Source organism: Impatiens glandulifera, chromosome 1 (genome assembly GCF_907164915.1).
Source record: "Impatiens glandulifera chromosome 1, dImpGla2.1, whole genome shotgun sequence".
In the NCBI taxonomy this organism is placed as follows: domain Eukaryota; kingdom Viridiplantae; phylum Streptophyta; class Magnoliopsida; order Ericales; family Balsaminaceae; genus Impatiens; species Impatiens glandulifera.
The window spans coordinates 140,790,169-140,862,257 of NC_061862.1; the positions used below are offsets into that span (position 1 = coordinate 140,790,169).

The 72,089-nt window shown below is 30.2% G+C and overlaps 5 protein-coding genes, 1 non-coding gene and 1 pseudogene across 6 annotated transcripts; 2 read left to right on the top strand and 5 right to left on the bottom strand.

Annotated features, from left to right (window-relative positions):
• Window positions 1-3,490: 3,490 nt before the first annotated feature.
• Window positions 3,491-7,971, bottom strand: LOC124919942 (protein krasavietz-like). Its single transcript, XM_047460308.1, has 8 exons — window positions 7,831-7,971; window positions 7,418-7,441; window positions 7,160-7,265; window positions 6,990-7,061; window positions 6,146-6,639; window positions 5,801-6,062; window positions 4,717-4,925; window positions 3,491-3,813 (listed from the first exon to the last, which is right to left on the bottom strand). Exons 1-8 carry the CDS (start codon window positions 7,833-7,835, stop codon window positions 3,747-3,749), a joined length of 1,239 nt encoding a protein of 412 aa, XP_047316264.1. The 5' UTR covers window positions 7,836-7,971; the 3' UTR covers window positions 3,491-3,746.
• Window positions 7,972-15,316: 7,345 nt separating this feature from the next.
• LOC124942427 (putative glycerol-3-phosphate transporter 4) lies at window positions 15,317-18,026 on the bottom strand. Its single transcript, XM_047482939.1, has 3 exons — window positions 16,702-18,026; window positions 15,645-16,190; window positions 15,317-15,512 (listed from the first exon to the last, which is right to left on the bottom strand). The coding sequence occupies exons 1-3, from the start codon at window positions 17,714-17,716 to the stop codon at window positions 15,475-15,477; spliced, it is 1,599 nt and encodes a 532-aa protein (XP_047338895.1). The 5' UTR covers window positions 17,717-18,026; the 3' UTR covers window positions 15,317-15,474.
• An 8,417-nt stretch (window positions 18,027-26,443) lies between these two features.
• On the top strand, window positions 26,444-29,698 carry LOC124919944 (isopentenyl-diphosphate Delta-isomerase I). Its single transcript, XM_047460309.1, has 6 exons — window positions 26,444-26,813; window positions 27,439-27,494; window positions 27,897-27,988; window positions 28,497-28,599; window positions 29,104-29,241; window positions 29,324-29,698. The coding sequence occupies exons 1-6, from the start codon at window positions 26,506-26,508 to the stop codon at window positions 29,575-29,577; spliced, it is 951 nt and encodes a 316-aa protein (XP_047316265.1). The 5' UTR covers window positions 26,444-26,505; the 3' UTR covers window positions 29,578-29,698.
• Window positions 29,699-33,651: 3,953 nt separating this feature from the next.
• On the bottom strand, window positions 33,652-34,358 carry LOC124919946 (protein METHYLENE BLUE SENSITIVITY 2-like). The gene has a single exon (XM_047460311.1). The coding sequence runs from the start codon at window positions 34,231-34,233 to the stop codon at window positions 33,922-33,924; it is 312 nt and encodes a 103-aa protein (XP_047316267.1). The 5' UTR covers window positions 34,234-34,358; the 3' UTR covers window positions 33,652-33,921.
• A 2,347-nt stretch (window positions 34,359-36,705) lies between these two features.
• Window positions 36,706-36,778, top strand: TRNAK-UUU. Its single transcript has one exon. It is a non-coding gene; the product is annotated as a tRNA-Lys (tRNA).
• A 584-nt stretch (window positions 36,779-37,362) lies between these two features.
• Window positions 37,363-37,975, bottom strand: LOC124942494 (annotated as a pseudogene).
• A 25,297-nt stretch (window positions 37,976-63,272) lies between these two features.
• Window positions 63,273-65,117, bottom strand: LOC124942563 (CRIB domain-containing protein RIC4-like). Its single transcript, XM_047483093.1, has 3 exons — window positions 64,694-65,117; window positions 64,451-64,606; window positions 63,273-63,685 (listed from the first exon to the last, which is right to left on the bottom strand). The coding sequence occupies exons 1-3, from the start codon at window positions 64,863-64,865 to the stop codon at window positions 63,480-63,482; spliced, it is 534 nt and encodes a 177-aa protein (XP_047339049.1). The 5' UTR covers window positions 64,866-65,117; the 3' UTR covers window positions 63,273-63,479.
• Between the last annotated feature and the right edge of the window lie 6,972 nt (window positions 65,118-72,089).

Genomic DNA, 72,089 nt, shown 5'->3' on the forward strand with positions numbered 1-72,089 from the left:
ATTGAGAATTTGGGCACAGGCATCAATTATTCCAGAGTCCGAATAAGTTTCACTTTTCATTGAAAACATATGGACTTTGGTCAGCGTGACTCGCTCGTTGCGGAATAAAACTTTACTACAAAGAAAAATGAAAGAAACTACATCCTAATAAGAGTTAAGAAAACATAATAATAACTATAAAGAGTTCTAAAAATGTTACATTAAGTCCAAATCTGCACAAATTGACTCCACAACGAATTTATTTTGGATGTCATTTTGAACCATTTGAACATTTTGGCATATTTCTTCGAAGTTGTTTCCATGTATGGAGAGCAAAGAGTCGGCACAGGTTTTTTTATTCATATTAGGTTGTGTTCTGATTGAGGCTTCTTTTGCTACTATATTCTCTGCATGTTGAGGTTTTATGGCAACAGTCGCCACCACTTTGGGTGGTGTTTCAACTCGAACATCTACGGATTGAGGATTTATGCCAGTCACCATCACTTCGGGTAGTGTTTCAACTCAAACCATCTCCCGATTCTTAATCATAAACTTCCTCTTATGTTGTGTTCTAAATGGGAGTGGGCTTCTTTTGATACTCCAACCTTTGCGGGTTGAGGTTTCTATGGAAATAGTCTCCACCATTTTGGGTAGTGTTTCAACACGAACCTTCGTCCGAAGTTTCTTAATCTTCCTCTTTAGTTGTGTTCTCTTTGAGGCATTTTTTCCTACCTCAAACACCACTTAGGGGGGTAATTCAACTTGAACTTCTGCAGATTGAGGATCTATGTCAACCACCACCACTTCGGGTGGTGTTTCAACTCGAACCACTACGGGTTGAGATTCTTCTATAGGGGTCGTCTTTGTGAAATATTTGTGCATGGTGTCCCTGAGAAATTCATTTGAGTTCATAGCCTCGTGCAAGACATGGATCGAGGAATCAAATAGGACAGATAATTCATTATGTTGTTGTGTTGATGTTGCTACATCTGTCAACACTTGTGTGGTTTTGTCATATTTTGTGCAGTTCTAGCCATGTTCTTATTTTTAGAAAGAAAAATGTTGCCACAGGGGTTAAGAAAATAGTATGCAAATACACTTAATCATTTAACCATGTGTAGAACTTGTCGCATGATGGGCTCGAACTCAAGACCTCTCAAGGAGGTTAGAGATATACACTTCTTATTGCTGATAGGCTAAAAGAGGGGATATAGCCAGGTTTTTACAGATAAAACAATAGTGTTTAATGTATTTTTAACAATGAAGGAGGTTAATACCGACGCGGCCTAAATGCTCATCCTCTACAATCTGAGGTGGCGCCTCTGCAATCTGAGGCTCCTCTACCTCATCTACCACATGATCTGCCACCTCGTCTACCACTGTCCCAGGCTCATCTTGGTGGGTGTTTGAAAGTGGAAGGCATCTAACATCGAATCCTCCTCGTTTGAATTACATTTCATCCTACTTTTTAGCTTATTATCATTCAAACATGACAATATTAGAAATTTTCATTCGTAAGGTAGTTAGAGTTGGAGTTTAGAGTCTGTAACCTTATCCATGTAGCACAACTGAAACAATAATTAATATATTAGAACATTTACCTTTACATTTGAATAAACCACCAAATTCAAGTATTAACAAAGATTACTTACAATGAGAAATATTTGTGGTTTGTAGAAATGACTTTTTTTATTGATCTTCCATTTTTGCAGACATCAACTAAGCCATTAATAGTGAATTGATACCAATTCAACTTTAGGATATTATTGACATTAAATATTAATTTCAAAATTTTATACATGTGGAATACATTAATTGAGTAAAGGAAGTTTATACAAATTAATGATGCTTTGGAATGTAAATTTTAGGAATAAATATATATCAACATTGTTGATTATGTGAGATCTAGAGAAAGTTGTTGACAACATAGACTACAAAGTCTATCTTAAAATTATTGTTAGTTGCTCTATTTTTTATAATCTTCTCCGACATTTCAGTTGTTTTAGGACCGCCATTGTTTGTTTCATTCCCCGTCGTCTCCTCCACTACCTCAATTGTTCATCATATTCGGGGTACATTGTCTCGATTCCAATTGATTCAACAATTGTATTCTCTTATTTTTTTGGATACAATTTCAATCTCCCATTTAAGATGCCCAATACGCACTGAACATTTTCTTCATCTATTTTGACTTCTTCGTCATTGCATAGGATGATCGTACACCTACTATAGTCGAATGGACTGTAGAGAGAGTTTGCTCGAACATTTTAAAAGGTCAAGTGAAAGAAGCTCTCCAAAACCTATGGCCTTCACGACCTCTTTATGTATGTCGGTTGTTGAAAAGATTATAAAAACCCATTGACGAGGTCCTTGTCAAGAATATGTTGTGACTAAATTTTGTTTTTTTAGAGAGCAAAGATATCTGGAGTTGAGGGAGCGACACACCGTTGATCATTAGTTGCAATTGTTGTGGCCAGAAGTGATAAATCGATTGTCGAGGGCCGACGATTTCCTTTTATATATCTACAAAAAAAAAATTAACCACAATTAACATATATAAAAGTGCTGAAAATTTAAGTTTTATTTGAACACTTGGACAAGGAAAAATAAATTAACCACGATTAACATATGAAAATTCAAGTTTTATTTGGACAAAAAAGTCCCAAACATGGGTCATGTTCGGGACAAAATGGTCCCGGACATTAACATGTTCGAACTAAAATGTCTCAATTATGACTAAAATGTAACATTTGTGCAAAATTTTAGAACATATATAACTGTAAATTCAATTTTGATGTCATTTCTAGACCAATATAACTAAAAATTCAATGTTTGTGTCAAAATTCTAGACCTATATAACTAAATTTTGGTGACATTTCATAAAAAATAAAAATAAAAATAAAAATAGCTACCACATTTCATATATAGGGTGAAAAAACTTTGGATTTATCCCAGCAATTAGTAAGTTTAAGTGATAATTCTTGCTTAAATAGAATACATAAAGTCCTAGAAGAAACTGGATTTATCTATTAAGGTTTTTGACATTAAAGAGCAAAAGTGAGTATCTCTACAAAATTAATGGGGAAAATTACATGTGCTACTATTATACCCAAAGATATAAGAATAGATAATATTACTTCATACAAATTTATTTGAAAACTTCTGAAATTTTCTCTCCTCCTATAGAGTATTACATTGATGATCTTTTTATTTTATGTAATAAAATTGAAATCATATCTTCTAACAAAAGATCGAAGATTTAAAGGGAAAGCGATAAGAAAGGGGCTATTGATAATTACACACCAAGAAAAACCCAATGGAGAATACAAAATATTCTATGTAAAAGATGCCAATATCAGAAACCCGAAGGAAAATTCCTAAAGGTAAGGCCAATTAGTTCTATGATAATAAAGAGAAATTCTTCTAAATTCAGATACATCTTTTCACATCTAATAAGAAATCTAACAGAAATAGTTTTCAATAATTTCATCCGATTTCAATTTTCAATATAGGTAGCAAATGCATTTTTTTCATTTTATTTAGGTGATGGCTAACTAAAAAAGCAGACCCATTGCAACTACATATGCAGGGTTTAAATATTTCATAAGCATTTAATGGTTTCTTCAAGTTAAAAAAAAATACAGGGTTTTTAAGTCACATGTTTGCTCTTGGGTATTAGCAAGCTAATGGATGTGAAAATATCACAATCAAGATAAGACAAGTAAATTGATTCAACAAACTGCATCATTTGTAACAGGCAAGATTTATTATTCCTCTTCTTCAGCCTCCTCCAGCCATTTCACAAATGGCTCAAGAGACTTCACGAAAGTTTGCCTGCAAAAAGTTGAAAAAAGAAGAAGCCAATAAGTATATATAACTTTCCTCGCCAAAACATAGATAAGAGCACATTCTAGATGGTCACAAAACAAAACTGCTATTTTTTTTATTAAACAAGCAATATATCCAGATCTTACAGTGAATTTGAATACATAATTCTTTCCCACCACCCTTTTCACCAAAACAAATGGAGGTAAAACTCAAATGAACTAATAAACTTTGTTATCCAAATCATAATAGATGATTATCCCTGTTATATATGCATGCAGCATTCTGAACTGTAATGAAAACCATATCAAGGTTCAAATTTGCATTTTTTTCCTAGTACATATTGATGAAATCCTATATATTAGTATTAGTCTTGTTTAACCTGGAGTTATTTGTACAACCAACGGATTATTATGGAGGGTATAAATAACCAGGTTTTTTTAAGGATGAAACGCGCTAATTAGGGATTGAACCCTTGACCTCCGCTCAAGGAAGCAAACACTTTAATTACTCAGCTACACTACATTGGATGTTATTTAAGGGGAAAAAAAGGAACTAATGGGCATAAGGGATTGTTTGGAGTGTATAAATATATAAAGGATAAAAAGAGTTATAACCAAAAATAAATAGACGCTATTTTAGTTGATGAATTGAATGGTACAGATTTGATGATAAATTGGATGGTAGGTTAATTGGAAATAATCCATAATAACCCACATAAACCAAGATAAGTTTACGCATCCTGTGTAGATCCAAGTGGAAAGAAAAAAACAAGGTCAAAGTTTTGCAATGCAGCAACTCCTTGAACCACCCAAAAGTTCAAACTCAACAAAAATGTAAAACTAAGCAACTATTCTCATTCCAGCCAAACCAATAGTAATTGCATTTATCATTTCTAAAGGAAATACATACCTGCCCTTAGGATTTGATCCTTTCTGGAACCAATGAAGAACAGTATCTTCGGCAAGCACATCTTGGTCATACAAAGATCTAACAATATCGGGGAACAGCTTCATCAGCTTTGTATCCTCGTAGCATTGGGTCTGTACTTTATAAATGAGCTCAAGCTCAAGCTTTCCAGTAGTACAGAAGGCATTTAACAAACTTGCCCATGTTTTTACCTGAATACAAAAAAAGGTTAAAATGTCTATATCTTCAAGAAAATGAATCACAGTATTAATAAGAACTGAATTCTATTCAAACAATTCTCTCAAAGGATAGTAATGTTGAAAAGAGATACTTGGGGCACGGTAGTCCATAATGCAAGCCTATATGTATGAAATCTTTGGTGATTGGGACATTTCATAAATATGCTCTTATTTGGGACCTATTATAATATAGAACTGTGAAATCTTCACAAGTTTAGGGTTCAAAAGGTATTATATAACTGGATGCTTGTTCTTGGAGTTTAATGTAAAAAAATTAGCTTGACGTGAATATACCAAAGGGACAACATTTCATGCTTTATCAGCACAGCTGACAAGAACAAAGATCGCCCTCTTTCATTTTGATCATGATCTGAAAAATCTATATTTGTTGTTTAGTCAAAAACCACAATCGAAACAATAATTTGATCATGATGCAGAAAAGAAAAACTCTACACCAAAAATTTACATTATAATTTGGATCACGTCAGAAAAATAAGTTGTAGATCAATAGGAAGCACCAAAAGTACATTATAATCTGAACCCATGATCCAGAAAATAATCTATAATCATATGGTCAATGGAAGAAAAATCACTTCAAAATTTTAATTTTGACAATTTGCCAATGAGATTGTAACAGTGACAAAGAGGTCTGACAAAATACTACTTTTCAAATAGGCTCAATGTCAAGGCCCGGATCATATTCACGTAGACAAAAATGCAAGAGATCTATATTAAAGACAAAAGGGAGCATGTAAAATATTATACTATACAAATAAGCTCAAGCATATAGTCATAAGAGTCGTAGAAATCAGAACACTTCAGAAATGACAAGGAAATGAATTACATGCCTGGCGCAATGCTGAATTTGCATTCTGCTGCTGATTCTTCCCTGACCATTGAACTGCATCCATTATTACATCCCACAAAATTTTCACAACTTCAAAATCAGGTAACTTAGCATCTTTAACATGTTGTTTCACAGTCTCTATGACGTCAGATATTTCACTTTCCTCTGCTATCTGTGTTGTCAATGTAGATTTCATTTCCTTCAGCTTTACCTCAAATATTTTCTTCTCATTATATTCAACCAAGGATACCAACCCTTCCTTGCTGAGAGATTAAAAAAAAACATGGCTTAAGATAAGAAAAATAATTCCAAATTGCTGAAAATTCAAGAAAAATCTATCACTAACCTGAAATGCTCAGAAAATGCTTCAGCAGTCCGCTTAGATGAAGGGAAAAAATCTAGAAGATTATCCTCCATCTTCCCACGTTTCAGAATTGAAATCAAGTCATCAAGGCTGTTATCAATAAGATAGTCCTTAAAAAAATCTGTCACGAATAAAAGCACTAGCCCTTTGGCAACAAGATTATCCTTGAGAAGTGGCTGAAATACAGTCTCTGGAGGGAGACCTGACAACTTCTGAGAAAATGCAAGTGCTGTGAAAATCGCAAGCTTCTTACGACCATCTTCTTCAAAAAGCTCGAGTGACTGCAGAAATCTTTGGATGACATTTTCAAGATTCTTTATGAGAAAAGGCCTTCTTCTCAGGATCTTTTGAATGTACATTACAGATGGTAATATGGCTTCACGTTTTGGCTCACAGTCGAGTATAGAGTAAGGATGGCGCTCCCCTTCATCAGCCTTAATTGTGCCAGGTTGTGTCCGTCCACCTGTGAAAACAACCTGTATCACCAGAATGGACATAAAACTAAATCAATAGCAAATTAATTTAGACAAGAAACAAGTTTATTTTTTAAAATTAATGTTTAGAAAAACATCTAATAGATACTTAAAATTCAGTATTCAGCAATCAACGCTTAATGTTCAGTATTATTGAACGCACCCTAAGTGCTCTCTTTTGATCAAACTAGTTAAATCATAAAATATCCAAGTTGCCAATGAATTTTATTATAACGATATCAATAGAAAAAATGCAAATATAAGAACAGGGACAGATCTATGCTTCAAATTCGGGCGTAAAATATTGCATATATTAGACCCCAGTAACATAAACATAAAATCGCTAGACTTGCCTCAAAGAAGGTGTCACCGTATCTTGAGAAGTTCAGATCTGAAGATTCAACAATACTCTTTGCAACAAGTTCCTGCATATGCATATAGAGTATTTCTTTGACAAATTATAGAAGTGTTCTATGCTAATAAAACCATATACATAATCTGGAATTGCAATAGAACATCTTACCAAATCACCAGCATTATCCACATAAATCTGGACCACTGCATCCGCAAATGCTGCAGGGTCCAGAGGAACTGTAATATTCCGTTTGCGGGTCTTAATCCGCGTACCACTGTTGAATGGAAAAGATATAAAATCATTAAAGGGTCGCAAAAATGAATGCAAAGTTTCACAGATATCATATCGAATGAAAACCAAGTTGGTACAGAATATAGATGATAAATCGCAAATGGACTCAAAAATGTATAAAAGAGAAGAACTTACCCGAGAGTGGGTCTCTCCTTCGAGCTGAAAACAACCCAAAAATAAGAAATCAAAAACAAGACTAAATATCATCTGGGGTATCAATAGTTGCAAAATGAAATACGACAACATAAAGTAGCTTCATTTCTTTCATGGGTAAACATTCTTCCGAAAAATAAGCATACTGGATGGATCAAGACAACAAATTTATATATATTCAGATCAAATCTCGCTAACCAACCATATAAATATGGTGAACCATGACCTGAAAACCCATCACACACACAAGAGAATACATCGCCTAAAAGCAGAGGAAGCTAATGGATCCCCGAATCGAGGGAGAAAACGAATGAATAAGTTTAATAAATCAAAAACAGTAGATCTGAAAGAAGTGGTGGGATAAAAGATGAGAATTTGAATGGTTAATACGATACCTCATAAACAAAGACAGACGAGTATCAAAAACGCGGCGAATCTGCAACCCTCTTTCGTTCTCCTCAGCTCTCGAGTGAAAATACAACGATGCGCGGAGAAATGTTTGTGTTACGGCCCGAACCCCTATTTATTAGAAGATTATTACTCAGGTCCCTAAACTTTTTCTAACACTCAAACATATCTTAAGACTTTCAAACACTAGAGTAATTGTCTTTTAGTTTCATTAATAAGGCTCATGTTAACCTACAAACTTTCAAATATTTTTTATTTTATTTTTTTAGAGTAACACCCCCACATCATGATTTTCCGTTTTCATTAAATCGGAAGAAATCGAACTCGTAACATTTTAATTTCTTAAGTCGACTCTTTTCATTGGGTCACGCTATGAGTAAACTCTTTTCTTTTATCTTCATTTGTTTGAATTCAGTTTTTTACAATGTTTGGTTTTGAATTATTTGAGAGTTATAATTTTTGAATAAACATGATATGTATACGTATGTTTATAATCCGAATAATATTCTCAATTGTTGATTATTGTTTGTTATTTATATCTTCTAATTGTGTTGGTGATTTTTTTTTTCGAGTCCATATATGTCCATTTCTTAACAACAAATAAGACGAAATAATCAGATCTCAAGTTATTTTTCTTTTTTCCAATAAAAAATTACTAAAATTGTTTTTTATATGAAAGACCCTCTTGTAGGTATCTCTCATTAGTTGTATGAATTTTTTACTATTTCGATTATATATATAGATTGTCCATTATCATTTTACAAAACTATTTTTGGCGTTGTTTAACTACCATCGACTAAAGATAATTTTAATTACCGTTCATAATATTTGATTGGGATTTTTCTGATACTATTTCATTGGGTTCGTTCAATTTGTTCTATTTTAACACTCATTATTTAAGAACTCAAATGGGATACTCTTTGAAGTGACCCTCAACAGACTCCATGAACGTACCGATTTTTTTGTTGGGAATTTTATTTTCGATTTTTTTTGTTGGGAATTTTATTTTTATAAATTATTTATACAATTTGATATCTAAATCATTAATTGTTTATTTTGATTTTGTATATATTATTTAATAATTAATTTATATGTAATTTGAATTTAATAAAACTTATTTTCCTTATAAAAATAAATAAATAAACACTTAGAACCAATTAATCATAGTTAAGTATGTCTTGTACTATATAATGCAACAATTTGCTTGACCATAAACATAATTATTTTGGTATTTCAACTTCCAAATAATTCAATTTGCAATTTTTTTCTCAAACAAATTTGAGTAAGTTAGTATATTTCAAGATAAGTTTTTTTTATTATTTTAAGAAGGATGTGTTTCACAACTCTTTGAGAGTATGATTAATCACCATAGATTAAGTATATAATCAATCCTATAGTCTGCAAATACACTCAATTAATTTAATTAGACGTGTCAATCGCTCAAACCCGTGATCTAAGAGATGATGGGGATATTCATCACTTTTTGTGGATAGGATAGAAGAAAGAATAACAATTTACCAATTTTGTAATAGGCATCAAACAATCTGGTATGTGCCACGAGAGTTGGGGGCCTGCCTTGAGAATGGGATGGCTAATTAAAAAAATATGAGTGTGACATACAAAATTAAAACAATTATACTAATAATATATTTTAAAAATATGAATGGGCATAAAAACAAATGAAAAAACCTAAAAAATTAGGTCGACTGAGAAATAAAAAAAAATATGAATAAATATATTGGTAAATTTGGGTCGTAGGGTGGGTGGGTAATCCTTGCAAAGCCAACATCACCCTTGACAAGGTTGCATGAGAAACACTTGGACCAAAAGGTTGACTAGCTCTCATAATTCTAATTGAAAACACTATTAAAATATGGTATTTGTTACTATTAAGTATATTATAATTTGTTTGGTTGTTTTCGATATAAATGGTTTATTTTTAGTGATTTTTTTCAGGTTTGATTGGTAGTTGACCGGGACTATTCTTCATCAGTTTAATCGGTAGTTGACCGGGACAGAACATGTGACCCTCGCCTAAACTCTTTCCCGATTTCACCCGAACACTAATAAACACAATTAAATGAAAAAAGTTCATTTAGTCGTATCTACTTGTACAACTAGCTCAATTAGACGTATATATTAATAAAAGTTCATTTAAACGTATATATTATTAAAAATGGCTCATTTAGTCTCTTACGATTAAAAATGTTAAATAATTTTTTTAATTTAATATTTTTTAATTAAATATTTATTTTTTCTCTCTCCTTTTTTTTTATTAAATAATTAAATTATTTATCTCCTTTTATCTATTTATTCTTTCTCTATTCTTATCTCATATATTAGTATTTGATATTTGATTATTTTTATTTTATTTTTTCTAAAATTTTGCTTTCTTTTTATATTATTATAAATTATTTTAAAATTATTTTTCTTGTAGAGACTAATACATGAATATTATAATGTATAAAATAATTCAATGTTCACTCTAATATTTACTTCTATGAAAAATTCTAAATTATAAATCAAAGATTAAAAAATACTATTAATTTCATTTTTATTTATATTAAATAAAACAAAAAAAAAACTCTTCACCAAATATTACCAACGTTGAACTACTTTATACATTATAATATTTAAGTATTAGTTTTTAAAAAACAATTTTAAAATAAGATATAAGAATTGAGAAAGAATAAATAGATAAAAGGATTAATTAATTGATAAAAAAAAATAAGAGAAAAAAATGAATATAAATAATAAATTTTTTTTTTTTTTAAAAAAATAACAGTGTTACCGTGTAAATGAGTCGATTTTTAATAGTACATTTAAATGAATTTTTATTAGTACATACGTGAGCTAGTTGTACAAGTACAAAACGTCTATGAATTTTTTTTTCAATTAAATATATAATATCACAAATATATTTATTTATTTTTTATATTTTATAAGAGTTATAAGTCTATTTTTTTTATAATAATATAATTTTTCAATATTCTATAATATATATAATATAAAATCTCATTTTACATAGTTTTATCCTAAACATTCATTTAGAGAATATGATTAAAAAGTGCCTTTGAAAAATAAAATATTTTTAGAAAATGAGATATTTTTGAAAAATGAGAAGGAGGAGATGATAAATGCAATCTCCTTCCGAATCAAACTTCATAAGTTTGTTTGCTACCTTCCTTTAAATATTATAATAAATTATTATATATATTAAAAAAGTATGTGATAAATAAGATCAATATTTGAGGCAACTTATGACAATGAGTATATTCATGGTTTTATTAATCTTGAATCAACTATTATATATATAAAAAAAAAACTAGGTATGTGATAAATAAAATCAACATAGTTATTTTATTATTTGAAACAACTTATGACAACCCGCATATCATTAATTGGGTTCTATTGGTTTTTAGGATTTTTAGGTAATATAGACTGATAAAAATGGATGAAAGGGAGAGAATAAGGGAAGAAATGATTGATACACATAGTTGAAAAAAATAGGAAAAAAATAGGAGGAGAGAAGAAAGAGAAATTCTCTTATTTTTTTATTGTGTCATTCTCTTTCACATTCTCTCTTCTACATTTTTCACTCAATAATTTTTTTTTAAAAAAAATCTGTTACGATTTACATCTGTAACTGGGGGTGAAGAATTTTTTATCTCAAAAACCAAGACTAAATCTATTATTCAAGGAGAAACATAAAAATTAGGAGAACAAGAAATTAAGGGGTCCGAAAAAAAAAATGAAACATAGATGACAGTCTGAGAATTTAAGACGACGAGGAAAAATCAAAATGCAGTAAGTTAAACTTTTCACAATTTTATTCATATATGCAATTGGGGTGAGTTTAACTTATATATGAGTCAAACCTACAAAAGTATTCAGTTATAACTGTTTAAAGAGAGAAAATGAATTTAACAGTGATTTGCAAATAACATAAATTGAAACAGACATATACCCAATCCCAAATATTCGTCGTTCTCGACGAAGAGACCTTGGCCTGGTCAGCCCCCAATGCACATACTCCAATCTCTAAAAAGAACTATTTTCTCTTGTTGTTCTGCAACTGTTTAATGCAATTCTAAGATAGATTTTCAGCAGGACCATAAAGGATCGGGCTATGGAACCGTAATCCTTGATAAATCTTCGATGACATCTTTCCAATTGTTTATTGATTGCGGAACTGGTCATTTCCTCACTGTCTTTAGTTTTTCTGGGTCAGTAGTCACTCCATTTTCATTAAATATATGGCCCGTGTAGGAAATTTGTTTGCACCATAAACTACATTTTTTTTTGTTAAGTAATAACCTTTATTGTTACAATGTTGTCAAGACTGAGTGTAGATATAAAAAAACTCCTTCCAGCTCCGACTATACACTAGGGTGTCATCGAAAATCCAGGACAAGTCTTTTCAGACCAGCCCCACATGGGCAACAAAAGAGCAATGACTTCTAATTACTCCCCTGTCTAGCAAATCATTTACTAATTGCTCAAATTTTGTCTTTCGCAGGTCAGGGTACCAGTATGAGCACATTCACACAACTTTTGTGTCTTCTTTTAATGGGATTTAATGATGTTGTTCATTGACTGGTGGTAGAAATAGAGTGTTGAAGTCTTCGAGCAGTCGTTGTTGAAGTCTTCGAGCAGTCGTTGAAGATTCTCAGGAATCTCTTCTAATGTTATTGTTGTAAGTGAAACAAATTAGCCTTAATGCTTACTCCTTATTTGCACCATGACAGCAACACTGAATTTCTTTAATGACTTCTCCAGCTGATTGCCTTGTATCAAGTTGATCTGTGCATGAGGTATACCTTACAAGATAGTGGTTCTCCATTGCTTTTCATAAGAGAGGGTTAACCTTTTGAAATTGCAGGATGAAGAGCCTAAAGTAATCAGTCACTCGATGCCTGACACAATATCGACATGGTAAGCACCTTCATATCTATTTGGTAATTATTTCCCTCCAATTCCATTGACCATTTCAGGTTTGAAAAATTTTGGATCATAATATGTTAGAGTCATCTGCCACTCGAGTTCGACAACACATGGGTGGACATGGTATCGTGGTTTATTTTCTTCATAATCCTGTTATTTATGAAGTTATGGGTGCTGCCTATATCAATCAGGATCACCACCAGTAAGTTCCCTATCTTTTCGAGGATCTGGAGTGTTTGAAAATTATTAGAAATGGTCAATGCATGTAAGGAAATGACAGGCTCTTCCACTACATCAGGCTGCAAAGGAGGATCAACGAAAACCGGCTTTGGAGTGGGTTTTTGGAAATATAGTAAGTCTTTTTGGTCATTAACCGAGATCATGAATAACTTTGATTTACACATGTGGCTGGGTTCCCACTTTTCATTGCACGTGTAACATAGGTTTTTTTCCTCCTCTTTTCATCCATTACAACCGGATCTATTTGTTTCATGTAACCCTGGTTTATGCTGGAAAAAGACGCATGGAAAGAATGATTGATATTGGTAGTCTGGTTGGTGTTTGGCAGGCCGTGTTAACATTAGATGGCTTGGACAACATCGGCGGTTCAGCGTTGTACAAGTGTTCGCTGCTCAACAGGGACTTATACGTCGCTTTTTGGACCTTGGCCATCGACATGGTTTCATTTAAGGATCCGGGAAACCGCATCCTAATACAATTTGCGATTTCCTTTATTAACCTAGACATGTAGAGTAGTCTATAACATACTCCCTCGGCATACTATACAGTTTTTGGAAAATTGACATGTATTGAAGATTGTATTCTTGAACAGAACTGCATTTTTCAAGTTCATCAATTGTCTCATGGGGATGTCATGTATGAAAAACCCGAATTGCATCAAGAAGTCTCTCTTGAACACCTCTCACGTCATGGTTTCTCTATGGTTGCGTTGCTGAAGATATGACCCTACCACATTCTTGCTTCACCAGTAAAGTGAATAGGAGCAATGTCTAGTTTAGTTGCATCATTAGTACTGTTCACCCTAAAGAATTCCTCAACAGATATAAGTCAACCCTCCACATTAGTCCCATCGAACCGAGGTAAATCAACTTTGGTAAGACGTTCGAGAGAAGGTCATGGTATGCAATATCGTCATAAGCCCTGGGGCGGGGTTCTTGGCCAGGAACAGACCCTCCTATGAATGTTAATCTGTCTTCTGTGGTATTGAACCTTCTGTCCATATTATTACTCAATTCAGTCATGTTATGTTGCAGGGCAACTTGTATAGAAGCTGATTGGGTCAGACATTTGATTAGGTTTTAAGAGCATCTATCGCAGCTTGCTGTCGTGTTTCTATCATCCCAGAACCGTCTGGCTCTGATACCAAATTGTTACGACTTAAATTTGTAACTAAGGTTAAGAGTTTTTGATCTCAAGAACCAAAACTAAATCTATTATTCAAAGGGCAACAAAAGAGTTAGGAGAACAAGAAATTAAGGGTTCTAGAAAAAATGATGTAACATGGATAAAAAGAGACTATTGTTAGTATGCCTAACAGTCCGAGAATTGAAGACGACGAGGGAAATCAAAATACAGTAAACTAAACTTTTCACAATCTTATTCATATCTGTAATTATGGTGAGTTCAGCTTATATATGAGCTAAGAGAATTAACAAAATGTGATTTACAAATAACAGAAATTGAAACAGACATATAACCAATCTTAACTGTCCAGAATTGTAGCACAATCTCACTTTCTCCTCTAAAAAAACTTAATTACATACTCTAGGGCAAAATTACATTATGCCCAGCAAGAATATATTACCTGTTTAACTTGTTCCTAAAAGAAAATGCTTGTATGACTAAGAGTCGCCACAAGGTAAAGCCATAGGCGGTCGTTTAGGGTCAACCTCTCCCGGGCACCCTAAAAATTTGATACCAATACAACCCTCTTAGACGAGATCAAGATTATGTGACCTAATCTTAAATGACAAACTGCCACGGTGCATGGATTCATATTAAGGAGAAGAAGATACAAATTTTGGGTTGTTTGGTCTCATTTATTTTGAATAAACTGATTTATTTTTTGTAAAACTTGTTGGGTAAACTTGGTTCTTTATTGGAGTTGAGACTTTCTCAGATCCCTTTCTTGTTATTTGTATTGAAAGATATAGTATTCACAATAATACAAATTAAAGAAAACACAATTTGAATAGAATGTCTTTGGATTACACCAAAAAAACATATTACAACATTAAGATATTTGAAATGCAAAACATTTTGGGAGATGAAGGCAGACCACTAATTATATCATATTCAAATGTCAAAACCAAAGGAAATATTTCATGTTTCAAACTTTATAGGATTAAAGGTCCAAAATAACAAGAGAAAATCTATGAAAAAAAACAAGAAAGAATAATTAACTGGTAACTAAATAAAAGATTTTATTCCTTCTAGAAATGGTCAAAGCAAAATAAATATACAGGTGAATGAATACACTTGAACACAATTCAAGACTACAAAGAGAAGACAGAAAAATGAAAATTACATAATTGTTTTTGAAAAAAGCATATGAATTTTTTCTTATGAAAGATATTTACTATATGTGCCTCTTTCATAAGTAAACCTATTACTATGTATGCATGAACATCTTGATATATACTACTGATCTAAATACATGGTTCATATCACCTTTGATCATTTAGAAGGGGTTGAGAACCAGAGCCTGCAAAATCAAAAATCAATGCTTATTTTCCAAATGGGTTGTTCTTAATCATATCTATTGATAAAATAAGAACAAAAAAGAAGCATATATATATATATATATATATATATATAAACATTTGGATGAAAATACCTCCACTGGAATGATCATTATCAAATGAAGAAGACCTTTGATGTTTTCTATCGGTTAGTTCAGCAATGACCAAACGTGACAAAAGGAGGCCAGCAATAAGTGCACACAACATTAGCATGATAAAAACCGAGTCCCATCCTTTAGTAGAAAGGAATCCTGTAAGAAGAGGTCCAAGAGCAGCACCAACAGATCCAGTTCCATCAATAATTGCAGTGACAGTTGCCAAAGCTCGAGTGTCCCCTTTAAGCGAACTGTGTGTACCAAGATCAGCTGAAACTGCAGTTGTAATAAGTGCATAAGGTCCATTTACACATAATCCAGCCACCACCATTAGTAAAACGTTAACTGTCTTCGAAACACTCCCATATTGTCGATATAGAAGCATAGCAGGGATTGCTGCATATAAAAAACACGCTGCAGTTGTTGCTCGAGCTTTAAGCTTATCAGATATATATCCAGCCATAATCCCACCAACTATACCCCCAACATCAAATAGAGTCGATAGATTTCCAGCAGATTTCACCGATATATATTCTCCACCAATATCTGAAATTCATTTCACTATCTTATAATATGCAATGCACCTGTTTTTGTCAATTTATTAAAAGAAGAAAAGAAATCTACATTTTGAATGAAAATTGTGATCACTAAAAAATTCTGCACCACAATCCAAATTTTTGGCCCTTTTTTTCAAACATTCCTAAGTCAAAAGAAAATGTGATTCTTCTTTGATACCCTCTTGTAGTAAGGGTAAAATGATAAAATGCAAATATACTAATGCCATGCTTAACAAAGATTACCAGACCATGGACCTGTTTTGACAATTTCATAAAAGAACAAAACAAAAATCAACATTTTGAATGAAAATTGTGATCACTACAAATTTCTGCACCACAATCCAAAATTTTGGCCCATCTTTTTATAATTTTGGCGTCCCCTATAACATGATTATAACAAAATATCAGTTTCCAAATAGGGTTGGTAATATAAGAAAATTAATTTTTGTCAGTTAAACACAGAAAAAAAAGGATGGAGGATCTCAACTATTATATATTACCTGTCTGACTCAAATAAAATGGTAACCAATATAAGAATGTATAGGCCACAAGCTTTGAGAAGAAGAGGCATAAAGCAAAAGGTATAACTCCTGGTATAGCAAAAGCCTGTAAAATCCCTACACTTTTCTTACTTGTCGAACCAAACCTTATCATCCCTTGAGTTTCAACCTCTTTATTGAATCGAGCTTCTTCATCGCCGCCACGGGCAGTTTTAGGAGTTTCTAGAAAATCATCTGGGTTAGAAAAACCAACATCCTCCGGATAAGCAGCCAAGAATATGAATACAATTAAACCCCCTAAAATGATTGAAAATCCTGGAAGTATGAAAGACCATCCCCATCCATATTCTAAAACACTAGCAGCAAGAAGAGACCCACTTATATTCCCAACAGAAGTATGTGCATTCCAAACACCCATAATCAATCCCCTTTTCCTTTTCCCAAACCAATTACCAATAACAGCCACAACTGAAGGCCATCCAGTTGCCTGAAATAAACCTGCCACCATTTGCATTACTAGGTAAAACCAGAACTCATGAATATCCCAGAAATAACCCATCCCAAAAAGCCCCACGAAAGTACCACTCCCAATCATACCGGTTGTCAAAACCAACCTGAGATCTAAAGAGTCACCTAAGTGACCTGCTACATATAACCCCATTGAATAGCAAGCTAAAAAAGCAACATCTATCTCTCCCAGTTTATATGTCCCATCTTTCCCATTAAATGGTTTCCAACCCTCCTGATATGAAATATCCACATCTTCCTTCTTCACAAAGAAATCTCCTATAGGCCAAGGATAAATTATACCATTACCCTTCTGATGCTCAGGATCTAGAACACTCTTAACAATGCTGCTGGGCTTCCTTGAAGCATGGTAGGTTGCATATGCTATAAATGTAACCAATAAAACAACATATCTGTATGTTTTAAAGCTCCAATTCCTACCCCTAACCTTTCTTATGAGCAAAATCCCAGGTGGAGTCGATCTCACAGCATTACAATCTCTAGCCATATCTAAAATCCCTTCTTTTTCATGCAATCTAATTACCAAATTCTATTAAATTGAAATTCACCTAGACTAATGGATGACAACCAAATGAAAAGGACTTCAATGATGATTGAAATCCTTGTCAGTGGCGGGAATATAGTTGATAGATAAAAATGGAAATTAGGGTACCAGAAATAGAAGCAAATTGCTTGCACTGTTTGGCATTATTCAAAGAGGGGCTCAAATGTATGTGGATTGATCAATTAGTTGTTCATCCGATGGAGAGAGATTGAGGAAGAAAGAGACCTGCGGTGGAGCGAAAATGGCGGGAGAGGAGAGAATGCAGAGGTTTGAGTTCCTTGTTATCTAACATAGGATTCTGTGTTGCGGTATTTTCTCTTAGGAGATTGTTTGATTCATTTTGGGTTATTTGTAAATAGTGAATTTTGTGTGTAATGATTTATGAGATAATAAATATATACATAATTTTTTAATATAATATTGTAAATTTTTCTATTGAGTTTATTAAATATTATAAAAAAACTTTGTAAATTAGGATATTGCAAAATATATATATATATATATATATATATATTATTAAACGCTATTCGTGGTGAATATTTTACTAATGATGTATATAAAAAAATGTTGTATTACGGTAAGTCATATGTGTCACAAAGAAGTGCGGCGACTCACTTATTTTTATATCATAGATGGTGACTAGTATATTGAGTCTTTTGTATAGTGTAATTGAGATTCCTAGGTGATGTTCGAGTCTTGGGGTAGTTGCTAAGAAGTTTAACTTGATACGATTGATATGGTAGACCAACTTATTTTGGTTAATATCTCGATTATTTTTTGGTAGAGAAATCGTCGAATTTTTAATGATCGTAATGTCTCGATGTGTAATTTGATATCGTCTTTGTATTTTTATTTTATTTTCATATTTTGTGATTTATTTTTTTATTTTCTCATTTCATGTTTTTTTTTACAATTGTTATTAATTTTTAATATACAATATATTAGTTTTCATTGTTATTTATTTAAACATGTTAGTATTTAGTAATGATTTCACTTTAATTAAATTGTTCCTGTAAATGAACATAGAATATGACTTGAGAAATATATTTTAATATTAAAAAATGTATAAAATATAATATTTAGATAACAATATTAATTTCATGATAAATCAATGGACAACTTATTAATACAAAAAAATATCCAAAATAGAGAGGAACCTCACACAAATTTGGCAAAAGTATTTTTTTTATGATTTCAAGGTAATAATGGTTTTGATCTTAGTATAAGTATAAATGAAGTTATCAATAATATATTAAAAAATAATTTTAATAACATTTTTTAAAATTTAAATAAATATAAAAATTTAATTAATTCTTATAAATTAATTTTTGTATTGTCATTATTTTACAAATATAATATTAATTTAAAAGAAAAATAGTTAAAATTAATTTTTGTAATATATAGTGTAATATATTAAATAAAATATTTCCTAATTATAAGATAAATAAAAAAAAATTAAATTCTTACAAATTTTAAATATGATCATAAATTAATTAAAATAAAAATATAATAAAAAAATGATTAGAGATATAATATCTAATAATTATATGATAAAAACAAAAATATTATTAAAAATATTAATAAATTAATTTAAAATCCATATCATAACAAAATAAATATTCTTGAAATATTTAATAAATATTATAACAAAAAATATTATAATGAGTGTTTATTATATATATATATATATATATATATATATATATATATATATATATATATATATATATATATATATATATCATATTTGAAATATAAAGATATTTTCATTTTGTATAACCATTTAATTCACATAATTAACCACAATTAATTTAAATCGAAAATTAATTATTAATTTTGTGATGTCACTTCGAATATTTTTTTTATCTAACTATCTTATTAACATTTTATTATCACTTCAAGTATTTTATACTCAATGTAATAAATATTTTATTCTTATAATCAACAATTCATTCATATATTTAATCATCATTACTCTTTTGTATAAAATTTTATAAATTAATACTTTTCTATACTTATCGAGTGTACACTTTAATTATTAAATTATTTAAAATCATTGATTTATATTTGTAATTTTGTGTATTAATATTTAGAAGTGTATGAATATCAATTCAAAATAAAACATTTTAACTCACATAATAAACTTATCTTATAGCGTTAAAACAAAAATAATTAATAAACAAAAATGTCGTGCATGTGTATTTATAAAAATATTTGATTTATGTTTATAAGAGTATTTTATTAAATTTAAAATATAAAAATTAAATAATTTAGTTAATTAAATTATTATATTACAATGTTGAAATCTACATTATTTGGTTTTGATTTTTGGCTTATATATAGATCAATATTCAATTCATCATAAAATCAATTATGATTTTATTCAACTCATGATACAAAAAGTAAATTAGTTTATTATTGAGACTTAAACTATGCAAATAAATAATTACTATAATCTTTTTAAAAATAATAAATTTTCAATAAACAAAGATTAAGTTCATTATTCAAATAACATTGAATCAAACAACCCATAAAGTTGTTGATTTTATCATTCAAATAAATAAAATAATATGTGAAAAAGTTAAAATTGATGTCCAGATTGGGAGCGTGCACCTCGTGGCCCTCTTCCCATGGCAACTCGTTGTACTCGAGGCCACACTAAATAATAATTTATTTTTATTATTATTGTTATTGTTATTATTATTATTATTATTATTGATAAATTGAATAATTTAAAGTTTATTTTTTATTATTATAGGTGGGTGTATTTATTATTATGATTTTTTTTTAAAAATAATAATTTAAAATAAAAGATATTATAATATTTTAATTAATAAATTAAGTGATATAATAAAAGAAAAATAAAATAAAGTGATATTTTTGAATTATAGTTAATGAAATAACCCGAAACAAATCAGACCTTAATTGTTCTAGTAATTTAGTTATTTAGTTACAATATGTAATAACAAACATAATCTAAGGGCTTGTTCGGTCTAGGTTATTTAAATAACCTGGAAAGAGAAAAAAATGATTATTGGTAATGATTGGTGATAATTTTGAAGAAATGGTGATTTTTTTTTGGTAAAAAGACTTAAAGGATATTGATATATATAAATAAAATAAATAATTATAATTTAAAATAGAGAGTATTTTAGTATTTTGGTTAATGACTTGATTGATTTGAAGGATGAGAGGGGGAGTGAAGTGACAATTGATTTGGTTGGGTTATTTTGAAAACCCAAATACGAACCAGAACAAGGCCGAATAGTTGATTGTATATGAATTATATTGGGTAAATTATCAATAACCAATAAGATAGTCACTATTCTTGTATAATAACAAGAAGTATGTAAATCATAGTCTATCATTTGTCAAAACTATCATTTTTTTTTTCTAAGTTGGTACACATAAATTGATCTAAATTTAATATTCTGTTCTAACCGAGAATAATAATAATAATCATACCGAAATATCAAGTTAAATATAAATATCACAACTCAAAAAAATAACATTTTTTTGTTGCATTAGTCATAGACAAATTTGACACTACAACATCTTTAAGACTTTGAACTTTATAAAGTATTGAGATTATAAAGTCATAGGATGCTAATAAATTCTAAGAATTTAATGGGTCAACAAGCATTACAATAATTGTGTTGATGACTAAAAGAAGAATAGACTTTGAATTTATTAGTGATTTAAATATATTTATATATAAATTGTAAGTAGGTATCAAATAAATATTATTTATGTCACAATATTTCAGAGAAAATTTAAAAAAGTAGTCATAATTGCAAATTAATCAATTTATCACTTCCTTATGAGAAAAAATCATCAAAAAGACATAGATAAAGTACATTGTGTTTGAAGTAATATTTTTTTTATGAAATATCTATAAATAATTTATTATTTAATTAAATGTTAAGTGTTATAACTAAAAGATGAAAAATTACAAATTCAATTTTTAAAATGAAATAGTTGTTAGTGGGGTCATGTTTCTTAAATTCAAAATAAAAATAAAATATCTATAAATACAAATGCATGAGAGAAGTGTAATTTATTTCTATGAAAACTATGTAGGGTATTTCAAGAAAATTAAATATAATATATGAGTTTGATATGCATAATTTTGCAAGTATTCATTAATATATGATTTCAACCAAAATTTCTTTTGTCAAAACAATACACAATCTTATTTGATATGTGACTTTTTTAAATCAAAAGAAAATGGTAAAAGAATTTGTAATATATGATCTAAAACTTTATCATAATATCTTCCTTGTGAAATTATGCATGGATAAATATAATATATCTTTATACATTTTGATAATTTTTATACAAATTTTAACATTTAATATATATCAACAACTTGTTATTTGATTGCTGTCACATCATGGCAACTTATTTAATTTCCTATCATTTATATATTAAATAATTTCTTTAACATGTGACTAGAAATGGACCCATCAAATTGATAATTTTGTACAAATTCTTGACTTTCCTAATTATTATTCTATTTAATCAACCTAAGAAAAATCTACCAAATTTTATTTGACTACTAAACAAGAAGTGAACAAATAGGCCAAATAAATCAATGCCGGTCACATTCTATTTTCATTTCAGCACAACAAAATTGAACAAAGTTGTTAAGAGTAAAATTTAAGACTTATCTTACCACGAGCCAGATTAAGACACCATGATATGGTTAGACCCCATTTAAGCATGGGGCAATTATTAGTTAACTATTTATCCTAATCCAATTCATAACAAGTGGTCGATGTTGTTGATTAGTTTTTTTATTCAAACTCTAAAATATCACGTGATTAATTTACATTAAAAATGTCTTAAGTTGGAGTGAAAGTCATTATCGTAAGAAGTTGTTCACAGTAACGAATTTATGTTAAGGCTCGAGTACGATTTATTCTTTTTAAGATAAAAATGTGATATAATAACATAATTTTTTTTTAATTTAATTCAATACTTGTTTATCTAATTAATAGAAAATATGATAATACTTACGCTTATGTACTTATTTTATTAATAATTTCCCTTTTATTTTTATAAGTCCATTACAATTTTTTTTCAAACTCATCCTAACTCAAATTTCTATATCCGTTCAAATTGTATTAACTTCCTAAATTCAAAAGAAAAATAATATTTGTTTGGTAAATTTAACAATTTTTTTTTTTAAATTGTTTTTTTTCATATAAAAAATTAATATTGTGAACAATATTATATTAAAATATTAAATAGAAGAACATATCATTTATATATGCAAAGGGAAGATGATTAATAAGTTTATTGTATACTTTCATTTTTATTTTTAATAAAGTTGTCAATTTTAATAAAATAAAAATACATCACCTAAAAAAATGTTAAATTCGTACAAGAAAAAGACTAGAAAACCTGCATTAGAATTCCTAAGGTACAAATAAAAATGTTAACAAACACATATATATTGTATCCAATTTTTCAATGTCACAAGCATATTAGATTTTAGAATCAATATTCCAGTTAGAGTTCTCTAAACTTATATCTATCAATATACATGTGTATATATCAATATTTAAATTTAACATCTATACCAAATATTGCTAAAAAATAAGTTAAATTATTTAACAATAAAGCTTCCTATAGTTTGATTGTAAAAAATTAATTTAATGTTACAAAATATTAAGAAATTAACGTGGAACATAAAGAATATATACATCTATAGTTTTTTTTTTTTTTGGTTAAATCGAGATGTACTTAATTCGTTTTTCATCTCTAATTTTACTTGCATTATAGCTTTAAAAAATCAATCTCTTCGATTTGTGGCTTATCTATTATAAAAGATTTTCATTTTTTTTAGTATTATCCTTATCATTATTATTCTCATTTTTATATTCTATTTGTCTATAATACTATTTGCTTTTATCTTAATAAAAAAAGATGATTTGAAGTAGTTTTGAAAAATATGTTACGTAGCTGGTTCAATTTTGCATTTTATGTGAGAATATTAATTTTCAATTATGTAAGAAATAACATTTACAGTTATGTACCATTTTTATTCAAGTACTTCTTATATTTATATAATTTATTTATTGTCAATATTCTCATATGCATGTTGATGTTGATTTTTTTTTTTTTTTATAATTTAAAATAAACAGTTGTATGTTATCAACGTCTTATGGATAAATTTAATATTTCATTCATTTTATTTTTTTAATTTATTAGGAATCTTCCTACCCACCTATTATTTAATTATTGTAGCAGAAAATAAGATTATTATATTCACCAACAAATCTTACCTAATATATTCAAATTATTAAAAACTGTATTCATTATTTGATAATATAATATATTATAATTTTAATAAATTATTTATTATATGAAAAATGAATTATTTGATAATATATAACATTGATACAAAAATAATTTATAATATAAATAATTTATAAATTAGATATATATTATATGAAAATAAATATAACAAGTTTATTATTTTAATAAATAGTGAATTCTTAAAAAAAAAAAAATTATGATTTCTACTTAGGCTTTAGAGGTCAGTGTTAGGGGATTATAATTTAAAACCTCCTGATAGTATCTGATTCGATCCAAATGGATATGATCGAATTTTACTTTGAATGAATTTGATATGCCATGATAACCGAATTGAATGGTTCTGTTTGATACGTTTTTTTCTCAAAATTGAAAAGGGATAGAGACGGGGTGATAATTGTATCCCGTCCCGTCCGATCTTAACCCGATTATACCCGAATACTATAAACACAATTAAATATAAAAATCACTATTATATTTATCTATTCATTATATTTTATAAAAGCAATAAATTTATTCTTTATAATAATATACAATTTTAGTATATTACAATATATATTATGTTAAAAAATATGTTTATATAATTTATTTTGTATATATATATTTTTAAATATTTTATAAACGGTGTCTTGCGGAAATTCTCTGAAACCGAATTGGACAGGGATGGTAAATGCATTTCCCGTCTCGAACCGTCTCATTATTATCCATAATTTTAAGATTTTGACTAGGAATCGGGACGGATTGAAGAAAAATCAAAAGGTGTTGACTTCGATCAGTACAAAGATGGTAATTATTTATTGTCCAAAAACTGTCTTGAATAAAAAAAATTACAATAATATTTTTAAATATACATCTAATTTTCTTTTAAGGAAAAAGATAACTTATATTATAAAATAAAACCATATGTTATATTGAAGCCAATTAAGATTATATTAATTAATTTTCTTATTGTTTTTTTAGAAGGGTGGGTTCTATTTCTCCTTTAAAGTGCGATTAGTCCTCGCGGGTTAAGCCCAAATTTAACCATTTAATCAGGCACAGAACTTGCCGCCTGACGAATTCGAACTCAGGACTTCAGAGAACTTGGAATATCTATTTATTGTTGTCGCTAGGCTAAAAGAGGGAATGTCTTCTTATTGTTAAAGATATACAAAACGAGGTTTTGTCTTAACAATTTCAAACTATGTTAACTTATTATCTTTGTGACATTTATAAATAAAAAAATAAAAGATTCACTCTAATTTAACTACCGAATTTCAGGGAAGTGAGAATTTTGATTATCGAATTTCATTAAATTAGTAGTTAAAACACTTAATTTGTTGAAATTCGATAATTAAATTAATAACATTAGTTTATTATTTTTATTTATAAATGTTATATAGATAATAAGTTAACAACGTTTGAAATTGTTAATCATTTCGTATAACTTTAATAATAAAAGAGTTTTAAAATGTTTAAATTAAAATGTTTGAAATTACATAAACCCAATTAGGAGATCCAATTTGACAATTTATATATATAAAAGAATGATAAAAGCCCATCTATACACCTATAATAATTATAACTAATTTTAATTGTTAGTAATAACTTATAACTAATTATTATATTTTTAACTTTTAAAAATAAATATATAATATTTGACATGTTTATACATTTTTCAAAATATTCTATATTTTTGGTGCCCCACAGGTTCCATCGGGACAACGTTGGTTGGTGTTAGAAAGAATCGGGACGGGGATGAACTGTAATTCTGTCCTGAACCGTGGACGGATTACAATTTTATCCCGAATCGCCACGTTATCATTCCTACTCATATGATTTGTTTGAATTTTGGTTATTTAAATAACTCGGTTATTTAAATAACTCAGTTATTTAAATAATTGATATTGAGATGAATATAATTTTGTTAAAAATATTTAAAGAGTATTAATATATAATAATAAAATTATAAATAATAATTTAAAATAAAAAAATATTTTAGTATTTTGAGTAATGAATTAAATAACGGAAAAAGAAGATAGAAATAATGATATGATATAATATTTTTGAGTTATAAATTATTTAAATACCTTATATCGGACCATGCATAGTTGTGAAATTTTAATATAAATTAAAAAATAAATAAAAGTAATTAAATATTTAATTTATTTATAATATACAAATATAATTCAAAGGAAAAAAATCAATAAAAAATTAATTAATTTAAATCTAAATAAATTATAATGAATTATAAAAGTAAAAAAAATATAAATACAAATGAAGTCAAAATATTATTATTATATAAAAAAAGAAAAGTAAATTGGGCTTGTGCTCATGTGCAGCTTAGCTGTGTAGTGTCTGTAAATAAAGAAAGAGAGAGAGAGAGAAAGAGCAGTCTGAACTGAAACCTGTTTGCTATATGAACCTTGAAAATGTCGTCAAGATCCATTCACGGCATTGCAATCAAACATTCCTCTTCTCTCTTTGAATTATCTTCATCCAAGATTTATTCTTCACCAAAATCTTTCAATCTCCTTCGTTTCTCTCATCGATCTCCATCTTCATCTACATTCCTCAGAAACTCTCTTCACCTCAGCCATCGCCGCAGCTTCACAACCCAATTCTCGACTCTATCTCCCGCCGCAGCCACCGATACCATTTCCATGGGTGAAGTTCCAGCCGCCGTTGCTTTTGATGCAGGCATGGACGCTGTACAGAGGCGTCTCATGTTTGAAGACGAGTCAGTTAACTTTTTCCTTGATCTAATCACTCTTTATGTTGTTGATCTTTCTCTTTTATGCAAAATGAAAAGACTTTACTCATGGGTTTGAATCAATTGAATCAATTGAATCACTTGATGAGAGATTGTATGAGTTCTCAAATATGGATTCTGATTGATATGTAGTGGAATTATTGTATTAGGAATTAGAATGGATCTAGGAAGAGGAGGATTGTAAGCTGTTTTCAGGAATAGATATAGATCTAGATTTGTAATCTTGTGGGGTCTCAGAAATTGATGTATTTGTAGTTTTGGGTAGCCACTTGCTGTATAAATCATATAATTTTGTCCATTATTACATCAGGATAACAATCAATTCTGTTCCTCAGGGACCTATCATCCGAGAAACTCAATCTCTTTGTTGCAAGATCTAGATTCTGTCAAGCTTCTGATTTATATGCTGTTATTTTGACATAGCTATAGTCCACAGCTTCTTCTGATTATCATCAGAAAGTATAAGAAATCAGTTTTATAGACATGGAAGATTTTGTTTGTATAACAATTATGTCTCTTAAGGATTACATACTTTGGTGTAAGTTTTATATTTTCCATGATTTCTTACAAAGTTTGTAACTTTCCTTGACAGATGTATATTGGTAGATGAGAAGGATAACGTGGTTGGTCATGACACCAAGTACAACTGTGAGTTGGGTTTAGAAAGTTCTTCATGCAAAATTTTGAATGAACTGTCGGCTAAAGCTAAACTGGTCTCGGTCAATTTATTTATCCGTTTATATCCAAAAGAACATGAATTTGATGTGATTTTCTTCCTGAACATGGGATTCGGCCCACTATTATTATTGTTTGAACAGCCGGAAAAAAGAAAAAAGAAAAGTGAACATGGGTTTGCATATACTTTTAAAATTTGGACCACTCCTATCATTGTCAATATTTAATCTGAATTTTATTGGTTCTACATTTATGCCCCTGCTGATGCATACAACTAAATTCACATTGACATGTCAAGTAGCAGACAGCTTGCATGGATGTTGAAGTATTTTGTTTTACTAGCATCAGTTTATCATATACTTGTCTCAACTGCAGGTCATCTGATGGAAAAGATTGAAACTGGAAAGATGTTGCACAGAGCTTTCAGTGTATTTTTATTCAACTCAAAATATGAATTACTCCTGCAGGTATTTGTAAAAGTCTGCATTATTTTGGTTTGATAGAATTGGGCTGGATTTGTAAATATTTAAACAAGAGTAAAAATTGAGATTTGTCTAATTATAAGTTCTTAACCCAAACATAATGAACATGTTATCATGTTAATTGATGCCAACCTATGAGTTGTTCAATAATAACTTTCAAGTCATGTGTTGGTTGGCCCTAGAACTACCACAATTTCTGTTCACTTGCAGTTATGAATACTGATTGGGTTCTTTTATCAATGATATTGAAACAAGTTTGATGTTTGCGCAAATAGTAAAGATTGTTCTATTTTATTTGTTTATTGATATTTGTATTTTTGCTTGTTGCATAATTTCATTTTTATAAACTGTTGTTGGTATGATGAAATGGACAAATCATTTACTTATTATCACATTTCCTAACTATTCTATTACAATATTTTGCTCGTTACATTAAGATTCAGTTTACATGGACATTTTGTGACTAAATATTGCGTTCACATCTTATAAACAGCAACGATCGGTCACAAAAGTCACATTTCCCCTTGTGTGGACAAACACTTGCTGCAGCCATCCACTATACAGAGAGTCGGAGCTAATTGAGGAGAACATACTTGGTATTGTTTTGACTGACTTATCCATAATTTTATTTTCTATACCTTTTCCTCTATCTTTTATCAAGAAAAGAAAATTCTTTCTATTAGAATTAGCAGCAACAAATATTTCTGAAATACATAAAAAAGAAACTAATACTTCTAGTTATGTATTTAGCACTCTACTTCTTCATTCTTCAAATCAACTAGTTCATCATTACTTTTGAACTATCAATACCTCATTCCTTACATAATAACTCAATTTTGAAAGAGTTTTATTTTTTTGCTCCATGTTCCACTTTGAACAATATTTGTTCATTGCTCGCAAATATTCTTGTATTCCATTCCTTTCCAAATTTCATAAATGCAAGCTGCAAACTTACACTTATAGATTACAAAGAAAGTTTTGCCCTAGGTCTTAAGCATCATCCATTCCTTAGGAGATGGTACATTTATTCAGTTTGATCCAAATTTCAACAATAAAAGGGCATATGCTTAATTCCTTTACTGTTTTAACAATGAAAAAAGGAGTAAGAAATGCTGCCCAGAGGAAGCTTTTGGATGAACTGGGTATTCCAGCCGAAGATGTGCCAGTTGATCAGTTCACGCCATTGGGTCGTATGCTATACAAGGCGCCGTCTGATGGCAAATGGGGAGAGCATGAACGTAATAATAACCAATCAACTCTTATTTTTCCCTTTTTTTTTAATTTTTTTTTCAAATATTAACCTGTTTATTTTTGCATCAGTTGATTACTTGCTGTTCACTGTGAGAGATGTGAGCGTACACCCGAACCCTGATGAGGTTGCGGATGTGAAATATGTGAACCGGGAGCAGTTGAAGGAATTGTTGAGGAAAGCTGATGCAGGAGAAGAAGGTTTGACATTATCACCTTGGTTCAGATTAGTGGTAGATAATTTCTTGTTTAAATGGTGGGAGCATGTTGAGAAAGGTACTCTAAATGATGCTGCTGATATGGTTACCATTCATAAATTGAGTTAGAAGAAAGAACAAAAGACTGAATATTTGCATTCATTATCTGGAGTGATTTTGAACATTTTGTTTTTGTTTAGCTTGGTTTGATGGTTATGAAATAACTTGAACATGTCAATTTTTCTATTTACTTTTTAGGAATGTTTTTTATTTTTACTTTTGTTATTGTATGTTTTAGTGTTTTGTTCATGTAATGCACAATTTAAAATTATAATATATAAGAGAATCTTGAATTATGCTTAATAAAATAAGAAAATTTTAATATACAATAATTAGGGTTTTGCTATGATTTTAATTTATAAGAAAAGTTTTATATATGATGAATACAATTTTATGATATTAATATGATGTAGTTCAAGTGAGAATGAATTTACTTTCTAAATCAAATCATATTTTTTAAGCAAATTTTATATTTACTTACACAATTTGTTTCCTACATATATAAATTATCAAGTCCATTTCAATAGAGGTAGGATAACCTTCAAAATCAAACAAGGTTTAAAAAACTGATTGTTTATTTTTTTTTTATCAAATAAGTTTTTTTTTTTAGAAAAAAAACTACTTAACAAGCTCTTAAACTAACCTCACTATAAAAGGAACATAGTATTCATTTTCTACCCTTTATACAGATCATTATCTATTCCCTATTTTAGTATAGCGGTAACAAGAAATGAATATTTCCGGCCTCTTTAAGGTCTTGGGTTTGAGTTCGTTTTGCACCTGATTAAATTGTTAAGTTTATTTGTGTGCTATGTACTTAATCGGTGAAGATTAATTGTACTTCAAAAGAGAAACAGAATCCAGTTTTCTCAAATTGTTGATTATTATTATATATATTAATATACATATATAAATTTGTTTCTAGACTAAGTCGGATGAACTCAATTCAAGACCTCTTATATTTCATATGGTAACATTATTTTTTAATCACCTAAATGTTTCTCTTTATTCTAAATATTTATTTTTATATAAATGTTGTGATAAGTCAGTTAATTGTGCTCTATCCACTTTGATAGTTGAGTTGCAAGAATTTTATACCAAAGATTTATTTCTAACATATTCAAAGGATTAGTCAAAGTTTGAAAAAGTTAATTTAGACTTTTGTTTCAAAAAAAAAAAAGAAGAGATAAGTTAAGTATGTTCACACTTAATCCTTGTAACCAGGGTCATTTCCAAATTTATTTAATTAATTAATTTGTGATTTGATCTTCTAAGTTACAATCTAAAATTTAATAATAAATGCAATGGTAATAGTTAGTTTAAAACGAACTAAATAATATACATATTTAAAGCTAAAATTTTCAGAAACTAGAGAAAAATGAAAAAAAAAATATGATCAATTATTGCTAATTTGGTTTGAAAATTTGTTGCCATTACTATGTAAAAAATAATTGTAAAGTTCATTAGTTATTTTTTACTGAAATATCTTGCATTTTTTTATTAGTTATGCCTAATATGTGACTATTTTTTAAATTAAAAATCTCTTTAATAGTATAATCTGGGTTGATTACTCTGAAATTCAAATAAGGTGGCTATTGTTATTTAAAATGTTTTAAATCGATGATCACATAACAAAATGGGTCGTTTTTTTATAAATTCAAATTTTGGATATTATACTTGTTATAATTTATTAAAATTATAGATATTGTCATATATGTAACGTATTGAAAGTATATTTGATCGATTTGATAAGTTTTTTTTTTTAGACTATGCATTTAATAATTCAAATTTTGACCTCTTTTAAAATTAATTTTCATAAACTTTATTATTAAAAAATAAAACTAATTATAAAATCAGTACTATAATAACAATTTAAAATAAAATTTCTTATTAAACCTTGATAAAAATCTAATTAGTATATGTTTAAACTCTTTTCTCGTAATTTATATTAATATTAGTATATGTTTAAACTCTTCTCTCGTAATTTTAATTAATATATTTTGAACACGGGATTTGAAATATTTATCATAATATATCAGTTTTTAATATATTAAAACTTTATATCATATAATAATTATGAAATAAGATACAATTTATTTCATCAATTCAATTAATTGTAAAAATCATAACCACCAAATTGAATATACATACAATTAAAAACTCAATATTCCTACATATTATAGTCAATTGTAGTCACAAATCTAACAAACACATAATCATCATAAATAAAATAAAAAATTTATTACTTTTGTAAGTGGCCAAGTGGGTTTGATTCCAATCTTGTCAAAATCTCATAAACAAAGTGATTGAGTAGAGGAAATCATCACTACTTATATCTTTGTACCAACTTCAACTTCAAATAGATAAAATTCTCTCTTTTTTCCTTTCTCCTTGCTCCATTCCTTTCAAGTGAACAATTGAGAAGATAAACAAAATTATATCATGTCTTATCAACATCAACATATTCTCTCTTTAAAGACCATCTTCAAGCTTAAGAAATATTCCATTTTTCTTATTCTTTATTGAATGAATGATGGATTGGAGTATGGTGTCCACCTCCCATTTCTTTTTTTTGAAGAATCTTTATTTATTTCAAACATTACAATAGGGTACCATTTAATAACATAATAACAACCTTTACAAACCATTATCAAGTTAAGACAGGACATTTGAGATTGCTCATTATTGTGTCAAGGGAGCCTACATGACAACCAAACAACAGATGACCAGATTTTGAGGGTTGTATTCATGGGCAACATTAATAATAAGTGTTTCATTTTTGTATCTTGATCAATGTTTCAGGCAAAGGGATCATGAGGAATTTTTGATATGTTCAACATTTGCTAGTATAATTTCACATGTTTCATCACATGAATGATGAAAGTTTGGTGTCTTGAGAAAATAGATTGAAGACGGGCTTAATCTATACTTTTACGAATTGTTCTCTTTGAATCTCGTGGGGAGGAGGAGCCCTATGAAGCATTTGATCAAACACCTGTAAAGCGTCTTTTATCACAACCCAATGAAGCATTTCATCTAATACCCAACATGCATCTTTATAGATCATTTTGAAAAGGAGGAATGTTCTAAAAACTTCTATCATGTAGAGATGCTCGTAAAGAAGGATGTTGAAAAAAATGTGAAGAAATTGAAGAATTTGTTGTAAAATCGATGAAATGATGAAAGCCCCAATTTAGATCCAAGGATAAAAGAAAGAAACTTTGGCAGAGTTGCAATCCCTCAAAGGTGAACCCACAAGGTGTAGAACAGAAGCAAGCAATCCCAAGTTTTAGGGCAACCAACAAATTATATATATTAAACGCTAAAATATTATATTTATACTACAAAGAAGAAATTAGCAAAAATAAGAGTAAGAAATTTTGTGAAATGCATGAAAATTATTATGCTAGATATTTATTATAAGTCTCTAAATATACAACAACACCAATTAAGAATCCTTTCAAAATAGAAACCCTTAGGACCACAAAGCCAAAGAAGATTGTAGGGACACCAAAAAAAAAGTATCGACATTCGAAACCCTAGCCGATCTAAACACACTACATTCAAAAAAAGATAAACAACTTAAAATCTCCAACTTCCACTTTAAATTTGAGATGATATTCTTCCGACAACTCTAACCAATTATAACTATTTCTTTACAGACAAAAACATACAAAGCAGCCAAGAATTCCAATAAAAGATGAAAAACAAATGAGCAGAATCAGCAAATGGCTTCAAATCTAAGAACTTTCATTGCTTTCTTTTGAGTCAAGCCCAAAGGGTATGATCAGAAACAGGACTAAGAGAGCATATCATAACTTATAGACATCAAATACAGCAAATTCCAAATGAATAAAACTTCTATTGAAACCTAACACCAAGTTTCATTTTCAATTCTTCATTTGTAACTAATTCTTGGTAACTTTCATATCTTCTACAACATTTATGCTACAGGAATATCACAATTTGTAATCACAGCAAGTTTCAGCCATACCAAATTACCAATCTAACAAAGAGATCAAGCATATGAGAAGACAAATCAAGTTCTATGAAAAAAACCAAGATTCTTTCGATCAAGAAAACAGCATAACTTAATACCCAAAAGAGAAAGCTCACAAATTCTAACGTTTTCCTGCAATACGATAGATAAAGGACACCATGGCAAACTATGAATATTCATCACCAAGTGTTATGACACAAGGCTTAGAAAATATACAAAGACAAAAGTTTCAATCTTTCCAATATAAACCATTTTTAGAAGAAGCATAACACGCAAACAACACACGGCGAAAATGGCGACGTCTATAAAAGGTGCATGGATCTAATTAAAAAAGTTTATTGATTAAGAGAGTAGCAGTGATACTAGAAAATAGAAGCGATTTCTCGTCGTCCATTGTAGTCAGATTTCAAGTTCTACTTCTTGAGGCTTCCACGAACGCCAGGTTTCGCCTTGGAGGTTTCAGGAACAGACTGGTGGAGATTGACGATCTTGGTTTCATCAAATGGAATCTTGGGATGCTTCGATTCGTGATGGATCTGCATAGATTTGACATCAGGTACCGTGATTTTGCAGAGAGGACATTCAAGTTTGGCGTGACCTCCTTTCTCCGATCCAGAACGATCTGAAAGTCCAGCCTTGCCGCCGCCTCTATTGGTAGTGGCGGCGTCAAGCTTGGCCGCGAGTTCTTTTGCCGTGTGCTTCTTGGGTTTCGCCTTTCCAGTCATGGTTATACCTTGGATGGATCGTTCTTGGTCTCTCTTTCTCTCTCTAGAAACGGCGTGAATGAAGAATTGGATGGTGAAATTTTGGGAGAGAAAGATTGTGAGGTTATTATAAGAGAGGAGAAGAGCGAACCCTTTTTATTGGAAAACTAGAAACCCTAATTTCTGTATCTTATTATGAACAGAGAGAGAGACTCTCATAGGGCAATGGTTATTATTTAAACTATTTTTATTTCTCAATATTATCAACCAATTCTTTTTTATTTTATTTTATTTTCAATTTTGATAATTATATAATGTTCTCTAAGAGGAGAAACATATATATTTTGTGATATTATTGGATTTACTTCTAAAATTTAATAATTTTAAATAAATAAATAATTTTAATTTATTATTAAATTAGTTTAAAATCAAACTTTAAAAAAAAAAATCTAAAATATTTTTGATTGAAAATCATGCCTTATATTATAGAATCCTCAATTTTGAAAATATTTGTTATCTTTGTTTATATTTAATTTCTTTATGAGTTCATAGTATATATATATATTATATTATATTTTACAATTTAAAATATCTTTAATCGAACTTTAAAATACAACTATAAAAATAAAATCACAAGCCCACTAGTTGAAAATAATCTAAACATATTTGTAACAAGGGAGAGCATACCTCAAAAAATAAAATAAAATATATATTTTTTTTACGGTAAAGATGTGATATAACCTTTTAATATCTATATATATTTTTATTTATTTTTTATTTGTTTTAACTATTTTCCCCATATAATTCATAAAAAAAAACTGATCAAAACCACGCTTTAACCCTTAGTTTAATTTATAATTTTTAATTATTTCTTTTAAGCCCATTGCAACTCGAATTCTCAAATTCGACTCTGTCCACAAAGACCATGAATATGAAACTCAGTCATAACCTCAATTATTTTTTTATTAGCAAAATACATCATAATAATTACGAATTTATGACAAAGCCAAAAAAAACAACATATTGATAACTATTATTTTAGTATTCACCTTAAAATGAAATTTTGTTACATATGTCATTATCCAATTAAAATTTCATTCATTTTCTTTTTTGCACATGAGATCGTTGAGTCTCAACTCACAAACTTCACCTATAATACATCTCATACAATCTCCGTCTTTCCAAAACTAAAACATCTCACATTTATCAATTTAATGTACAAAGTTTAACTAGTATTATTTTTCTCTTAGGATTTTCAACCAAAATAACAAAGAACTTTCTCAATGCTTTGACCTTTTATGAATATCTTTATTTTTATTTTTTCCCCAAAAAATTATTTTAAATAATAATTGTCATAAGTGTTTTTATCTTATCCCACATGCGCAAGGCATCTTAGACCATTCTCACATTTGTTACCTTTCATTTTCTTTGATTGATTAAAATATTTCCACAATATATATATATATATATATATATATATATATATATATATATATATATATTTATTTATTGGTGTCTTGTACAAAGATAAATAATAAACCACCATGATACTTTAAATTTTCATAATTTATTTTTCATTTATAAGCTAATGAAATTGAATAGTTAAATACTATTAAGTTGCATCACTTAGATTTAAGGCCCAACATTGTAACAAGTACAAATGAGAGAGAGCCTATGATGCTTTAAATTTTCCAATTTTAGTTTGAGTCTTTCCAGTAAAATATAAAGGTCTATTTTTGTATTTCCTGTCACAATATTTTAAATTAAGAAAATCACAACAACCCTAAAATATTTTCTGGATTTGATATAATCTTTGAAACTTCTTCAATTTTTATTTATAATCTTAAAGTTTAAAAATATTTTAAAATAACTATTTTCAATTATTTTTAAAAATATTAAAATAATAAACAACATTTAACCTACACATTACAAAAAAAAAAAAGGTGTGATACAAAACCCAAAAAAACGAGAAACAAAATATGAAAGTAAGAAATAAGGGTACAAGGGGGAATTTGACGAAATGACCCCAAAGATGAGGTTATTTGACCTGGTGACAAAAGATAATTTTTATTGCTTTCGTGGTCTTTTTTTTTTGACGAAATTGCCCTTGTAGCGAAACGCTAAGGGATATAGTGTTTCGCTAAGTGGTAATGTGTGAAATGTCCAGATTACCCTTACTATTTAATATAACCTCGCTTATTTTTTTTTTATTTCTTTTCTTCTCCTTCTCTCTCTTCCCGCTCTTCTCCTCCTTCTTTCTAAACTGGGCGGCGGCGATCGTCGGCGATGGCGAAATTCACGACAATGAGCTCCACGACGAGCACAAACACTGTTCCACTTGGTACGTTTATCCTATGATACTTCAAGTTTATTTATGTTTGGTTTATGCATCTTCGAATCACTGTTGTTTTGAGATTACTTCCCGTTTCGCTAAGGACTTACCGTTTCGCTAAGAACTTACCGTTTTGCTAAGGATTAAATATATAAACATGAGCCGTCTTAGCTCAGCTGGTAGAGCGCGTGGCTTTTAACCACGTGGTCGTGGGTTCGATTCCCACAGACGGCGTTTTTTGCATAAATCAAATGCTCATTTGTAGATAAATGAAACAAAAGAAGCTTAAACATTCATTAACAAATACCTAAAGAAAGACGACGTTTTTATGTTTTTTTTTTACTTTTGCATAAATCAAATGCTCATTAGAGAAATGGTTATGTTTAATTTGATGCATAAATGAAATGGTATAGAAAAAAATGAAACAAAAGCAGCTTAAACATTCATTAACAAATACCCATAGAAAGACGACGTTTTTATGTTTTTTTTTACTTTTGCATAAATCAAATGCTCATTAGAGAAATGGTTATGTTTAATTTGATGCACAAATGAAATGGTATAGAAAAAAATGAAACAAAAGCAGCTTAAACATTCATTAACAAATACCCATAGAAAGACGACGTTTTTATGTTTTTTTTTTACTTTTGCATAAATCAAATGCTCATTAGAGAAATGGTTATGTTTAATTTGATGCATAAATGAAATGGTATAGAAAAAAATGAAACAAAAGCAACTTAAACATTCATTAACAAATACCCATAGAAAGTAGTTCACTTTTTACATATTATTATTTTCTTAATTAGAATTAATTTATTTATTTACCTGAAGTAATCTTCCGTCATGCCCTTGAATCCAATTTGTCCAAAAGTCAATGCCATGAACAATCCCAAGTGCCAAGTAACCAGTCATAACCTGTTTGTTTATTTGTTTATTAGAAAGAAACAAAAATATATTTTAATAGAAAAATGAATTACCAAAATGGAGAAGTGAGAGCAGGGCCAGTTGGGAAGTGAGCAAGCTCAGTCCCAATGCTGGAAGAGATCAAACTGTCGCCATTGATCACCGGAATACTGAAAGGTGCTAACCATCCGATTAACCCAAACCCAATCACGTTCAGATCTTTCCGTAGCCAATCCCTCTCGAAACTACAATCAATCAAACAAACAAACAAATTTCAATTCTATTCTTATTTTCTTACATTACATACATACATGATACATACCATGTAGACTTTCCACCTGAGGCTTTTGCAACCATCAAAGGGTTCCCAGCTCTAACCGGAGCCTTTAGAAATCCTAAGCTCAGTCTCACCGGTGATGAAGACAGACAAGAACCGCCTAGACCGGTGATTGTGCTGCCGGCGGTGGACATTGTTGATGCCATCATTTAGGGAAGAAGAAGAAGGAATTTTTTGGGTAGTAGTGAAATGTGTGTGATTAGCTACTTAGCAAAACGGTAAGTCCTTAACGAAACGGTAAGTCCTTAGCGAAATGGTAAAAACTTAGTTAAACGGTAAGTATTTAGCGAAACTTCCCTGAAACGGAACCCATATGATCCGAGATTATCTGCAAATATCATTATCGACATATATGAACCAATATGAACCACAAATATGAACCAATATAAACCAAATAACAAATATGAACCAAATAAGAACAGGTTAAATCGAAGGGTTTGAAATGAAGATCGTGTAAATAAAAACAAAAATTGATTTAGGTTAGGGTTTGAAATAAAGATCATTTAATAAGAACATAAATCTGTATCTGTATAAAGTGAACTGCCGCCCCGCCGCCTCTGTCGCCGCCGCCGCCGTCAAAGAGAGAACAAGAGAAGAGAGAGAAAGAAAATGAAGGAAATGGAAAAATTAGTGTATTTATACTAAACTCTAATTCACTAACCCATGAGATCATTTCGTCAAATTTCCCAAACAAGGGAGGGATTGAACACATTATTGCTACTATTAAAACCTAAAACAATATTTCAAATCTAAGTGAATAACAAAATTTATTAAGATGGAATATATTATATTATATTATATTACAAGATTTAAATAATATTTTATTAAATATTATTATAATTAAAAAATATTATATCTAAATTATTTTTATAATTAGTTATTTATTACCATTTTGTGTTATTTAATTTAAATGTTATAAATCTACAATATTTATGTTTTTTTGTTAATCAAATACTATTATTTTGAATTCAATTTATATCATATATATATATATATATATATATATATATTTCTTTTTCTATATTATACAGTCTTTTGATGGTTATAGCGAACCCCAGTATGACATGTTATTAGTTTTCTTATTGTTTAGTATAATGTACTTAATCTCTTACAAATCTTATATTGTTGGTTGTGTTTGATTAGTGGTACAAAGAAATATAACGTTATTAGTATGGTATAAACTATATTAATAGTATTTTAATATAATTGTAAGTACTAAAAATCTAGATATCTAATTTATAAAATTAAAATAAATATTTTGATTTATTTTTGAATAAACAAAATCAAAATAATTAATCTAAAAGCCAAAACCTAATTAAAATAATTAATTTGATTAATTATTATAATATTTAAAGCCTAATTAATTAAAGAAGTGGCCAAAATAAAAAAATAGTTATTTAGAATAAATGTTGTACACATTTTATCTTAAAGTAATTTAAAAAAAAATCAAGGGACTAAATAAATAATTTAGGACGATATATGATACCTATTTCATCCCCAAAAATTGTTTATTTAACCCTAAAATATACAAAAAAAATAAAAGAAAATAAATTGGAAAAATATTTGTCATATTTATTTTAATATTTTGTGTATTTAAAAAGATCAAAATTAAAACCAAATAGGTGAAAGAAAAATCAATTTCAAACAAACACTTAAGATTTTAAAATAAAAATTAAATCAGTGATCTAGTGTGACCGAAATTGTGAAAAATAGTTGTGGTCAGAACCAGGACCATCGGATAAGATCATCCAACGTTCACAGGCCATCCATCCGTGTAGCCCACTGCAATGGAGGGAACGCGCTCCCGCGCCGCACTCGATCAGTTAACGCCTGTTAGCCGAATCAATAACAGAACGCACAGATTGCGACAGAAGGCTGACGGAACGCGAACAAAATGCTCTACATCCGCACTTGCAATCAAAACAACCCCGTTTTGAGCCCCGATTGTCTTCTTTCTCACGTTCGCCGGAGGACAAGAACAAAGTCTCATCTTTGATTTCTCAAAGATGGAACTTTGCCGTTAGTCAACCTTTCTAGCTAATTCGAAAGGTTAAATGATCACCCTACTTCGGTGATCATTTCTCCTACATGTACAGGCACAATCACTACCTATTCTAGCAAGTGAGACGAATAACAACTAAAATGTCATTAATGAGTTTTGTCTGATTCGATGCACTTGAAGTCTCCACCGACTCAGGAAAGCTATAAATAGCCTCCTTAAAGAAATCCGAAGCCAAAGATTCACTCTCTAGTTTCAAATAAATAAAATTCAAAATCCACAATTAAAGCTTCAAGGTTTCAGATTTTTCGAAATATTTGTATAAGGCTCTAAAGCTTGGATTTATGAATCCCAAAAGTTTTCCTAAGGTCTAAGGAGTGTTCTTCAATCCTTGGTATGCTTCCAATCATCATTTAATTCATACTTTTAGTTTGAAATTAAAATTTTTATATTTTAGTTTTAATTTCATAAGTTTTTATATTGTCTGGTTGTTGGATTTTAGGATTGGAAATCGATCCTAAGATCATTTCCAACTTTTTCTGTTTATATATAATCAATCAATTAATCAACTTTAAACAGAAAAACCCAAATTTGAATTTTAAAAATCCAAACATCGGGTTTGTTGTTCTTGGACTAATCCTCAAAAGAACAGTTGTCCAAAATGCATCCCAACATGTTTCTAATGATGTTGGAGAACTGTTTGAATCATGTTTGATCCATCCCGATCATGTTTGATCAAAATCAAAATTTTAAAAATAATTGAAATTTTGAGTTCTTGAATTTGTCCAAATGAACAACTAGTGTTCTTATTTTGGTACCAATCAAGTATATGAAGTATACAAAAGCTATAATTAACACATAAGAAACTCTGACCAATACGTACATATGCCTTTTTTTTATTATTTTTCAAAAATCAATTGGCTATGTTTTAAATTAATAATCTTTTAAATTGTAATTTGATGACTGCAAATTCTTGAATTATTTAAAATTGAACCCTAAATTAATTATTTTTAATTAATTTTAAAAGTTGTCAAGGATTAATTGAAAATCTTGTAAAATAATATTTTATTTTAAAAAGTTTCTTGACCCGATTTTAAAATTTATCGAACCTTAAACTTTTCCAAGACAAAAATTTTATAGGAGTTACAATAATGTTTGTTATATTTTTACTATTGATATAAATTTATACCCCTATATAATTATACCTCATATTTGATATAAAATTGTAACTAGTCCCCTTATATACTTGTTTTATAACATTATTCACTTAATTTTTAATTTCTCATTATACCCTCTATTAATATTATATATAACTTATTATTATATAATATATTAAATATATTTTATTTAATTTTAATATTATTATGAGATATAATCATTTTTTTAAATAGTCAAATATTATAATTAATAAATATTTATTTATTTTTATAATAATAATTTTATTATTAATTATTATTATTTTCCATGTTACTTATATTTTAAATAATAATGTTTATTTTATATATTATTTTTATTTTACGTTTATTTTATTATAATTTTTAATAATATTTAAATTAAATAAATATAATTATAGTTTATATTATAATTAATTTTTATATTTTAATTAAAATTACATTAATTATTAAATAATAACCGTACAATAATTTATAATAATAAACAATATTATTTATAATATAAGTAAATATAGAAAATAATAATAATTTTAAATTCATATTTTCATTTTAATTTATTAAAAAAGTAAAATTGTCATTTATTCTAATACTACAATTTTATATTATATATCAAACACAAAAATAAACCATATATTATATGCAAATTGGATTCCCCGAATGTCTTAAGAAAAATCTTCAGTGTATAATCAAATTTTGTGTTTTTTATTTTAAAAAACACTTTAGAAGATAGATAAAAACCTTCAAAATCTTTGGTTGTTTTCTTTCTTCATTTTATTAGGACAATACATTTTTTCCTCAGAATATTCATTATTTTATGGTTATGTTCTTTCATTTATACTTTGTTAAAAAACTTCCCTATTATGAATAAATTGTTTAATTTTTATTTTTTTAATTTACCCGCATACCGTTTCGCTTATCATGCCACCCAATACAAATAAAATTATGCGCTTGTTAGTTGATCCATCCACATTGAGCTAGTAAAGCGCTCACACTCCTATAGAGTAAGACTCTTCCACTATCAATGAAATCAAAAGAAAGACAAAAAAACCAACCGAGACTTGTAGTTTGATTCTTTACTCATTCATACATGAAATTATTCGTTCTTCCTATTTATCAATGATATCTGACGATCATGACAATTCTCGTGAAACTCTTTCATTTCAACTTATACTATCATATACTATTATATCTCGTTACATTTTTTTTGGAAAACGGCTTAATGCCATTTCTTTAAAAAAACCTAAAAGAGAAAAATGAGTTTCAATAAACAAAGTTAGACAGACCATAACATTGTTGAAAATACCAACTAAGTTTCTTACAACTGTATTACATAACAAACATAACAACAAACAATTAAATTACAAACAAGCAATCAAACAAGAACTATTTGAACTTTCCTTTCCTTGTAATGATTTTATAGAGGATATTCCATTTTTGACTGAGTTTCCAACTGTCTTCATTAATCGGAATTTCCCTCCATGTATGTATGAGAGCATTTCCATCAGAAACAATAATATCCCAAACTTTTCATTCTGTTCTCTTATTCGTGCTATGAGTTCTTGTATTTCTTTCTCTCTAAGTATTGTAGACTAGTGCTCCAAAGAAGCATTTAAAAACATTCGCGTAGAAGCTATTGTCCTTAGCCTTTTTCTTTACAAGCTCTATGATTTATTTCCATGTACCTAGAAAGTTAGTAATATTCATGTTCTGAGCAAAATTGACCCATAACTTGGATACAAACGCGCACTCTCCAAATAGGTGGTCAATGCTTTCCTCTTTTACTACGCAGATGGGGAAATTGACGTCTAAAATATTCATATACTTCTTAATTACGTCTCTTGTCGTTAATTTTTTCCTAAATATCAGCCAAATGATGAATTGGTGTCGAGGTATAACCATTGAAGACTAGACTACTTTATGTCAATCGATCACCACCTCCTTTGTTCCAATGATCTCTATACTTTTCATGACACAAACTTTCCATTCATAATAGTATCTCAGCTCTTTGTATTAGTATTTCCATCGAATTGTATATTATTGATCAGATTCAGAATTCTAACTCATAGAATATTCCTCAAAATAGAGTTGCATTTTCTTTCTTGAATTTCTCTAACTGAGTACAGGAAACAATTTCTTCTAATTCTAACTCTGATAGATTGGAATTCCTCCCGATGAATTATGAGATTATTTTCTAGGCATGGATCGTGCCAGAATAATATTCCCCTTCCATTACCGATTCTGAACTTCATCATCTGATATGCCTCTCCTCCAATTCTTAGAATTTTCTTCAAGAACCATGCCATTACATTTTTTATTCTAAGTAGCGTTTGGTACATGGTACAAATTATATATGATACAACTTACAACTTATATCGTGTGACTAAAATTTGTGATGCGTGTGCAAGAGTGGTGGGGGTCTCAAGTTCCTTCCGGTTTGGCATCATCGAAATTTGTTATGAATTCGAAGAACTTATGTAAGCTACTAAAAAGTTAGTATGTGGGTGAGCGTGCAATATTTTGTGCAAAGATTAAGGATTTATGTACTAAGATTAATGTTCTCGATAAGGTGGTAAAGGTTCGTGACCTTTTGATAGAAGATGTTAGCTCTCGTATTTTGCTAGTTAGTAATCTTCTTGAGCTATGTAAAGAATAAGAGATCAGGGTTAGACAACATAGCAAGTCTACTTGGCTGAGAGCTGGGGATAAAAATACAAAAAAATTCTAAGGGTCTTGAAGGCACACTCTATGAACAATGCAATTAACTCAATTTCGGTGTAGGGTGTTGCCCATGATTGTGAGCAGGCAATTTCAAATAGTATTGTGCAATTTTATAAAGCTTTATTCAAGGAACCATATAGGGTAAGATCCTAAAGTTGGATGGTGTGAATTTTTCTATTATTAGTGTGGAGAAAAATGACACATTGGAAGCTCGTTTCATGGAAAAAGAAGTGGAGGCAACAATATTGGGTTGTGGGAGTGATAAGGCCGCAGGAAGCGGTGAATTTACTCTAAAATTCTTCAAAAAAAAATGTGGTGATTTTTTTCTCAAAAATGATATCTTGGAAGCGATCGAGCATTTTTATAAATTCTCATCATTTAACAAGAGTTGTAACTCTTTGTTAATCTACCTGATTCGCAAAGCGCCCTAAACTATTGATGTAGAAAATTTTAGACCTATCAGTCTTGTTTCCTCTTACTACAAGATTGTGTCTAAATGTTTGAATAATAGACAACGCGTAGTTCTTAATTTAGTGATCTCGACAAATCAAATGACTTTTATTAAATGTCGTCAAAATTTTGATGCGTCCCTTATTGCAAATGAATGTATTGATTCAACGAATTTCAAGGAAGATAAGTGTGCCTTCGTAAAACTTGATATTGAAAAAGCATATGATAGTGTTAATTGCGAATTTTATTCGATGTAATGGGTAGAATGAGTATGTGAGAGAAGTTGATAGATTTGATCAAATTCTACGTGTCGACAACTAAGTTCTCTGTAATTGTGAATGAAAACCCTAAAGTTTTTTTTGAAAGCTTGAGGAGAATCAGGCAGGGTGATCCTCTTTCTCCATTCTTGTTCGTCATTGCTAGGAAAGATTTTTCAAGAATGTTGGCTTTCGCCGAGCATGTTAGCCTCATTAAAGGAGTGGATTATGGGATGATGAAGTCTCCATTTGTCATTCCTCATTTTCTTTTTGCGAGCGATATCTTATGCATGATTTAAGACACTCACAAAAATTTCAAACATCTCCACGATATTCTCTACTTGTTTGGAGCCTGTTCTAGATTGTGGGTTAACCTCGGTAAGTTTGAGATCTTTTTATCAAACTCCGCATCCAATAGAAGTAATATGAAACTTTCGAGCATCTTGGGCTTCAGGGTGAGATCATTTCCGTTTACTTATCTTGGGATGCCTTCATGTGCTAAAGCCCATTTCAAAGCTTATTGAGATCCGATCTTCGCCAAAATGGAAAGAAAGTTACCAATCTGGAAAAGCAAGATGATTTCAAAAAGTGTGCGTTTGGTTCTCATCAAAAGTGCTCTAGAATCTATGCCTACTTGCATGATGTCTCTATTTCTTATACCTAAAAGTGTGACTATGAAGTTGGAAAAAAATATTTGTAAGTTTCTTTAGGGGTCCTCTAAGTCATCATTCCGTCATTTGGTAAGTTGAGATAAAATTAAGAAATTTAAAGACCAATGTGGCTTGGGTATACGAGATTTTACTTCGTTTAACGAAGCTCTTTTATCAAAATGGTGTAGTAAATATTCAGATGTAATATGTGCAAAATTAGTTTAGATGGTTCATCAAACCTATTAACTAGGCAGTGGTATGCAATATTTGGGGTGACATCTCATTAATGTTGAAGTGTTTTCATGGACAATGTAGATTTTCAGTTAACGATGACTCTTTGATTAGTTTTTGGGATGACATATGGTGCAGTGCATAAGTCTTTCCTCATCATACCTAACATTTGCCTTGATTTTTATATGTAGAGATGTTATAGTCAAAGACATGTTTGACGCGAGTTTTAATGGCTTTGCAATGAGAATTAGGTATAGGAAAAGACTAAATGTTGAAGAATTAGCTTCACATGATAGAGTGTTGAACTTGGTGGGCGTAAAGAGGTGAATCATTATTTGTGTAAAGATAGTGATAATTTTAAGGTTAGTCATTATTATTCTTTAATTGCGGAGAATGCTCCTTACGATCTCATATGGGAGAAATTGTAGGGCTCTAAGTTTTCATCGAAGATCTCATTTTTGGATGAAGTGTCATGCATAGAGGGATTTTTACCGATGATAAATGAATGAAAAATGGTGTATTATGGCTAGTCATTGTAGAATGTATCATAAAGAGATGGAGTTGACGTCTCACTTGCTCTTACACTATGATTGCGTGATTGCGATTTGAAGCTTATTATGGAACATGACTAGTATTCAGTGAGTTATGCCAAAATATATCGTTAATTGTTGGGAAGTGTGGATAGAGATGGTGAATTCGTTTGGTCTGAGTCGTTGATCCCCTATCCCGTTTATCTTATGGTAGACAATTTGGCTTGAAATGAACTGTAGAACGTTCAATGATCGTTATCGACTGATGCGTTTAATTCATAATTATATTATTATGACAATCATGAAGGTTTCATTGGGTAAACTAGTTGAGATAGTTGGGGAACTCATTGATCTTCTTGAAGATCTTAATTTGTGCTCATTAAAATTTGTTCTTTGTGTTTGATCATTGGTAAACTATTTTGTATTGTGTTTTTTTAAAATGTTTTTCTTTCATTTGTTGTAATGTTTTTTTCCTTGAGGTTAAACGACTCTAATATATATTATTTTGCATTACCATTTTTTAAAAAACAAAAAAAAACATGATACATATGTAACTTAAAAGAGGAAAATAAAACATATAAAGTGAGAGAGTGAAAGTCAAATACCTTTTTAATGTTAAACCTTAAAAGTATATTGTAAATTCAAGTAAGTAATACAACTTAAGTATTTAATGGAGAATATTGAAATATATTATATTAAAGCTTATCTAAAAAGTATATACAACTAGTTTATTTAGACAAACTTATTAAAAATTTAATTAAACGATTAAAAGTACCTACTATAAAATAAAAATAAAAAATTGCTCAATTAACCTCTCTCAATTGTTAACTGTTAAAAAATGTGTTAATTTTTTTATTCTCTTATCTTCAAACTAATATCTAAATAAATGTAACCCTAAAAAGTAACAAAAACAGATAACTACCTTGGTGGTCCACTGTCTTTCTCGATCGGCAATAGCTGAGATCTCCTCGTCCTAATGGACCAAGTGTTTTTCCTTTTAAATATTACTACTTGACTTATTTTTCTAGATCTTCATTTCTTGCAAAATTTATTTTCGACGTCTCTTAGTTGAAATAAAATTTAAAGTTAAACATGAAAACATTCAAAATATACAGAAAGCTTATCTCTAAAAAAACATGTTTCTACCACCAAATGAAATATTAAGAATTGGTCCTCTTGAGTGTTGTCATCAATGGAGACATTGAAGGTACTATGATTAAGGTAGCATAATAACCTTGGGCTTGGGGTCTTTCCATTAGTTGAAAACGACGAGTTTGAAGAAGATTTACAACATTTTGAGACCCAGAGACTCAAAATCTAGAAATCACTAGAGCAAATAATTTTTTGAATCATACCCATGTTTTTCATGTTCTAAATCATCATAGAGATCAAGATGATCAGTTAAAAACAACAGTTCTTGATAAGAAATTTAAAACATCTTATTTTCCTCCCAAATCTAGTACATCAACAACCTAGAAACTTTTGAAGTAATCCGTTGTTTTAGATTAAGCAGTACCTAATAGTCATCCAATGCACATGTAAAAGACTGAAGCACAATATAGAGATATTGATGATTGCAAAACTATGGGGATATAGACTTTAATCCATCATCCATGGATACAACATCACTACCAATGTCCTCCAAATTTTTGTAGAGGAAAATAGGAAAAAAAAAAGAAAAAAAAAGACATTCAAGAATAAAAAGGAAATAGAGAAGAAAATATTAATGAAGATATGAATTTATTATTATTTAATTAATTAATAAATTTATAAAAAAAATTAACTCCACTAAATGAGCTTTATATACACGATCTTTTAAAGTTTTTTTTAGAAATAAAGAAGACTTAACATGACACCCTACAATCATGACCTGATCACGCTTAAACTAAAAGTTTTTTTTAGATGGAATCGAACTCATGATGTCTAAATAAGCTTATTTTCTATTTAAAATGTAAAATTATTTTATTGATTCATTACATTTTGCAAAAATCGCAAATTAATAATGGTAAAATTCTATTTAAAAATAATCCAAAATTATAACAATATTTATAATAGCTATTGAAGTTATATCTAAGAAATCATAAAAATATAGTTGACATTTTTGGCTTATATTTTTTAGGTTAAGGGTGTGTTTGATAATCCTGGAATTGGTATTGGCATTGGAATTGAAGGGCTCAATTCTAATTTTTAAACACATTTAACAAGTTTTTGACATGTTTAACACGTTTTTCATGTTTTGGCACGTTTAATAAGTTTTTCACTTATTTGACACGTTTAACACATTTTTGATACGTTTAACACGTTTTTAACACATTAAACACGTTTGTCATGTTTTTGGCACGTTAAACACGTTTTTGACACATTTAACACGTTCTTCACGTTTTTGACACGTTTAACACGTTTTGGTATGTTTAACATATTTTTGGCACGTTTAACACGTTTGATAAAGTTTGGCACATTTACCACATTTTGACATGTTTAATACATTTTGGCCCGTTTAAAACACTTGTGACATGTTTAAAACGTGTTAAATATGCCAAAAATGTGTTAAACATGCCAAAAACTTTAAAAGTGTTAAACGTGCCAAAATGTGAAAAACGTGTAAAAAACATGTTAAACATGTCAAAACGCGTTAAACGTGCCAAAAACGTGGAAAACGTGTTAAACTTATCAAAACGTGTGAAAAATATGTTAAACATATTAAAAATATCAAAAACGTGTTAAATGTGCCAAAAATGTGAAAAACGTGGTAAACGTGAAAAACGTGTGGAACACGTGTTAAACGTGCCAAAATGTGAAAAATGTGTAAAACGTGTGAAAAATGTGTTAAACATGCCAAAAACGTGTTTAACGTGCAAAAATCATGAAAAACATCTTAAATGTATGAAAAACATGTTAAACATATTAAACATGTTAAAAACGTACCAAAAACGTGTTAAACTTGTTAACATGTGTGAAAAACATGTTAAACGTATTAAAAATGCCAAAAACGTGTTAAACATATCAAAAACTTGAAAAAACATGTTAAACATGTGAAAATGTGTTTTAAGTGTGAAAACGTGTTAAACATGTCAAAAACGTGTTTAAACGTGCCAAAAACGTGTTAAACGGGTAAAAAATTGTTAAACGTGTTAAACATGTCAAAAACGTGTTAAACATGTCAAAAACGTGTTAAATTTGTTAAACATGTCAAAAACGTATTAAATTTGTTAAACATGTCAAAAACGTGAAAACATATTTAAGAAGTTAACATTTTAAACCGATATTTTATTTTACAAACATATGAATTGAAATTGAATTACAATTCTATCATTTTCCCAAACATAGGAATTGAAATTGAATTACAATTCTATAATTTTTCCAAACATAGGAATTGAATTGAAATTAGAATTCCAATTCCAATTCTCCCTCATCAAACACACCCTAAAAGATTTCTTGCATCAGTTTTAATTTTTCACTAAAAAAAGGAGTTCTCAATTAAAAGAAAAAATTCCCTTAATTAAGGGTGGAAAAATATCAATATTAAAGGTATATCAAAATTACTGCACCGTAATATATTGAAAATATCGATTTTTAAGGTATTCCAAAAAAAAGGTAAGGTATAATATCGATACTGAAATTATTAGTACGTAAAAGTATGAAATTTTTAAAATTTTGGTATATAATTATACTGAAATATTATTATATTAGTTAATATATATATATATATATATATAATACTTATAAGGAAATAATTAAATAAATTTGATATTAATTTAATTATAAAAATATAATTTTTGAATAATATCAAAATATAATTATACTCAAATATTATTTTATATATGCCTCTCTACTTTACCGATAATATTGATTTTTTTTTTAAAATTAATATGTTTTTTAGGTATCAAAAAAATAATATCGATACCGTACCGAAATTAAGGTATACCGAAAACAAGGTAAGGTAAATGTATGAATTTTTTTTTATACCGAAATTAAGGTATATCGAAATCAAGGTACACCGAAATCAAGATAAGGTAAAGGTATGCAATTTTTGCATACCAAAATTTTAGGTAAGATATAAAATATGGATAAAACATTAAGGTATATCGTACCGACTCACCCCTACTTTTAATTAACTAGCGATGTTCAATATTTGGTCTGAACCAAATATCCGACCGAAATCAAATTCACCGAATTCAAATAAACCAAATTCGAATTTCATTTTCGGTTTTCGAATCAAATTTTAAACCAATTTGAATTCAAATACGGTTTTCGAATTGGTTTTCGAGTTTGGGTTTCAACTCGAAACTAAACCGAAAATCAAATTCATCTTTTATTATTTATTCTTTCAAACTTAACTTAAGAAAAACTTCAAAATAATCAAATTAAAATATTTTGAATTCAAGATTTAATAATTATAAAAAAACAATAGTGTTATAGTGGTATAATACTACCTTACCACGGTACATACCCGGGTTCAATTCCCGATTGGTGTAATTTATTGAGTTATTTTAGTTTTCATTTATTCCAAAAAATAAAAAAAATTAAATTCGGTTCGGTTTTCGAATTGACTAAAAAAATAAAAATTCGAATAAACCGAACTGAATAACCCGAAAACTTAACCGATGAACATCCATCCACTATTTATATTCATATATATATATATGTTTGACTTTTTATTCTCTTTATTAATTTGAACTAATTTAATAAAATATCAATTTTTTTTGTGGATGTAGTGTAGAGGGGAAATTTGAGGAAATGACCCCAAAAAGGGGGCTAAATGCGTACGGTGCGGGCAACTAATTTTTATAGCGCTCGTGACCCCCAAACTTTTTTCTGCCGAAAATACCTCTATTGCGTCACGCACCCTCCAGTTGCGTGACGCACCCGAGGGCATTGTGAAAAGTCCACAATGCCCTTATTATATAATTAAAAAAATTTCATTTCTTTTCATTTCTTTCTTTCTTCTTCTCTTTCTTAACTTCCCTTTGTCCTCATTCTCTCTAAAAAGGACAACCCCCAGTGGAATCCCAACCACCGACGATCCCGACGAAGACGGCGGAATCCCAACGAAGGAGATGTCTCTTTCTGCTACTGGTATTCTTCCTCCTTCCTTTATTTCTCTCTTTCCACGCTTTGTTTGTTAGGGTATAGTGATTAGGGAATGAGTAGGTGAATGCCACCGTTGCGGCGGAATCCAGTTGTGTAACGCAGTTGCGTCACGTAGTTGCGTAAAGCATCTGCGTAACGCACCCCAGACCATTTATAGCTATTACTTGTATTTCATTGTTACGGTGTCTCTCGATTGATACTATCATTTTTTTCAATTGCAGCTGAAGTATTTGCTGACGTATTTGTTGTGTACAATGGAGAGTGGCAAATTGCAGCCAATGGTACCAGGTCTTTCTCTGCACAATCATGCAAAACTATGGATATACCCCAATGTACTACATTTGCTGAATTAGTTGATATAATCTATGAGACGATTAACGTGCAAAAGTCTGCATATGATTTAGTGATTAAAGTCATGTATGATCCTTCTGCAAAACTTCCCACTGTTGTTATTGAGGGAGATAAAGATGTGGGCATGTATTTATCACGGTTGATATCGGGTCGAAGTTCGTCATCTTCATCACCACTTTGTGTCTCATTAGTAAAGAAGTATCCAAGTCAAGATAGTACACTACCAATCATTACTCAAAAAACTATACCCGACATTGTTTCTCGAGTTGTTTCTCAACAGATTTTATTTGAAAGTGAAAATGAAGGAGGAGGAGAAGATGAACGGGCTCATCATGAACTGATTAATCATGAACGGGTTATTGACTTTAATTATGAACGGGTTAGTGACTTCCAAGCTACTACTAGTCCTGCATCAGCAATTGCACGCACGCCGCACCGGTCAATACCTACACCAATGGGTACACCATCTAGTGCAAGAGGGTCAATGGGTACACCATCTAGTGCAAGAGAGTCAATGGGTACACCATCTAGTGTAAGAGCGTCAATGGGTATACCATCTAGTGCAAGACCATCATCAATGGGTACACCATCGACAGACCCGACAGACGTATCACCGACAGACCCTTCATTTGCATTGGCGTTAACTAGTGAAACCGTATTGGAAGTCGGAACGTTATTTGATACTAAAAAAGAACTTCAACTGACGCTATATAAATATGCGATGACTTATCATTTTGAATTCAAAGTGAAAAAGTCTCGAAAACATCTTTGGTATGTGAAATGTATGGATGAGACATGCAAGTGGAGCTTACGTGCTGTGAAAGGTAAGTTTTCCGAGATGTTTGAGATTCGGAAATTCAATCGACAACACTCATGCTCAGTTTTGTCGAGGCCGGAGAAAAAAATGCAAACACCGGCATGGGTTATTGGGTAGTGCATGAAGGGTAAGTACATGGACCATCACCATAACCACTTGCCTAAGAAAATAATTGAAGACATGCAGTCATCTTATGGGATGTTTTTGACTTATAATAAGGCTTGGAGGGCAAGGGAAACGACTTTAACGGCGGTGCGAGGAACGGTAGAGGATTCCTATGGAAAATTGCCTTCACACCTATACATGTTGGAGAAGAATAATCCGGGTACCATAACAGATATTCAGACAGACGAGCACGGCCACTTCAAGTATATGTTCATGTCTCTAGGCTTATCAATTAGGGGTTTCAAAGCCTTCTGTCGTCCCGTATTGTGTGTTGATGCAAGTTTTCTCAAGCACAAGATGGGAGGTCAACTATTGGTGGCTGTTGCATTGGATGCCAATGAGCAACTGTATCCTGTTGCATTCGGCGTTGTTGATTCAGAGAATAATAACTCATGGACTTATTTTATGCAAAAACTTAGAGAAGCAATTGGATTAGTTGATGATCTCGTCTTCGTATCCGATAGACACCGAAGCATCGCCAATGCCTTGTGTGCTGTTTTTCCAGAAGCAGACCACGGTGCGTGCACATATCACATAAAGATGAATATTAATGCCAAATTCAAAACTGATAATTTTCATGTCGAGTTTGATTTGGCTTCTCGTGCGTACACTATCCCCCAATTTAATCGGTTTTTTGACAAGATCAGGGTTAAAGATCATAGAATTGCTGCCTATTTGGAAGAAATTGAGTTTCAAAGATGGAGTAGAGCATATTTCCCCAGTAAGCGATACAATCAACTCACAAGCAATTATGCAGAGAGTTTGAATAGTCAGTGCAGGGAAGCCAGAAAGTATCCAATTTCAGCAATGCTTGAGTCTTTAAGAACAACATTACAAGGGTGGTTTAATGATAGAAGAGAAAAAGCGTCCAACCACCAAGAATTTTTATCTCCAACGTATGAAAAGTTATTATGTGATGGTTTTGAGAAAGCAAGATTCTATACCGTATCATCCCTTAACCGATTTAAGTTGTATGTAAATGATAATGAGGCATATTTTAAAGTCAATTTGAAGGACAAGTACTGCACTTGTAGGGTATTTGAAGTCTCCGGTCTTCCTTGTACACATGCACTGGCTGCTGCCCGTCACAGGAATGTGGTTCCTTACGACTTATGCTCAAGGTATTTAATCGTTTTGAACCTATTTATTTAACCTATTTTTAATCGTTTTATTTTCCTTCTCATAGGTATTATACAACTGTATCTTGGTTGAATGCATATGCGGAGACATGTTATCCGGTTGGTGATGAAGAGAATTGGGATCTTCCCGATATTATCAAACAACACGTGTGTCTAAAACCACCTGTGAAGGTTAAGAAAGGTCGGCCACAAACTAAATGTAGGACATCCCAAGGTGAGGTCCGTAAGGTCCCGAGACGATGCAGTTCATGTGCAGGTCTAGGACATAATAGAGCAACATGCAAAGCAGTGATGCCTGCACTGTCTACTACAAGAGCAAGAGCATCATCTCAACAGCATGAGCCCTCATCATCTCAGCAGCATGTGCCCTCATCATCTCAGCAGAATGAGCCATCATCATCTCAACTGTACGAGCCCTCATCATCTCAGCTCTACGAGCCATCATCTCAACTGTACGAGCCATCATCTCAATCTTACGAGCCATTAGCTTAGAAAGAACTTGTTAGTGTTGTGTTGTGGTGTTAATGTTGTTTTTGTATACTTATTAACAAGTCAAATCTTGTGTTGAGGTATTAATGTTGTTTTTTGTAAACTTATTACCAAGTAAAGTGTATTGTATCAAGGATTCAGTCAATGTTGTCTTTGCATTCAGTGAATATTGTTTATAGGTGTTTTTGTAGACTCATTTTCTGCTGTTATCTGGCTGATGTAATACAGGGACAGGGTGCATTCAGATAACTGCTAAAGGTTTTCACCGCGTGACGCAGCTGCGTGACGCAACTGCGTGACGAAACTGTGTAACTTAAGGCATTAAAATAATTGTGTAACATGGTTTACATTAGTGCAGAACCTATTACATTAGACATGTTTTGTATAACTGTGTACTTAAGGCATTAAAATAATTGGTGCACAACCTATTACAATAACATGTATAACATCAACAACGTTTGATATCATTAAATCAACCATATTACAAAGGTTTGGGATTAACATTACAAAAATTTGATATCAGTACAAAAGTTTCATAAATAACCTTTGGATCTACAAGTCCATGAAATAACCTCACTGCCCACTTTTCTCTCTAAGCTTTCATCTCATCTGAGGTCACTTCTGCTAGATTCAGGTTTGCAGTCAAGTACTCAATATACATTAGTACAAAGACACCACAATCTCCACTCTTAGTTGCTTTGGGGACTTCTGACTCTAGAAGTCTTGTGTATGGCAAAACGGAATCAGGGTTAAGCAGAGGAAATCTTTATTTATCTTCAAGAGGCAATGCCTTGTCAAATATAACCGGAATCATTTCGCACATCGGTAGCAAAAATTCATCAAGATTAGCATAACATCCAGGATCGCAGTCATATACGTCTACGCGCCATTGCTGTAGACGGACAACACAAAGTATCCAGTGGACGTCTTTGATGTTCAAAGAAATATATATATATATCATCGCATACTTTCCAACTGTTCAGAAACATGTTTTCATTGCCCCAGAAGAATTCTAAAAAGTTTTCAATGTCATACTCAATACGACTTTTCTTAAATTCAGGGTAACCAGCAGTGAACCTGGTGTGGAGCCAACAATCTCCAATAAAGAAGTTCTTCTTATATGTCTTTGGATATAGCCAAGATCTTCTTTTCAGAATGAAGAAGCCTGCATCGATTTCCTACACGAGAGAAAAACATTCAAAATACAATCTGCAAATGTGAAATTATTCTAACATGAATATTACTTACATCATCTTGCAGCCAGGTGAACCTTTTTAGCAATCGGCGAAAAATGCCTTATCACCTAACGTAGTTTGGAGCTCAATTTTTGTGTCGTCTGTTTTTGGATCTTTAAGCCATGTTTGCAATTGATGAAGAAGTTGATCGTCATATTTTAGAAGTGGATTGACGGTGATAGGATCTTTTAACTTGGGCTGTTTCATATTAGGGTCGGTAAAATCTGGATCATGCTTCGGCCTCCTATTCCTTCTCGTGACCAATATGTCTTTCTTAGGAAGAGGAGGAGGAGTATTGCATATTTTCAGTTCATCTTCATCATTTTCCTCTTTCTTCTTCCCCACCTTCTTTCCCACCTTCTTCTGAAAAGTCTTTTGTATAGGCTTTCTCTTCACTGGCTTCTCCACTTCTTCTTTCTTCTCCACTTCTTCTTTGTTCTCCACTTCTTCTTTGTTCTCCCCTTCTTCTTTGTTCTCCACTTCTTCTTTCTTCTCCCCTTCTTCTTTGTTCTCCCCTTCAATAGGATCTTCAACAAGGTTGTCATTCGGATCCTCAACAACCTTCTCATTCTCAACAACTGCCTCTTGAAGAATGTTCTCTATCGGCGGATCCTCAACAACCTTCTCATTCTCGACAACCAATTCAACACTGTCCTGTAAAATGGCTCCATTATTAACCTTCTCATTCTCCTTTTGCTCCTCTTCTTCATCGAGAATGTCATTCAGACCAATGACATTCTCCTTTTCTTCCTCTTCTTCGTCACGAATGTCATTCAGACCGATGTCATTCTCCTTTTGCTCCTGCAACAAAATTGAAAAGAATTTATATTCAGGATGCGTCAAGCAACTGCGTCAAGCAACTTGCGTCAAGCAGCAACCAAACAGAACCAAACAGAACCAAACAGAACCAAACAATAACCAAGATGCGTCAGACATAAAGTAGTAAAAAACAGAATTACCTTGTTGGTGACATGGCTGGCGAACTGGTTGTTTAGACTGAGAATCATATTTTCAGACCGAATAAAGTAGTTTTGTTGATTCAATTTGATGTCTCTTATGTCTCTCTTCATCTATTCGACATCTTTCTTTATCTCTTCGACATTCTTCTTTATCACTTCGGCATCCTTTATCTGAATAGGAGATGCCGGTGCCAGTTCACGTGATGGTGCCGGTGATGATGGAGGTGTTGAAGTTGTGGATGGGGGACTCATGTTACGCAGGCTACGACGCTTGGTGGCTGCTTTGCTGGGGGGATATATCATCATATTCAACCTTCCTCTTCCTCTTGGAAGGTTGGACAGTAGTAGGTTTTTCATCAACATCTTCATCAACATCTTGATCTTCATCTTTATCAGCCTTTCTCTTTTTTCCCCCATCAGTAACTCCCTCAAACAAATCATCGAATGAATTGTCAATTTGTTCAAAATCCTCCCCACTGTACAAACTCGTCTCCGTGGAGGACTCTTCCATCTTAGAAAACACAGCGCTATTAAAGGCAGATTGTACCTCCTGAAATGTATTCTTCCTTTTGGATTGATACAACAGTATCCTTGGGCGAAAAGGGCCTTCAACATCTTTCCTTGTGGAGAATTTAGGGACAAAGTTTTGAATGATCTCATAGCTCCACACTTGTAGTGCTAGTACAAACCCATAAACGTTATAAGAAAAAGAATTAGTAACTCCACTCCCTTTCTTGGACATATATACGGACCTGTGGTGTTTCATGTCCTGGTCAAGACCCCTCATGGTGAATCTAAAGAACAACTTTCCCCATGGAAATCGGAGGAAATCTTCAACATCTTCAACCATATGGATGATTTTGAGATTTAAAATCCGTTTTGGGTCATATGAGAAGAGGTACTGGTTAATCAAGAAGATCAGCCAGATCTTCCATGCGTCTTCCTTATTGGTGCATTTCATAAAAATAGATTTCAACTCCATCATTCGAATTGTCGTATTCCTTTTGAAATATTTTATCAGCAAGGGTGGACAACCTCGGCATTCATCTTTGTATATAGGCAATCTGTCGAAGTTGAGGCCTGTAATCAATGCGTACTCTTTCAGACCAAAAGTATATTCCTCCCCATTCAAGTTGAAAATCATCCTATTCAAATTGGCCTTAACCTTCCGAAGCAGCAACTGATATAAAATTGTCCTTGAGAATAACAAGTCTGGGACTCCTTTCAATAAATACTGAAATTGGGAATTTAGAGCCCTCTCCATAAGACCCAGCGCTTCAAACCTATCAGATACTTTTTTCAGGGCTAGGACAGATTTCAATGAAATCCTACCAGGAAAATCATAAACCGTGAAGTCTGCCATCTACAAAAAGGAAAACAAAAACAACAATGTTTGTGAAAACCTTTCACAACAAATATAAACAAACGAGAAGAAAAGCAACCGTCAAAATAGCTAGAAACAACTGTCAACTGCGTTACGCAGCCTGCGTGACGCAACTGCGTGACGCAACTGCGTGACGCAACTGCGTGACGAAACTGCGTGACGCAACTGCGTGACGCAACTGCGTGACGCAACTGCGTGACGCAACTGCGTGACGAAACTGAGTGACGCAGCCCAACCCATAAACCATGCATGAACCATTTGAAAGCAAGAAGCATCCTACCCTAAACCCTAACATAAAACATGCATGAACCATTTGAAACAGGAAGCAACCTACCCTAAAACCCTAACATAAAACATGCATGAACCATTTGAAAGCAAGAAGCAACCCTAAAACCCTAACATAAAAATGCATGAACCATTTGCAAGCATAAAGCAACCCTAAACCCTAACATAAACCATGAATGAACCATTTGCAAACAAGAAGCAACCAACCCTAAAACCTAACATGAACATAAATCAATGAATGAACGAACCATAACATAAACCAACATAACTAAAACTAACCTGATGAAGTCAATGAATGAACGAGAAGACGAAGACGAGCAGGAAGAGACGTCGAGGCAGGTGCGTCGTCGGGTGCGAGAGAGAGAGAGAGCATGAATAGTGGTCGAGGCTTATTTGGGTTTTTATATAAAATAAAAATAAATGTGACGCATCGTATCCTACTTGACGCATCCGAGTTGACGCATCCGAGATGACGCATTCATCTTGACGCATCCGAGATGACGCATCCGAGATGACGCATCCATCTTGACGCATCCGAGTTGACGCATCCGAGTTGACGCATCCGAGTTGATGCATCCTACGTGACACATCCTACGTGACGCATCCTACCAAACAAACAACCTGCATTCAACGAATCAGCGAATCAATGAGGAACGTTCTGTAAAGGAAATATACACGAACTGAATAGGAAATCGAAACAAACAATAACGAAATAAACACAAAATATAGTGGAATGGTCGAATGAAATGTCAATTTGTTCAAAATCCTCCGCGCCGTGCAAACTCGTCTCCGTTGGTAGTTCTTCGCAGCTATAGGCCATTGAATATGGTGGAATGGTCGATGGTGCCTCTTCGATTGGTTCTTCAGCGATAAAAAAGAAGAGAAAGTCTTCTCCGTCTCTATTAGGGTTCATGGCGGAGCGGAGAAGACAGGGAAGAAAGGGGGTGGATGAGAGAAAAAATGAATCGAAAATGAAAAAAAATTATGACTTTATAGGGTTTAGGGTGCGTCACGCATCTGAAGGGTGCGTGACACATGGGTATAATGGTCATTAAAAAGTTTGGGGGTCACGAGCGCTATAAAAATTAGTTGTCCGCATCGTACGCATTTAGCCCCATTTTTTGGGTCATTTCCTCAAATTTCCCGTGTAGAGTGATACCAAATTTGCATAATGCCTTAATTAATGATTTATTTTTTTCTTTTGAAAGAAAAACACCTTGATGTGAGTTAATTTGTCAACCATGGTTGGTTTAGGTTTCTCTCACTAGACTAGAGTTAAATGGTGAGAGTGGAAGATTCAAGTGGTTGACACGTGCCAATTTATTAGTGGGTTCTGTAGGATAGATGGAATCGATCAAACACAAGGTTTTGAAAACCGTTCCGGTTACCGACCCGGTTTTCTGGGCGAACTCCGGTTTAACCGGTCCAACCGGTTCAACCACTGGTTAGACCGAATTTTAAATTCATTAAATTTAAGTTATTTTTGTCGGTGGGTCCACCAGAATTCCAAAGGTGCAGCGATTTCATCAAGAAGAAGAGGTAGATCTAGTTAAGAGAAGACGAACTTCAGTTCATCTCTTCACCGTTCTTCACGATTCAGGTACATTCTCCTCCAACTATAACTTCATATCGTATTGGAGACGTCGGTTCTGAACACCGGCGTCGATCGATGGATTATACAAATCTGAAGGTTACAGTCTGATTCATAGCTTGTTCTTGATGTTCTAAGTTTAGTTAGGATTGAAATAGGTTTAGGCAATCGATTAGTTTTCAGTTTGAAGTCTGTATCTGTTGAGATCTTCGAATCTAGTCACTGTCGACGAAGTCGCTGAACAGATTCTTGGTTGATTGCTGAAGAACTCGTCCTCAGTTGCGTAAGTTGAAACACAACTCCAATAGATGAAGAACGTCTGGTGTTAGCGATCCGATCATTTTCTTTGAAACAAATCGATAGTTACAGCCAGTAACTATTGTTAGTTTTCATTCAAATCTTCTTTCGATCCCCTTTGGGTTCCATTATAGAAGCTGAGAGATAAAGAAGAAATGTCCAGAGTTTTTTGACCTTTCGGACCGGATATCTCTGGTTCGTTTTTTCGGTTGAACCGTCCGGTTGGACCGGATTTTGACCGGTTCGAAAGGTGACCGCAATTAAGTCAAAAACCGGACCGTCCCCTCAACCGTTTCGCGGTCGGACCGGTTGAACCGGCGGTCCGACCGCGTATTTTAAAACCTTGATCAAACATATACATGACACATCATAGATCATGTTAAGACTTTCCAACAAACAATTGCTACATCCATTTGACTATGAATAAATTGATCTTTTAACAATAATTTCGAAGGGGTGACTAGTTCATGTTGTTGAACAATACCTTAAACTCGATTAACTGTTTCATCCCAATGTTTATGAGATTAAAATAATATTAATATAATTGAAAAATATTATATCTGCATTATTTTTATACTGAATTAATTGTTACCCTATATATTATTTAGTTTGGATTTCAAAATTTGTTTTTCTCTTTATAATTTGATAATAATTTTATCAATTCAATTTTAGGTTTTTTCTTTTTATACCTTTTGATTGATTGTACACATTTATGTACGTTAATGTTTATATTGATTATGTTTATATTGATGGTAGTTGTTCTTATTATTAAAATTTCAAGTTGACTCTTAAAATTTGAAATTTTACGATTTTAGATAAGTTTAACAAGTTTGATTTTAAGTAATCTCTTAAATAAGTAAACTTTTACGATTTTAAATTTACGATAATAAGATTTTACGAGTTTATAAATAATTTCGATTTTACGATTCTATACGATTTTACGTTAAAATAAATAAATTTATATTTATAAACTAAAAAAATTATTATAACTGACCACCGATTTTACGTAAATTCTCGATTTTGACAGCCTTGGTTATCCTATCTTTTAGCCTAATGGTAATATGATGTGGATATTCCCAGTCTCCCTAAGAGATCTTGGGTTATAGCTTGTCAAACGACAAATTTTGCGCCTAATTAAATGGTTAAGTGTGTTTGCAAATTATATACTTAACCCGCTTGTGACAACATTTTTTTTTCGAAAAAAAGGTTGATAGTAATTTTTTTTAAAAACAACTCAGTGTCATATCAATAAAATACCCCAAAGGAAAAACCTATACGAGTTCATGAATTAAGGCAAAACAAACATTTTTTTTTTAATTTGAAGTGACATAAATGACAACAATGAGTAATAAAATCCAACAAGCAAACAACAACAATTACATGAAAATTAAACAATTTTGAAAGTATTTAAACTAGTGACTTCCTCGTAAGCAAACTCTATCTTTTGATAAATCAACAAATTTTTTTCACAAGTGAGTATTCGCCTCTATGTTTGAATAAGTGAGTTTTCATAAAAAAAAAAAAAATGATATCTCTCAAAAATTATTAATAGTAGCTATAGCCACGAACAAGGACGTTTATTAATTTTCTCTTATTATACTAATCAATTTAGTATATCAAATTATAATATATCTCAAAATTACCATTTATCTATTTCAACAATAATCCACCTCCAACTTAATTGCTCCAACTTAATTGCTTTGGACTTGTACTACTAGGTTTCTCAAGTTTCTTTTACTGAGTTTCACATTAAGTTTTTAGCAAATTCCTACATATTTTTAAAATATTAAATATGTGGTACTAAAATAGTAATTATATGGAATAGTAAAATATATAATAATTCTGTGGAGTTATTAGAATATAGTAAGTGAGGGAGTTAATAAAATTGTAAGTGTGGGAGTATGTAACTTTTTTTTAGTTTTTAATTAATTAAATGCATTATATTTTTTTTATTCTTGGTATTGTTTCCTCTAAACTAAAAGAGTCGATATAGACAACAAAATTGTAAACGAAAATAAGGTTAGTTCGATGCTATCTATATAGGTAGCGCCCTAATTCACTAAATAATTGACAAATGTTAATCCTTAAATTTCTCTCTCATTTAATTAACTCATAAACATAATTATAGTAGTAAATTTAAAAGAAAAAATAATATATTAAATTATTTTATATATATATTTTTTTAAAATAATATAATGATTTTAAATTATTATTAATTAAATATTTATAATAAATATTTATATAAATATTTTTTTTATGAGAATAATGTAATAATTTTTTTTATATATTTAATGACATATAAATGTTATATATATATATATATATATATATTTATATTTATATTTGATAATATTAATATGATATATATTTAATTAATAATAATTTAAAATTATTATGTTATTCATTCTATAATATATATATATATATATCTATATATATATATAAATATAATATATAATAATAATTTAATGCATAATTTTTTCCTTTAAATTCTCAAACACAATCATATTAATGTAATATATATTTAATTAATAATATATTTTTTAAAATTATTATGTTGTTTATTATTAATGTATATTTTTCTTAATGTGTTAATATTATCAATAAATATATATAATATTCTTATGTCTTTAAGAAATAATTAATATTAATGTTATATATCTATATTTAGTTAATAATATTTTTTAAAAAACTTATTATGTTATTTATAACAAATTATATATATATATATATATTTAATTAATAATGATTTAAAATATTTAAAAAAAAATTATAAAAAAAAATTAATAACTATAATTAGGTTTATGAGTTAGTTGTGAGAGATAGAAATTTAAGAATCGACATTTGTCAATTATTGAGTGGATTGGGGCACTATCTATATAGGTAACATAATCTGACCTGTCACTTGGGTGGATATAGAAATAAAAAAAAAAATCATACTAATAAAACAATGACCATGTTTAGGATAAAAATCTCCCGAACACGAAGAGGCGAGGAAAACTCTCTCCTGCACATGTGGCACATTAGCAGGACAAATCAAATTCGTGACATTTATTTCGTTATAATTTCGTTTTTCAAATCATTTCTCTAAATTAAGTTGTATACACACCCTCAACACAAATCGAAAATAATAAATATCATGAGCAAATGAAGTCAAAACACAAAATCCTAAATTTATAAAAAATGTTCAAAGATATATATATCTCGAGAAGAGAACGCAAAAATAATTGCAATCGGAGTTACAAGAAGGCCTCCAAAACATGTAGTCGAACAATCAAGTTAATAAGAATTCTCATTCAAAAACACAATCAAACAACTCGGCCAATGGAGAAATGATCATGGAAAACTCACTCTTCGGAATTTCTAGACAATTCTTTTTAACCTTTATTCCTAGTAGCTATATGAGTAGTCCTACTGCTTTCCAAATATTATAATTAGTAATGAAAAAACTTCCCTTAATTCTTGATTTCCCTAATCTATTTATAAATATTATTCTCAATTGGAAAGAGTTTTCACTAAAAGATTAGATATCTAAAATTCTAAAATAAAATAAAATAAAATTATTACATTCACTTACTTAATTTGAAATATTTATAAACAAATATATAGAACATATGTTTTCACAACATAAATGAAAATATTATCAATATTAATACCATATTATATTATATATAAACCAATATATAAATACTTTATAACAAGTCTATTATATTATAAGGAGTGTATTAAATTGAAGGAAACCCCAATAGAAATTGAGAAACAAATCCAAGCATTAATCCATGTGGAAAACTAGCATTCCACCTAGCATATATATATTTAATCATATGATATTAATTTTATGATCAGAATCATTTGCTTGATTTTTTAATTGTACATATTTTGTATTCATCATGAGGAGTTGGAATTGTCTGCAATTGTAGCATGAGTGAAGGAGAGGAACTCATGATGATGATCAGGTGGTATCATAAAGTAATCCCAGCCCTTGATTGGATTTGCAAGGTGAGATCCATCGGCTCCTATATGTGACACATGTTTCACATCTGTTGGATGGCCTATTTCCATCTCATCTTCCAATTCATGTTCTTCCTTCAACACTGAAATACAAAATTTGGTGACCAATCAACAATCAAAATTAAGGAAATAATTAATATGTAATATCTAAGAAAAAATATTAAGACCTTTTCTAAGTAGTTTAATTATATGATATTAAATAAACTCATCTACCAGGTCTTGTTTGATCTTGTTTATTTTTTAATTTTTTTTATAAATTATTTTTATATCACACCACTCTGAATTTAATTATAGAATGACTCATCTAATCCATTAAAATATTCTTATTTTTTTATTATATATATTTCAAATAAAAAACATATTTTTAATAATTAAACTAATAGAAGAATTTAAATAATTAAGAGAGCAAATATTATAAATTCGAATTTTTGAATTTTCTTAAAAAATATGATATAGTTTTCAAGATTAAAAAAACATATTCTTTTATAAAACAGTGTTTTTTTAATGACAAAACCCATAAAACAAAGATGAAAATAAGTTATAGAAGCTTGTTTGATCTCTTATTTTTTTCTAAAACAATCTATTTGATTTTTTTTTTAAATCATTTATTTTTTGGTTTATTTAAGATCAAATTATCCTTTAACTTTTTTCTTTCTCTCTTAGTGATAAATTAATTTTAAATAATTAAATAAATAGTATTTTTGTATTTTAATAGATAAAAAATAATTAGATAGATAAAATAATAATTAAATTTTAAATATGAATTCTTTTTTAAAAAAAACAAGGAACCCAAAAATGAAACAAGTTGCAGGTGAACAAATAGTTAAGAAAAAGAGAGGGAGACTAACCAAATAATTGGGAGAAGCTAATTTTGAAATTCTTAAACATCTTCAAAACCCCTAAAGAAATATTAGGTTTTAGGAAATGATCAGGCAACTTAAGAGGTCCCTTCATGCTTTGATCACTTGATGTTCCTTCCTTGTGATATTCCTGATGATTCAACCCTGCATATAATAAAAATCTAACTACTCCAATTACAAAAATCTTAGATTTTCCAAATACAAAATATATAAACTAAAAGAGAGAGAGACCTGGAGGAGAAGGGACAAGAATTCTAGATGAGGAATGAAAAAGAGGATCAAGCTTTGATCTTTTAGGTTGTGGAGAAGAAACATGAGTTGAATTGGTGATAGCCACACTTGAAGGAGAGATGCAACCGGCAGTGAAGGGAAGAACAAGAAACCTTTCCATTTTGTCTTTCATAATGACAAAATCCCACCAGATATTTTAATACTAAATATTTATATAATCCTTGATTCTTGATCACGAAAGGGGCATATAGGCTTATGATGATCTATAAACAATGAAATTGATAGAAAAATGAGATGGGTTTGTTATAAAAGGTGGTATTGGTGAGGTGAAAGTATTATAATTAGCTTCACTTCAAAGTTATATAGAATAATTGTTGGAATGGAAACTTATATATAAAGGTCAATGGAAACCTAGCTATTATTATTATTATTATTATTGAGTTTGGTGCGTGGGGGAATTAGATCAACTGCCCATTCACTTTGGTTAGTTCCTAACTTACTTTTCATTGTTGCTGTTGGAGTTGGAGTATGTCAGCAAAAGTTGCCCAATCTGTCCTCTCTATAGATCTCTTTCTCTCTATTACTAGATGCCTAGATTTATAGTTTGTTTCATTTGTGTTATTTCTATTTTTTATTTAAAATAATTCATTGTGCAATCAACCTTATTTCATTAATAATATATGGTTAAAATTGATATATATAATAGATTAAAAGATTTGGATGGATCTATGTATGCGCTTGAGTCCACCCCGATAAAAATATATATTACGATAAAATTGTAAAATTATCACATAATTTTTTATAAAATTTCAACATAATTCATAATTTTATATAATTATTAAAAAAAATGATAAAACTTACTTTTATCCAATTCTTTTCGTTAATTTTTAAGCCGATTTCAATTTTTTTTCAAACCCACCAAATTTGAATCCTGAATCCGTCCCTGATCTAAAGTAAATAATAAATAAATTTGCGATAAATAGTAAATAATTTTTTTGTGTGTAATAAACCATAAATAAGACTATAATCAAAACTCATTTGTAAAAACTTTGATAATATATTTTAAATCATGAAACTCCAATTCCACTAAAATAGTGAAAACTATGTAAAACCAGACAGTTTAGTTGAAGTGAGCATATCATAAGTTATGATCCTACTTAAACAATAAAAAATTATCACCAACATATGTGATCATTAAATAATGAACCTCTCAAAATCACACACAAATAAAAAATATCTCAATTGCTAGCTAGACTGGGGTTAGTATTATTGAAAATATCAACCACTGTCTTTTTATAATATTTAAAATTATAAAACTTGAATATGGAGTAGGAATGTGATTTAGTTGAATATTTTAGCAACTTGTTTATCGATTAATTTTATAGTAAAAGTTTTCATTCAACTTCTCTAGTCGATGAGGAGAATAAAAACAAATAGGGACTACATTTTATATGAACACGCTAGAAGAATCTAGTGATTATCCTTGGGGGGAGGAGCATGTCATGGAAGAGTACAATTGAAGAATGAGAGAATTAGATATCGAAAAGTTCAAGGTTCAAGATGTTAACTCACCAAGAGACTACTCATTCACCTCAATTGAAGGGATGAATGCCTCATGCATCATTCAAACGTGGTGAAGACAATGTCTATGATACTTTCGAGTAACCTCTTAATAATGCGGAAAACTCAAAAGGTTGAAAACCCACTAACGAATGAATCCTACACAATGAATAGGAAAGTTGTACGATAAATGATTGATTTGATTGTCTTGATATGGAAAAATATTGATAAATTTTTTTTTTCACGAGGAACAGACTGTGAAAAAATAATAATCAGAAATTTCCAAATAAAAGTTTGCTTGCGAAGTATGAATTTTTTTCTAAGTTTTACTTTTTAATTATTGCTAAGTGTGAAAATTATGTGTTTTTCTCTACATTTTTGTTTTTATATTGATTCTTATCATAACAGTATGATCGATTATATATGTTGAGATTTACAATAAGAAGTAAGAAATTATATACATTTTTTATATATACTTTCTAGTTTGATCAAAAATAGGAAACTTGATTCAAAAGATAAGTTTAAATCAAAATAATCAACTTTCATATAGTATATATATATATATATATATATATATATATATATATATATATATATATATATATATATATATTATATATATATATATATATATATATATATATATATATATATAAATATAAACTAAACAACCCAAAATTATTCAAATAACTCAAGATGAAGCAATCATTTAATACATATTTGTCATTTCAATAATAACTCAATATCAAGCAATCTTTTAATTATTACATAGTTGGCATTCTTGAATAATAATTTATTTCCCTATAATTTTGTGATGAAATATTGAGGTTGTTAGGTGAAAATGATCAAAATATTTCAATTTAAAAAAAATAAAATACCATAGATATTTTAATATCTTAGTTTATTGTTTAAGTCATGATTAGATGGATAACCATACTTAACTAGTGATCATATTCTACAGTCAACCAAATACACTAATGATAATGAAATCAATATTGTCTCCTGTCTCACCAAATATATTAATTAATTAATACTTCAATCCTATTTTATATATCAATACTTAACTAACATTTGTATGTATAGTCTCATCACATATATATGCAATTTACAGCTTACCTATATATATAGTTATCTATTAGATGGGATCAAGATTAAAGAAGAGTACTTTAAAGATCATGAACCTTTGAGTTTATCTTATATACATATACTGTATAATTTATTTATTTTTATTTTTATTTTTTAAAGATTCTTATTTGAAAACTCTAACTCATTACCCTGAGAATATGAGTTTATACACTCTTTCACTCTATAAACTATGAGTCTCCACATATAATTTAATTTTATATGACAATATCTTTTGCTTTAAACAGAAAAAAACCTCATTAGTAACGTTTGATTTAAACATGTAATAACCTTTTTTTGTTGTTGTTGGAGGTCTAACCTAATGAATGAGCATGTTGATTATGTTTCATAGTGGTTTTTAATTAGGATGGTTGAGAATAGGGCCTGGAAAATTATCGATATCTTTGGCCTATTGAAAATATCGTATGCAAATATTTATCGAAAAAATTAGTAAAGTATGGTAGATATACCGAAATATCGGTTCAGTGTATATATAGGTATGCGTTTTTCAAAAATTTGGTATACATATACCGAAATAATATTTACAAATTAAATATATATATATATTTATATAATACTTATAAATAAATAAATAAGAGAAATGATAGAGAGAAGAAATTTGAAGAAAGTAATGACGTGACACAAATTGATATGTAATTCTCTCCTATTATCCCTAATTTCCTTTATCTTATCACTCAATAATAAATAAATAATGACTAATGAAATTATAAATAACTAAGTTATATTTTTTTCGAAATTAGATTTACGCATATTAACAAATTCATTATTTTAGAATTGATTTGAGATTAACTCTCAGTATTTATTTTTTGTCTTTAATATCGGTAGATTCATATTTTGTTTGTTCAAACAAATTGGAGACTCAACACTTAATGTATTTATTCTCTGTTATGACTTTCGTAACGTTTTATTCTCCGCAAATTTTCGACTAAAAATAAATATATTTCTATAATATTGATATCATACCAAAATATCGGCTACCACAAATATTATATATTATATATAACTGGTATGTTAATTGTATCTTTCCAAGATTTCGGTACAGTATAGATATGATTTTTTATGTACCAAAAATTTCAATATGGATAAAAAAATCGGGTATCGTACAAATTCACTCCTAATTAGGTTGGTTTCACATTGTTCTTATATTTTTATGTTGTGGGGATGTCTTTGTTTTTTGATAAAATTCCTTCAAGTATTTCAAAATTGTACTCAATAATATATTTTTTGAATAATTTAGATAATCATAATTCAAGCACTTAATTTAATCCGAACTCAACTCAGCCAAATTAAATATCTTCCCTAAATTAGTAATTTGGATTTGGTTTGATTTGAATTAATTTGAATTTTGAACTTAATGAAGTACAGTATATATTTAACTTCAATTGGACTCAAGTGGCATAAAATTAATTGCTTAACAAGAATTACATTGCTACAAGGTTGAAGAAACTTGGAACTTTGAAGGCAATGGAGCCCATGTGGGAATACTTAGTTTCCAAGCCACCAACGTAAATCTCACGATTCATTTACATCCTTTTTTTCTATCATAATTAATTAATTCCAATTTGAATTAGACAAAAGAATTTGGTATTTAATGTTCAAAGGAATGAGGTACCGGTCATAAGAGGTGAAGACAACACATGTTATCTTATTCACTTGATTAGAGAAGTGTCTCTGGATGAATATTTTGATGAAATGGTCCTTATAAGATTAGAAAAAGTGAAAAGTGGATATTATAAATTTTTGTTATTGAAAAAAGATCAAGAAAGTAAAAAAAAATTGCTCATTGGGTTAAGAGAATTTTATGATTTAGATTATAAGTTAGGTGAGCTTTTGAAGAATATAGGTTTATTCAGGTTTATAAATTTTTAACATTTGATAATTTTAGATTTTGTATTAAAAATAATTGATCTTTTAATTTCTTGTTTTGAAATTTTAAGTGAAGAAATAACATATTTACTTACAAAGTTGGTCAAAAGTATCAATTTTATGTATGCACTATAAATATTTTGTCAATGCAAAGAAAATGCAAAGAAAAGTTGATAAATTATTATTTAAATGGTTAATTTTATTGTGTTTGAAGTGTTGATAATATTTTAGATACTAATATTTTTGCAATATTTTTATTTTATTTTGTTTAAATGATTTTTATTTATATTATATTTTATAAATATTTTTAAGAATATATATATATTTATCAAAAAAAAAAAACATTGAACAAAAGACTTCATTTTTGTTGTATATTTTTTCCCTTTTTATTCACTAGTGAAAAAAGGGTCATTATCGAGAGTATAATTCTCGGTAATGGCCCTATATCTATTGGTATAGTCATAATATTGAAAGTTTGGGTAACTCTCGGCATTCGTTGGTATTACGGCTTTCGGTAAATCTAATTGAGTGTTTACTAAGCGATTTCATGAATCTCTTGGTTTAGACACTAGAGAGAAAAATCGAAAGTTATTTAGAAAATTCTCGATTTTTCCCTCGCAAGAAAGACCGAGAGATTATCTATTATCTCTCGGTTTTCTTGTGAGGAAAAAATCAGAGTTTTTCAAAAAAAAATTGGCGAAAAAACGAGATATAACTATTATCTCTCGGTTTTTCTTGTCAGGGAGAAACTGGAAATTATTGAAAAATTCTCAGTTTTTCCCTCGCAAGAAAAACTGAGAGATTATCTATTATCTCAATTTTTTCTGTCGAGGGAAAAACAAAGAGTTTTTCAAATAACTTTTGTTTTTTCCCTTATAAAAAAATAAGATAATAGATAATCTCTCGGTATTGTCCCTGTAAATGGCTTAAATAGGCCGATCGTTTCTTACGCAACCAAAACATGTTCAACCAAATCAAGACATATAAAATAACATTCATATATAAAAAGATCATTATAATTCCAAAATTCTAAACCAAACCCAATCAGCCAAACCACCTGTTATTAGCCAAACCAAAACGTTTACAATTGTCAAAAAACAACTACAATGTACTAACTAGCTAGGGGGTTGATACTGCCTCATTAAGAATTCAAATTGTTCATATTTCTCTATTCTTTGCGCCATTTCCCTCTCCCTTTGCACCCTCTTCGCCTCCATTTTACTCTCCCTTTGCGCTCTTTTCATATCCCTCTTTTAAATGTCCTCCATTGTCAACACCATTTGTCTCACTTCTGCCTTAAGCTTTTCATTCTCCTCCAACAATAACTGATTAGTGAGTCATTGAGAATTGTTGCCATTCCGACAATCCTCTCGAAAGTGTGTGGGTCGGACACCGGATCCCATACTGATCACTGTCCCATGCATTTGGCGTCCAAACACTTTCTCCATCAAGTCGAAGTCAGAGATATCTGGTTAGTTGATTCTTACTTCTTTCATCCTCTCCTGCACATTTGAAATTAATTTTCATTTATATAAGCTATATATAAATTTATGAAAATTTTAATTAAAGTCATTTAACTTACAATCTTCTCTTGCGCTCGTTCGTCCGGGATCGAGTTGGAGTTTTCTTTTGTAGCTTTCAGGGTACAGGTCCTCTTGAAAACTTCAACGACAGTGGGGGCCCGTCCTATTTCACCTGCCCGTTGAAATAACTTATTTATGAAATTAGTAACATTCTTTATATTAAGTTATTTGAAATAATGTACATACCAAATATTTCTCCACTTGTGAAAATGACATACTTCCCGTATGATGCGAGAATTTCAATTTATTCATGTTCTCAATATTGATACCAATGTTTCTCTACATTTAAAATAAAAAATAAAGTTAGAACAAGTGTTATCAGTTTTTATTTCAATTATGAAACCGTACCTTAAATTTATTTATAAAGTAATGGTTTCAACACACGAATTCCCAATCAGTTGGATCGTAGTCTCGTGAGGGATTGGCAAGTAGCGTTGCCTCGTCTCCGTTGAACCCGGATATAATCACTATTCAAATCAGAGTGCCACCTATCCCATATCTGTCTGGCGTGTGCCAATCTAGTTGCTCAATATTGATCAATAGAACTATCTATACTCTCGAACGGATCCTAAAAAATAAAACATTCAAATGTTATTAAAAAAATTTGAATGATAAATGTACAAGTATTTTATCATAGTCATAGCAAGGCAAAGTGAATTCAATTGGTCAGCACTTAATACCTTCTACTTCACCAGACAATGTGAGATGGCTGAGGAGGCCCGTACCACCGACCCCAAATGTTTAGACCACACGCATCTACCATTGCCGTTGGGCCTCTCATCTACCTCTCTGAAAGTCAGAGCAATCTTTAACCCCGCTGGCCACCTCGATAGAGCGATATTTTTGTTCTTCTCCCGTCTCTTTCGGGCAGAAGATTCTGCAAAAATAGAAAATTCAATATTAGGTGTAAATCAATACAAGCAATAAATATGTGTAAAAGTGTTATCTGTTGATGATGGGTCATGAGTGGACTGGTGCTCATGATTCTTCTCCTCTTGATCCTCTATATCCTCCGCCTGATCCTCCTCCTAACACTCCTGATCAGTAATCGTACTCTCAATAAACTCTTCAGCCTCATCCTCCTCATGTGTACCACATACTGGGTCAGCAATAGCTAACGAGTCCACGACATACACTGTGTCTCTGGAAAACTCTCCTCGGATCTTAAGGTGATCTGCTTGTGCAAGTAGGTTCTGGAATGTCATGTCTAGTTTCTTTGGTGTTTTCTGTATACCATTTCAAAT

Coding starts and splice junctions, on each gene's coding strand:
- LOC124919942 (XM_047460308.1), bottom strand. Junction 7,062..7,159: donor TGGATAATGCTGGTGATTTG/GTAAGATGTTCT, acceptor ATGCATATGCAG/GAACTTGTTGCAAAGAGTAT. Junction 4,926..5,800: donor CAAATTCAGCATTGCGCCAG/GCATGTAATTCA, acceptor TTTTGTATTCAG/GTAAAAACATGGGCAAGTTT.
- LOC124942427 (XM_047482939.1), bottom strand. CDS start 17,716: ATGGCTAGAGATTGTAATGCTGTGAGATCGACTCCACCTGGGATTTTG. Junction 16,191..16,701: donor ATTTTATTTGAGTCAGACAG/GTAATATATAAT, acceptor AATGAATTTCAG/ATATTGGTGGAGAATATATA. Junction 15,513..15,644: donor TAATGATCATTCCAGTGGAG/GTATTTTCATCC, acceptor TTGATTTTGCAG/GCTCTGGTTCTCAACCCCTT.
- LOC124919944 (XM_047460309.1), top strand. CDS start 26,506: ATGTCGTCAAGATCCATTCACGGCATTGCAATCAAACATTCCTCTTCT. Junction 27,495..27,896: donor TCATGACACCAAGTACAACT/GTGAGTTGGGTT, acceptor TCTCAACTGCAG/GTCATCTGATGGAAAAGATT. Junction 28,600..29,103: donor AATTGAGGAGAACATACTTG/GTATTGTTTTGA, acceptor CAATGAAAAAAG/GAGTAAGAAATGCTGCCCAG.
- LOC124919946 (XM_047460311.1), bottom strand. CDS start 34,233: ATGACTGGAAAGGCGAAACCCAAGAAGCACACGGCAAAAGAACTCGCG.
- LOC124942563 (XM_047483093.1), bottom strand. CDS start 64,865: ATGAAAGACAAAATGGAAAGGTTTCTTGTTCTTCCCTTCACTGCCGGT. Junction 64,607..64,693: donor TCTTGTCCCTTCTCCTCCAG/GTCTCTCTCTCT, acceptor TATTATATGCAG/GGTTGAATCATCAGGAATAT. Junction 63,686..64,450: donor TAGCTTCTCCCAATTATTTG/GTTAGTCTCCCT, acceptor TTTGTATTTCAG/TGTTGAAGGAAGAACATGAA.